Source organism: Numenius arquata, chromosome 11 (assembly GCF_964106895.1).
Source record: "Numenius arquata chromosome 11, bNumArq3.hap1.1, whole genome shotgun sequence".
Classification (NCBI taxonomy): domain Eukaryota; kingdom Metazoa; phylum Chordata; class Aves; order Charadriiformes; family Scolopacidae; genus Numenius; species Numenius arquata.
In genome coordinates, this window is record NC_133586.1 from 21734243 (window position 1) to 21802056 (window position 67814).

A 67814-nucleotide genomic window follows, 5' to 3' on the forward strand; every position below is an offset into this window, starting at 1 on the left:
AGGGGACAGGGCCCATGGGGCAGGAGGGGACAGACCCTGTGCCCTGGGAGGGGACAGAAAGCATGGAGCAGAAGGGGACAGGGACCACGGGGCAGGAGGGGACAGGGAGCATGGGGCAGGAGGGGACAGACCACGTGCCTTAGAAAGTGACAGGGACCATGGCTCAGGAGGGGACAGCCCCGGTGCTCTCAGAGGGGACAGGGACCACAGGGCAGGAGGGGACAGGCCCCTGCCCTGGGAGGGGACAGGGACCATGGCTCAGGAGGGGACAAACCAGGTGTCCGGCAGAGGACAGGGACCACGGCTCGAGAGGGGACAGACCCCCTGCCCTCGGAGGGGACAGGGACCACGGCTCAGGAGGGGACAGACCAGGTGCCTTGGGAGGGGACAGGGACCATGGCTCAGGAGGGGACAGACCAGGTGCCCTCGGAGGGGACAGGGACCGTGGCTCGGGAGGGGACAGCCCCGGTGGCAGCCAGCGGGGCAGGGGCGCCCCCTGGTGGCCGCTGTGGCAGCAGCCGCGGAGCCCGGCTCAGCATCCCCCCCACCCTCTTTCCCCCGCTCCCCCCTTTCCTCCTCCCAGTTCCCGGGAAACTGGAAAACTAGGAGAGGTTTAAAACCACCAGCATAAGCCCCACAGAGCCCTCCTTGAGCTCCTCCTCCAGGCCTTCGAGGACATGGGATCCTGTCCCCCTGGTCACCCCTGGGGAACCCTCAGGGACCTGCCTGGATTCTTCCCCCCCACTCCAGGGACACCACAGGGACACCCCAAGGATCCTCAAGACCAACTCCAGGGGTGCTCCAGGAAGGCCCAGGGATCCCTCAGTGACCCCCCCACCCCATTAACTCTCCTACCCCCCCCCCCCCTCCCACTGATAACTGGTCACAAATGGGTGTTACTGGGGACAAGGTGTCTGCTGCCAGGCACCAGTTGCTTCAAGGGCTGGAGGGTGGGAACCTTTGTCCCCTAGCTCCGTGGGGAGCGTGACACCCCCAAAAACCTCTCCCTTCTGGCGGGTGTGTGTGTGTGTGTTTGGGGCTCCTGCACTACATGGGAGCTGATGCCTTGGGGCAGAAGGCCCCCAAGAAGGGGGGGGGAACTTGTGACCCGCCAACACCCCATGCCCTGGGGAGGGCAGAGGTGAGACACCCCCAGTGATGGCCAGGCAGCCCCCAGGACTGTCCCCTCCTGCAGTGACCCATCAGGGTCCAGCTTTATTAAACCCAACCCATACTATTTTATCCTTGGATCACTATTCTGCAGACAAAACTGGGAGGGAGGGGTTCATTTCCCACGCTTGCCACAGCACACGCTTCTGCTGGAGTGGCACGGACAACCTGCCAGCGTCACCCCCTGCCACCCCTTGAGACCCGTGTGTCACCTGCACCCCCCTCTTTGGCCAGGCTGGGCGAGGAGGATGCTCTGCAACCCCCTTTTGCCTGCCCCATCCATGGCCCGATATCTGCCTTTTTTTATTTTTTTGACTGGGGCGAGATGCCCTGTGCCTTGTCCCCGTCCCTGGGGTGACCGTGACTCATCGGGAGGCGGGTGGGAGCATCTCTCCTTGAGCGAGGCCAGCGGGGAGGGGTGGGCCAGGAGGCGGGGGAGGGGGGGGAGGCGGGAAGTGGGGGCAGATAAGAGCGAGGCCACCATCGCTTCCATCTCCCGTTGCCCGCTCCCATGCTCGCCCGTGCCGTGCCCAAGCCAGGCGCCTTGTGGGGATGTCCCCTCACCGGCGGCTGCCGGTGGGCTGGGGTGGTTGTCACCTCCTCTTCCCTCCCTCCGACAGCTCCTCGAGCCTTCAACCATTTGCCCGGTGACTGGCGGGGAGGTTGGCTCAACCTCTACCACTTCTGGCAAGAGGGCGGCTTCCACAACGTCCATCACATCATGGCTCGCAAGTTCCAGCAGTTCGGGCCCATTTACAGGTGAGGCGGCCTCTGGTCCCAGTTCCCCTCTTTTGCCCCCCCACCCCCCCAGCCCCGTTCCCCATCTCCCACAGCTTTCCCAGTCCAGGATGCTGCTATTCCCAGCCCTGATCCAGGCAAAAGCCAGGGAGAAATAGGGGGGAGTGATGCCATGGTGTGGGATGAGAGGGGGAGACCTTGGGGATGTCTGGGGGCGGGGGGGGCAGGGCTGGAGAGGGGGTCTGCCCACCCACCCCTCCCTCAAATTCCATTGTGTGGGGGATGACAGTCCAGCACCCCCGCATTGTGCCTGCCTGAGCCCTGGGGGGGTCCGATCCCACCCAGTGCTGAGCCACTGTGTCCCCTGGGATGGGACCCACAGGCAGGATTTTGGCGGGGGTGGTGCTGGGGGAAGGTGGTTGATTTGGGGAGGTGAAGGGGATGCAGGGGGGGGACAGGATGCAGGGCTGACCCCTGCCCCCCCCAACCTCCACACCCCGGCAGGGAGAAGCTGGGTGTCTACGAGAGCGTGAACATCATCAGCCCCCAGGACGCTGCCACCCTCTTCCAGGCGGAGGGGACACTGCCCGAGCGCTTCAGCGTGCCCCCCTGGGTGGCTTACCGCGACTACCGCAACAAGCCCTATGGCGTGCTCCTCAAGTGAGTCGGGGAGGGGGGGATGTCTGGGGGGGTCCCCTAAAAATGGGGCTCCCAGGTCCTGTCCCAGTAGCCCCCGCTCATGGGGAGGTGGGATGCTGAAGCATCAAGAGGGTGATGGGGACATGTGCTTTGGGGGGCGGGATACTCTGCAGGGGGGGATGGATGGATGGATGGATGGATGGATGGATGGATGGGGGAGGACATGCCACTGTCTGCCCCCCCGCCCTCGACTTTGTTGTCCCGCAGGACAGGGGAGGCTTGGCGCTCGGACCGGCTGATGCTGAACAAGGAGGTGCTGTCGCCGGAGGTGGTGGAGGGCTTCGTGCCCCTGCTGAGCGAGGTGGGCGAGGACTTCATCCAGCGGGTGCGAGCCCAGGTGGGGAAGAGCGGCCGGGAGTGCTGGACGGCCGACTTCACCCACGAGCTCTTCCGCTTCGCCCTGGAGTGTGAGTGCCAGGGGACTGGCCACCCCAACCCAAACTTGGGCTGAGTCCCTCTCAGAGGTGTCCCTCCCTTAAAACACCTCTTTGGGACACCTCCCACCAGACCAGGTTGCTCAAAGCCACATCCAACCTGGCCTTGAACCTCTCCGGCGATGGGGCAGCCACAGCTTCTTTGGGCAACCTGGGCCAGGCTCTCACCACCCTCACAAGCAAAGAGTTTCTTCCCCAGATCTCATCTCCATCTCCCCTCTCTCAGTGTCAAACCCTTCCCCCTCGTCCTATGGCTCCCCTCCCTGATCCAGAGTCCCTCCCCAGCTTTCCTGGAGCCCCTTTAGGAACTGGAAGGGGCTCCAAGGTCTCCTCAGAGCCTTCTCTTCTCCAGGCTGAAGGCCCCCAACTCTCTCAGCCTGTCCTCACAGCAGAGGGGCTCCAGCGCTCCCAGCATCTCCGTGGCCCTCTGCTGGACCCCAGCTTTCCCCCAGCTTCATCCTCAGCGAGGGGGAAAGAAGCTTCACCCCCAAAGCTGTAGGGTCTAGAGGAATGTCCTCTCTTCAGACAAGCAGAGAACAACTCAACGCTTTTGATGAAACAGTGTTTTATCATCTACTCGTCATCAACTGGTAGACAAGGGGTGCCTCTATGGCCCCGTGGTGCTCAGAGCAAGTAGGAGGCCAAACTAGGTCCCCCTAGCTGTGGAAAGGCTGGAGTTGGCCACGGGATGGTGGAAGGGATAGGGAGAGGGTGCCCCCTCCTGGCAGGTACCCTGATGGGTGCTGTGCTTGCAGCTGTGTGCTACGTGCTGTACGGGGAGCGGTTAGGGTTGCTGCAGGACTTCGTGGACCCCGAGGCCCAGCGCTTCATCGATGCCGTGACCTTGATGTTCCACACCACCTCCCCCATGCTCTACCTGCCACCCGCCCTCCTACGCCACCTCAATGCCAAGACGTGGCGGGACCATGTCTGGGCCTGGGATGCCATCTTCACCCAGGGTGAGTGCTCCTCCTCTCCTGAGACCTCTGTGCATCACCCAAGGTCCCTTTGAGGGCTTGGCTTCATAATGCAGCCTCATCTCACCAGCCTGGAGACCTTCCCCTGGGTCCAATCACCCAGCGCAGGGCCACCAAGGCCAGGAAGGCTTTCCACATCTGAAGCTTGTGAGATGGAGCAGTGGGGAACCATCCAGGAGCAATGAAGGGCAACTGGTGGGCATCACGTTAAGGGGAGAAGGTCTCCCAGAGGGGCTTGTGGGCTTGGAGAGCTTTTGGCATCTGGGACAACCCTCCTGCGGGGTGTCCTCCCCTGGGGCACCCTCTGTGCCCACCCAGCCACGTCCAGGGACCACAGTCCCAGGCTGCTGCAGGGACAACCATGCCGGAAAAGCCACTGGCATGGGGCAGTGATGCCCTAAGGTGCCACATCTGGTGCCTCCCTCCTCTGCCATGGCCCTGGGGGGAGGAAGGCCATGCCCACCGTGTCTCCTCAGCGGACAAATGCATACAAAACGTCTACCGGGAGCTGCGGCTGCAACGCAAGAGCACCAAGGAGTACATGGGCATCCTCTGCAGCCTCATCATGCAGGACAAGCTGCCCTTGGATGACATCAAGGCCAGCGTCACCGAGATGATGGCGGGCGGGGTGGACACGGTGAGGAGCAGGCAGAGTCGCTGGGCAGGGAGAAGGTCCTGGTTGGAGTCGAACCTTGCTCCTGTGCCCCGTTCCAGACCTCCATGACGCTGCAGTGGGCCATGTTCGAGCTGGCACGGTCCCCGGGGGTCCAGGAGCAGCTACGGGCAGAGGTCCTGGCCGCCAAGCGAGAGGCAGCAGGGGACAGGGTGAAGATGCTGAAAACCATCCGGTTGCTCAAAGCTGCCATCAAGGAGACACTCAGGTGAGGAGGACACCTTGTTCCCCCTCTGAAAAAACACCCCCAGCCCCTTTCCTCCCCAAATCTGGTGCTGCTGAGGTGTCGTGCGTCGAGGTGGGACATGGGTGGGCCAGGCTGTCCCCAAAATCAGTTCTGTGGGTCCTGTCCCCCCTCCCCAGGCTGCACCCAGTGGCGGTGACCCTGCAGAGGTACACCACGCAGGAGGTCATCCTCCAGGACTACCGCATCCCCCCCAAGGTGAGCACGGCCACCGGGCCCCTTCCTCACCCCCAACCCACTTCACATGGGGTGGAGGTGGGACTTGGAGCACAGGTGGCTGACATGGAGGGAGCATCCGTGGGGCTCATCCGGGGCTGGACCTGCACCCCGGGTGCTGGTGGGGAGCTCAGTCCCATTGGGACCAATCCTCTCTCCCCCGCCAGACGCTGGTGCAGGTTGGTCTGTACGCCATGGGCCGGGATGCCGAGGTTTTCCCCAAGCCGGAGAAGTTCAGCCCCCAGCGCTGGTTGGCAGCGGGTCCCAAGCACTTCAAGGGGCTGGGGTTCGGTTTCGGACCCCGCCAGTGCCTGGGACGCCGGATCGCCGAGCTGGAGATGCAGCTCTTCCTCATGCACGTGAGCATCCCGCTCCTGGGGACACCAGGGAGGAGAAGGGACCGGGGAGGTGGCACAGGGTGTTGGTACCTCCAGTGTTTTCCATCCAATCTTTTCTCCTCATTCCCAGATCCTGGAGAACTTCAAGATTGAAACCATGAGAGCGGTGGAAGTTGGGACCAAGTTCGACCTCATCCTGATCCCAGACAAACCCATCTACCTGACCTTACGGCCGCTCGAGTCCCAGGCATGAAAGAGCCTCATCCTGGGTGACACCCAGCCGGTGACTCCCAGTTTTAGGTGGGGGGTTCATCCCCAACAGCTCCTCCCGGCCAGACTCTGGCCCAGGGATGGGATTTGGGGGACAGCTGGGACGCTTTCACGGCCACAACCTTGGCTTGGCACATCCCTGCCTTCGCTCCAGCCTGCTCAAGGCTGTGTTTACGCCATGGGGTGGGGTTGGGGGGGGGGCGGGAGGAGATAAACCAGAGCAACCCCACCCCTGTAACACCCCCTCTGTTCCCCCCCCCCCACCTCTGGGGACCGACTGCAGCCACAGTTCCCCAACACCCTCTAAGGTTTTGCTTCGCCTCTGATTTACTCCATAATTTCATCGCGCCAAAAAGCACCGGCTCCTTTTTGCCAGCGCTCGGTTTCTTGGTCTCTCTTGCTGGGCACGGGTTAGGGCAGGGGGGCCAGGGGCTGGGGTCTTCTCAGGGGGGGCGTGGAGATGGCTGGCAGGTTCTGCTGAGGAAGGGGAAAAGATCTTGGGGAGCCGTAAATTCATCCTCCCCCCCACCTCCTTCCCCTCCCCACTCCCCTTGCGGGCATCAGAGAGCTGCGATAAGGGGGTCTGGGGTCAGTGAGGGGGTATTGTGTCACCCTGGGGGTGGGGTGTGTGTGTGTGGGTGTCTTAAAACCTAGGGACCACACTCCCACCTTGCCCAGGGAAACTGAGGCAAATCCCCCTTGATGGGGCATGGAGATCCCCCCCACTCCACTTGACTGGGTGCAGTAGGATGGCTCTAGACCCGCCCCCCCCCTCCCCCTTCATCCCCCTGGCAGCAAACACCGGCTGCCAACCCCTGTGTGGGGTGGTCCTGGTCTCCCCCCAAGCCCCCCGGGTGCTCACCGAGGTGGGGGCATGGGGGAATCCGTGCTCCTGCTCCAGCAGACGGGTGCCCAGCTCCTGCTTCTCCCGTCCCCACCTCCTCGCCGCCTCCTCCAGCTGGGACAGACCCAAACCAGGCTGGCTCTCTCCAAGGCATATTGGGGGTGGGGTGCAGAGGTGTCCCCCCCACCCCAAACCCCCCACCATCAAGTGAGATGCTGGAAGGTGGATGCCCACCTGCCTCTCCAGCACCCTCCCACGGGCTTGTGCCTCCTCCAGCCTGGCCAGCAGAGACAGCTTCTCCGTGCCCCCAAAAACACCCTGTGGGCCACACAAGATGAGCAGGAGTGGGGAAAAATAACCCCCCCTTCTCACCCCCTGCTCATGGGGGGAGCAAGCCACGAGGGTGGCTGTCACCCCACAGTGCTGGAGATGCCACCTGGGTGACATCCCCATCATGCCTGGTTACCCTCTGGCATTGCTTTCTGGGGTTCTACAGCACTGTCCCCCCACCCCAGCCTCGTGTCCCCCTCCCCAGTCTCACCGGCAAGGCTGGGGGCCATGGGGCGATGGGGGGTGAGCGCTGGGGGGGTCTCGCCAGCTCCTCACGCAGCCTGCAGTTCTCAGCCAGAAGCGTGGCATACACATCTCTGGAGAGAGCTTCGCCTGTGGGATGGTGTGAGGTTGCCACTGGGACATGTCCTACACCCACTCCGTGCAGAGATGGGGGCTAGGAGAAAGGTCCCACCTCCTCCATGCCCAGGGTTGGGTAACAGGGGGCTCAGGATCTCCTCTGATCCCCCCACCGCAAACCATCCCGGGGTGCAAACCATCAGAAGGGGATGGCCACCAGTGGAACCCAGCAGCTCTATATGGGTCCACCCTGTCACCACTTGCACCCACCAGCCAGTTTCTCAGCACTCCTGGTGGCCCTGGTGAGCTTCTCCTGTAGCACCCGCTCCATCGCCTCAATCACCTGCGGGAGAGAGCATGTCCCATGTCACCAGCTCAAAGCCAGGCTGTGGTGACCATCACATCTCCCCAGCCACCGTGGTCCTGGGACCAGGTCATACTCATTGAGAGGTGGGATGGGTCAGAGGATCTCATTTGCTCCACAGAATCTCATGCCCTCTACAACCTGACTTTCTTGTGCCCCCCAACTCACCTTCTCCTGCTGCCGCACTGTCTCCTCCAGGCCCTTCGTCTTGGCCACCTTCTCCTGGCACCTCCTCAGGGTGGCTTGCTGCTGCCGGTGGGCTTGCTGGAGCAGCACCAGGTCCTTCTCCCGGTCATTTTTCTGGCAGGAGTAGAAGGGGAAAAAACCCCAGGGACCTCCGCGCTGAGCCTCAACCCTTGGGGCATTGCTTGTAGGGCTGGGAGAGCCTCACAGTGGGGGTCCTGGGGCTCTCAGGCATTTGCTTGGCTATGGGGGTGTTGTGGTGTTCTCCCCGCTGTCCCCGCTGCTCCTCCAATCCCACCCCATCCCTCAGGGAGCCTCTGCCAGTGTCCATACCCGGATCAGCTCATTCTGCAGCCATTGGACACGGTCCTTCAACCTCTTCATCTCTGCCGTGCTGGCCACAAGCTTGCGCTTGAGGGTGTCTGCAACAGCCCATGCCACATGTTTGTCACCTGGCCAGGGGATGGCGTGGTCCCCTCTACTGTGCCAGGGAGAGGGATCCCCCAGGTTTCCACCTCCCCCTTCCCCATCACGCACCAAGCCTATCCAGCAGCTCCTCCCGTGTCATAACGTCTAGGTCCACGTCGGTGAGCAGAGAGTGGCCCAGCTCCTCCTGCGAGGCCAGACTGCGCCGCAGGTGCCCGTTCTCCACCTCTAGGCTGGTGACATGCTGGCGCAGGGACAGGAGGTCCCCCGCCATCCGCTTCAGCGCCAGGCGGTAGCTGCCTACCTCCTGCCAGCCCAGAGCAGAGCTGCTGGCACCCTGCTGCCAGCCAGGGCTCCCCCCAGCACCAAGAGCTCAGCTGAGGATATTTGTCAGATCCACCATGGAAGAGCTAAGAAACATCCAGGTCTTCCCCTCCTCTTGCAGCCTCCATCCATCTCTTCCCCATCCATCCATCCATCCATCCCTCCCTCCCTCCCTCCCTCCCTCCTTCTCTTCCCCAGCCATTCTTCTCCAACCATCCTTCTCCAGCCATCTATCCTTCTCTTCTCCAGCTATCCATCCTTCTATTCGCTATCCATCCATCCCTCCATCCCTTCATCCATCCATCCATCCATTCTTCTATTCTCCATCCATCCCTCCATCCATCCATCCATCCATCCATCCATCCTTCTACTCTCCAACCATCCATCTTTCTACTCTTCATCCATCCATCCATCCATCCTTCTACTCTCCAACCATCCATCTTTCTACTCTTCATCCATCCATCCATCCATCCTTCCATCCATCCTTCTCCAACTATCTATGCTTCTCTCCTGTACCCCCAAACCTTCTTCCCTCCACCTGCCCACCTCTCCCTCCAACCCCCTTTTCCCCATCTCTTCCTACCACCCCCTTGGTGGAAAAACAACTCTCCCAAGGACATGGTGTGGAGCTGGGTCAGAGCTGGGGGTCAGCCTCAAGCTCTGAGCCTTATGGGGCTTTGCAGGTCTGTAGAAGAAGGGAGGTGGTGAAGATAATGGAGGGGTGAATGTTTTATACAGATGAGCCTGGGGATTTTTTAGCACCCATGTGGCTGTGGAACACCTTGCAGGGTGATGCTGCAGGGAAATTAATTCCCCGAGGGTCTGTATCTTCTCAGGCTGAGCCTCCTGAGTCCCTCCCTGCCCTGCCCTGCTGGGCTGCAGAGAAGATCCCGGCAGCAGGGACCTTGGCCAGGAAGAGCCACGTGCCTCCAGCTCCCCCAGCCCCCCGCTCCCAGCCTTGGGGATGGCCTTGGCGGGGGGGCCTGGGGCACGGGGAGGGGGCGCAGCAGCATCACGCAGCCTTGGGGAAGGGGGGGGAGGGAGGGGGCAGGTGCAGCCAGAGGCTTGGCTCCTTCCTCCCCATCTGCCTGAGAGCTGCTTCATCCAGGACTCGGTTCGTACTTGAGGTAAAGCCCCCTCCAGCAAACTCAAGGGCTGACCCATCCCAAGACCTTCACTCACTGGCGGCATAGAGCCAACAGCAGCCTGGCTTCCATCCCCACAGGAGCCACGACCTGCCTTGGAGACACTGTTGCCCCCCCCACCCCGGTGCCCCCAGTGCCCCCCATTCTCCCCATCTCCCCAGCACTCACTGGCTCCTGCTGGTCCCTGGGGATCTCCTGGGACCTGCAGAGGAGAGAGCAGGGGGACACCCTTGGCCAACTGCTCCTGATGGAGTGAAACACTGGAAAAACCTTGGCTGGGGAACCCTCCGTAGGAGACAGGATCCTGTTTGGGGTGCGGCGGGACAAGGCAAGTGCTGGGGGGGATGGGGGTGCAGGGAGGGTGGGGGCCTGGGGGAGATGAGAAGGAAGATTGGCAGCCCTGGGGGCAGGAAGAGAAGCTGCCGGGGAGAACATGGGGAGAACAGAGGAAGGAGGAGGAAACCACCCCAAGGAGGATGAGAAGAAGGAGCCAAGAGGGGACTGCAAAACTGGCATGACCCTTGTACCTCTGCTCCTCCAACAGCTCTCCTGTCCCGCGTGGGAATGGCTGCTTTCCAGGCAGGATGCTGGCCACGGCATCAGCCGCTGGAAGGGACACATCGTCTCGATGGAGCTGGCAGGACACATCAGAGAGGAGAGTGAGGATGAGGAGCAGGCTGGGGAAAGCCCTTCGAGAGGAGCAGAAAGCTCCTTCACCCTCTTCCCCATGGCCAGGAGCAGCTCTCCTGGCTTCCACCTGCAGCAAAACACCTTGCTTTGGGGTCAGGATCCAGCCTTGCCCCAAAAACCTCTGCCATCGCTGACTGCGATGCTTCAAGCATCCTCCTTTGGGGCTCGGATGCAGGATGGTGTGGCCACAGGGCTGGGAGACCTTCTCCTGAGGCTGGGGACACAGAAACGCCTGGCTTTGAGCATCATCTCATGGCCGGACCTTTGAGCCACGCGCCTTTGGCTACGACCAAAAGCAACCCCCAACCGGGTGCTCTCCCTGCAATGGGGACCTCTGGGTCCTCAGCTCCCATCAGTGGCACCAGTGACGTCCCCATCCCCACCCCCCCCAGCACTCACAGTGGAGGAGAAGGGTCTGTAGTACAGTGTCATCCCCACTGCTGGGGTGCCCTGGTGCCTCCCGGCACCCCGCTCCTGCCAGCCAGCCCTTCTCGCCGGCGGGTTGCCAGGCTCTGCCCGCCCCAAACAAACACCACCCCCCCCCGGGGTTCGCCCACCCCTGGGCAAACATCCCCTCCCCACATCTCCACCCGGCGGACTTACAGCCATGGCGGGGGGGTTGTAGCATGAAGAAAAGCTGTTTTTCCCAGGCCTTTTCTGCTGGCGAAGGGATTTAGGCAGTCGTGGGGGGGGGGCGCTCCTGGCCACCTGACACACCCGGCGGCTGTTGCTACAACACAACTCTCCTCTCCTAGCAACTCCTCCTGGCAGCGGCTCGGCACCTAAAATTGCCCCTCTGCACCCAAAATGGGTGAATTCCGGGTGCAGGCAGCTGGTCCTGCTGCTCCTCACCCCCGACTCTTCCCCCTCAGCATCCCTCCGACATTCCATTGCTGCTTCCAAAGCCGTCGGGGACAGCGGTGCTGCCTGCCTGAGAGCACTCCCTTGGAGACACCAGCCCCTCGCTGCCCCCAGCCCTCCCTCCCCAGCCCCAGTTTCAGCCGCCGTCGCCTTTATCTCCCACTCCCAGCAGCTCAGACCCACGGAGGGGACTCGGTGGCAGCCACCGCTGGGTCCCCAGTGGGGCTGGGTGGCTCTGGCAGTGACAGCACCTCATTTCCATGCCTTGGATGTGGGGATGGAAGCGCTCTTCCCTCCCGACACGCTCCTCTGATGTTTCAAATTCTCAATTAACTTCTGAGGACCCAACGCCTTGGAGACACCGGGCAGCATCGGGCTTCAGCTCTGCCTTGGGGTTTGGCCTGATCCCGAGCAGAGAATAATTCACTGATCAAACCCTGCTTTCATTCCAAGATTGGATTTATAGTTTTAAAGGGCAAGGGTTGCTCTGCTCCAGCCAGTCCTGTCCCCCTTTTTGGGGTACCCACACCTGAGAAACCCAAGATGCTCTTGTGCCTCCCACCTGCTGCGGCGTCCCGCATCCTCCTCTCCTCCCATGTTTGTTCAGAAACAAAGGGGCCGGTGTCGGTCGATGGAGCCCCTCGATTCCTCGTCCCGTGCCATCAATTTTTCATCAAAGAGCCGGTGGGAAGCGTGCAATTATCTGCTCCATCAATAATGCACGGGACCGCATTCGGCTCGCCCGGGCTGGGTGGCTGCTTTCCCCTGTCTGCCCTGGAAGATGCTGCGTTCAACCAGGGCTTTTCCACACCTCTAGAGGGTGGAAAACCATCCCCAGCCTTTAGCCCCAACCCAAAGGTTGTCCCATATTTCCACCTGCACGTGTCCCAGCTCCCACTCCCTGCAGGCAGCGTCACCCCCTGGGGGGATGGAGGGGCAGAGTCAAGGGGATTTGAAGACATTTTTCCCTACACCTCCTTCCTCAAATCCACCCGGAGATAGCTGCATCTCTCCTTCCCGCAGGGGTCCGGGATGAAAGGCTGGGAATCCATGTCTGAAATGATGGAAGCTTTGAAACTCCTGGCACTCGCTATTTATTTTTTAATTTTTCTTCTTTTTTTTTTTTTTTTTTCTTTCCTCCCCATCATTTCCAAGCCTCTGAAGCTTCCCGTGCCTTTAGAGCCTTTCATCCGCCCCAACAAGCCGCTCTCCCCTCCTTCCCCTATTTGCTTAGGCCAAGTTTGGTGGGGTTTTGGTTTTTTTGTTGGTTTTTTTTTTAATTACTTAACAAATTGCTCCGAGATGCTTTGATGTACCTGATTAGCTTGAACCGATTCATCTCCAGATGGGAGAAAGAGCAAAGCCAGGAGGGGGAGCTGGCAATAAACCTCTGCCAGAGGCAGGCGGGTGGCTCAATCCATCTAAAAATTGCCAAAAATAGGAAGTGCCAGAGGATGCTGCATCCACACGGCACAGCCCGACCCCGTCCCTGGCCAGGGAGGGGACAGAAAGGCACACTGGAGAGAGGCTGAGGATGGGCCAACTCGTTCCACTTGTGAGCACGGAGGCTTTTGAGTCCCTGGCAGCGCACCCAGCCTCTTGTGCAACAAAATCTCCCTCCAGCCCCCATGAATGACAGGTCCCTGGACCAGCATTAAGCCCAGATTCCTTAATTGTTGCGAACATGGGATAAGCTGGGATTTACATATCTGAGGCCAAAAAAAATATAAAATTGCTGCAGCAGCTTAGGAAGATCAGAGGGAAAAAAAATAAAAATCCCATTTTCCCCTCTTTTCTGTAACAAAAGCTCATGAAACCATCAGGAGATAATGAGGCCTTCGTTTGCTTTGCCTGATGGCCCCTGTCAACCCTACCCACCCCCTTGGGACATGGGTACCGGGATGGGGCGGTGGGGGGGGACCCAGTGCCCAAACCCATCCTCAGGCCAGCACCTGGGTGGGCAGACCGATGGGTCAACTGGTGGGTTTTTCCCCCCCCTCTACTTCCAAAAATCGAAACCTTTCCCTGGGGAATCCCAACTCCCGGGGGATTTGCAGGTGTGTGTCGTGTCCCGCCCCCCCCCCACCACCTCCACCTCCAAGGGAAATATGGAGATTTTTTAGTCCGGCCGCTCTCCCCGCACACTTTGGCCGGCGAAAGGCAGCAAATAAACGGGGTTTTATCTGATTAAACCCAGGTTGAACTCCCTTCCCACGCATCAGGGCTGGGGCAGGGGGGGTAGGGGGAGCCGTGCTGGGGGGGCCTGGTATATTAGCCGAAGCATTACAATTCAATTTAAGAGTTAATTGGATTGCATTGAAAAGCCCTTCATCTGAGCCGAGTTCGATTTAATAGAGACACGGCATCTTCTGCTCCCTCCCCAGCCCGGGATGATGATTTTTAGGGCGGGCGATTACCATCACCATCCGTCTCCGGGCCCAGCTGCCGGCTGCTGATATCGTGCCGGACAAGGAAATAAAAGCCTCTGGATTACACTGGGAAACTCGGGGAGGGAAGAGGCTGGGTGGAGAGATGGCCGCTCCTCTGGCTCCCACCCGCCCGCCTGCTTCTTCAAGATAAGGCTTAAGAAAGCAGCCGTGCCACCGGCAGGGACCGCGATTCCTCTGCAAGTCGCCTCTGGTTTAGTTTGCTCAAAGGAAAAGAAAAAAAAAAAGAAGGAAAAAAAAAGAAAAAAAAAGAGGGAAAAAAAGGGAAAAAAAGAAAATAAAAAAAAAGAAAGAAAAAAGAAAATAAAGAAAAAAGAAAGGAGAAAAAAGAAAAAAGGAAAAAAGAAAAAATAAAATAAAGAAAAAAGAAAGGAAAAAAGAAAAAAGGAAAAAAGAGAAAAAATAAAATAAAGAAAAAAGAAAAGAAAATAAAAAAGAAAGGAAATAAAGAAAAAAGAAAAAAGAGAAAAATAAAGAAAAAAAAAGAAAAAAAGAAAATCGGCAGCTAGGAAGAGGTGGGATGGTTTTTGAGAGCAAACTCCAGCTGACTCAGCACCTGGCTCCTGGAAAAACAATCTTTCCCCCGTCTCGCAGCATGGGACTGATTTTGGGAGGGATGGGGACAACTGGAGTGATGTCCCCAAGTCATGTCCTGCTGCTCAGGGTGAGCAAGGGAAAGGGGAGGTCAGCAGAACCTCCCGGGATGGGGCAGAGCATCTCTCAGTGCTCCTGCCCACCCATGACCGCAAACTGGGGACAGATCTTAAAAGATAACCCTTCTGAGATCAAAAAAAAATGAGGGAAACAGGTTACAGCCATTACCCTGGGTTCCCACTGGGTCTTTGCGGGACCTTTTTTTCCCTCCTAGGAAAAAATCCTCATCTGTGTTTTAAGATAAACATGTTTCCAGCAGCTGGGGATGTGAAGAAGTGGAGAAACATCACCAAAAAAAAAAAACCCACCACCCCAGTACCAGCAGGAGACCTGGCAGCGCTTGGCAGCTCCCCGAAGGGTCTGTTTTCCAAGCATCCCTTTTAAAATCCGTACGGGGGACCTGAGTTTAAACGCCCTCCCCTCCCCACCTCCATTATGCTTTTTAAGTGCTCTCCAAGCACCTTTGCCTTTGAGAAATCAGAGGGGTAAAAACACAGGGACGGGATAAGCGTCCCCACAGCCACCGCCGGTGACAGGTGCTGCCGTGACATGCCCTTGGCCCCGGGGGGGTGGTTTATTGCCGGGGCCATCCGTTCTCCCGTTTGCTCAACGTGTTGACTCCCTTGGCTGAGAAAAACGCCCCTCGCGTTCCAGCATCAATCCATCCACACCCCAAGGCACCCAGCGCCCTCAGCACCCACCACCCCGAGCATCTCCCTCCCCTCCCACCATGGGGCCCCACCCTTCCTTAATTAATAGAAAGGCTGGGAAGTCACGGAAGGAGGACGGATGAGCCCCTCCTGTGCAACGTTCGCTGAGGGTTGAGTGGTGCTGCCGAGGCTGCGTCGGGGTAGGACACACGAGGGCACACACATGCCAACGTACATCCCCAGAAACACCCCAAAAGATGGTATTTTGGAACCAGTTTTCCCTTTTTCCCTTGACCTGGCTCACTGATGGGGTCCCCAGGCCATACCCCGCCTTGCAGCCACCCAGACCTGAGCAGGAGGAGCCCATGCAAAAGCCATTAAGCCCAATCCCTTTCCCAACCCTGCCTGGAGCCTGGAATCCCCCAAAAAATCCTCATGCAAAGTAACCTCGACCCTCAGACCGTCTGTAACTCCCCAGCCCAGCTTCCTCCACCCCTCTGCCATCGGGTCCCTGCCCCTCCAGCACCCTCCGCTCCCCTGCAAAAGCTACGTCCCTCTGTCCCCTGCCTCGCCATCCCACCTTGCCCCATTTTGCCCCCCCTCCCCACAAAAAATGGCATTTCTGGCTGTTTTTACCCTCCTCCACCCCAGCCTGGTTGGAAGCAATGACTGGGGATATTGCAGCCAGGTTTGGGGTGGCTGGGAGGCTTCTAACATGCCCAAAATTCCATCCAGAGCCTCTCCCTGCCTTGCGGCTGCTGGATGCAGGTCCCCCCATCCATGCCCCGGCGTCACACAGAGGGGACACTGGGGGACCTACCCTCAAGCATGGCACCTTTGCGCATGGGGTTCATTGTCACCGGGGGGGGGGGGGAAGCTAATTAAATAAAAGGGGAATCAAATTGCTGAATCCTTAATCTCCTTGGGAGGCGAGAGAAGCGTAAATATCATCTGGGGTCACATTCGCTGATTTATGGGCCTCTTTTATTAATTGGCTTAAATCCTGCCCTAACGGGTGTGCTGGGGACGCCCACCCAGCCCTGAGCCTGGTGCCTGTGGGTGTTCAGGCACCCAGGGGTGTCCAGCTCACCAGCAAACCTCCCCGAGCTTCAGCCGGGGGCAGGGCAGAGCGGAGCATCCTCATCTCAGCCTTGCAGCCCCTCCTGCCTTCATCCCTCCCGGCCCCGTGAAGAGGAGCAGCCACCCCGGGTACCAACCGGGCTGGAGATGCCGCTGGATTTTGGCTGGCGCTTAGTTTGCAGTTTAAAAATAAGATATAGAAGAAATCCCTCCCTCCGTGGGAAGCCTGAATTCTCCCGGGTGTTTCGGGAACCGTGCGGAGCTCCGTCTCCCGCAGCCTGGTCCCCGGCAGGGCGGCGGGGCTGACGCTAGATGGGGCTGCAGCCGCGCTGGGGGCCGGCCGGCAGCCGGGGGGAGCCGGGGGGAGCGGGTCCGCAGCCTCCCCGGCCCTTGCGGCAGCCTCCTGCCCTGCAGCACCTCGGCCCCTGCAGCACCGTCACCCCTTGCTGCAGCATCTTCATCCTCCCGCTGCACCTTCACCCCCCTACAGCACCCTTTTCCCTTCCAGCATCCTTTTTCCCTGCAGCATCCTCAACTTTCACATATCCCTCTCCCTTCGCAGCACCCTCTCCCCTTGCAGCACCCTCGGCCCTTGCAGCACCTTCACCTCCTGTAGCACCTTCTCCCTGTGCACCATCCTTTTTCCTGTCAGCATCCTCATCCTTTGCATCCCCATCCTTTGCATCACCCTCACCTCTCACACCCTCCTCTCCCCTCACAGCCCCCTCAGACCCGGTAGCATCTTCACCCCTTGTAGCACCTTCTCCCTGGACACCATCCTTTTCCCTTGCAGCATCCTCATCCTTCTCATCTCCCTCTCCCCTCACAGCACCCTCTCCCCTTGCGGCCCCCTCAGACCTTGTAGCACCTTCACACCTTGCGGCATCATCACCCCTTGCAGCACCCTCTCCCTTCACAGCACCCTTGTCCCTTGCAGCACCTTAACCTCTTGCAGCACCTTCTCCCTGGGCACTATCCTTCTCCCTTGCAGCATCCTCATCCTTCACATCCCCCTCTCCCTTCACATCCCCCTCTCCCCCCACAGCACCTTCTCCCCTCGCAGCACCTTAACCTCTTGCAGTACCTTCTCCCTGGGCACTGTCCTTTTCCCTTGCAGCATCCTCATCCTTCGTATCCCCCTCTTCCTTCACAGCACCCTTTCCCTTTGCAACCCCCTCTCCCCTTGCAGCACCCTCACCTCTTGCAGCACCTTCTCCCTGGGCACCATCCTTTTCCCTTGCAGCATCCTCATCCACCTCATCCCCCTCTCCCCTCACAGGACCCTTGCAGCCCCCTCAGACCTTGTAGCATCTTCACAGCTTGCAGCACCCTCTCCCCTTGCAGAACCCTTGTCCCTTGCAACACCTTCTCCCTGGACATCATCCTTTTCCCTTGCAGTATCCTCATCCTTCTCATCTCCCTCTCCCCTCCCAGCACCCTCATCCTTTGCATCCCCCTTGCATCCCTCTCTCCCCTCGCCAGGCACCAGCTCCGAGGAGCTGTGGGGGTACCACACTGTTCTGGGTGGTCCCCTCCCAGCTGGCTGAGGCAGAAGGCCTCACTCAGCGGGTGCAGACGCCCCGTCTTCCTCAGAGGTCACCCAGCAGCTGGAAATGGGTCCAGCAAAGGGGTCCCAATGCTGCTGGTGAGCAAGAAATCCCACCCCCACCACTGCTCTACCACCCCGCGGTGCGTTTTGGGGGGACAACCTGCATATCTGCATATCTGGGCTCTAATCTTATGTGGTGGAACTGATGGCACACGTGCAGTGCTGGGAACAAAATGCCAGCGAGGTTAAAAAAAAAAAAAAAAGACATTTACTTCTCCCAGCCCCATGAGAGGCCCTTTGGCTTGTAAAACCCCCAGAATTGACAGGTCAGGGAAATAGGGGTGATGGAAGCAGGGAAAGAAAGGCTCGAAGAAGAAGCAAATGTTTGAAGAGGTTGGAGGAAAAACGCCTCCCTAATCGTTAAGTGCTGCTTGTAAATTATTCATCAACTGTAAGAGAGGTGTAAATCTATTCAGCGAGAGGGCAGAAGGGTGGGAAAACATGGTCGGGCTGAGCCCGGCACAACCCTCCGCCCAAGGGCAGAGCAGAAACCAGCCCCAAAACTCAGTAAGACCATGGAGAGGGGGTCTAATATCCCAGCACGAACCTTCATGGAGGCTTTTCTGCCTCCGTGGGACCAGGGCAGAGAAAGGTTACCCTGTTTCTGATAATATTCCTCATTGCTTTGTTTTCCTGGCCACCACCACCCCCCACTTTTTTAATGAAGCCATTAACGAGCGGATCCGGAGCAGGACCTCCAAAGCCGCAGGGTAGGGATGGGGATCCGGGTTTGATCAGCCGGAGTGGAGCGGGAAGAAGTGACAGGGCTGTGATCAGCCCAGTGCTTCCCCCCCCGACCAGACCCCTCCAGACCCCACTCCTGGCGGCAGGGGAAGGGGGGGTGCTGTCATGTCCCGGCTCCCTCCCGCACACACGCTCCATTAGTAGGGTGTCAGCCCTAATTCCCGGGGCTGTCAGGAGATGGGCTTTCCAGGGCTTTCCAAGCAAATCCCCCGTGTTGCGACGCAAGCGGAGTGAAAATAATTTGCGCTTTAGGGGGAAGAAAAAGGAAAAAAAGCTAAAGAAAGAAAACGGCTGTCGAACATTGGGGAGAAAAAAAAAAAAATCCTACCAGCAACGCTTTCTAGCAATTTTGGACAGAAAAAAAGGAGCTGCCTGAGCAGGGCAGAGGTGCCCAAGGCTTGTGCAAACCCTTTCTGGCCTCCCGTTGCCTCACTCAGGCTTTAAAATTGGGTGCTGGAAGCATCTTTGGGACCACTTCCTACCCCCCCTGGCTTTATCGACACAGGGATGCTCTTGTGAGGATACAGCGAGCTGGATTTGAGGCTGCTCGGGGCATCGGCGCAAGCAAAAGGCAAAGTCGGGGGGTGGGGGGAGGAGGGTGAGAATGCATCGCCGCACAGACCATCTAGAGATGTCCGGGCCAGATCCTGTGCAGGTCTAAAGGGTGCTGGGGGTTTCTCTTGCAGCTCCGGGGGTAATTTGGTCCATCAGTTTCAGCCCTCGCATCCTCACGGCGCGGTACCCGCCCCCACATGCCCCATTACAGGTTTCTATTAGGCTGGGCATAAAGCAGCCGCCACGGCCACGGGAAAGGAAGCAATAAAGCTCAGTGGATTGGAGGAATTAAAACAGCTGGAGGAGGGAAAACGGAACAACAAAAAAAAAAAAATAGATCTTCTGTATTTTTATGGCGGTTTGGTTTTTTTTTTTTTTATTGCTAATTTTCTTCCCTGCTTTGCAGCCCGAACAGCAGGGAGAAGGGATGGGGTTGAAGGTGGGGCTTGGACAGCCGCTGGTGGGGAAAGAGCCGGGTGTTGGGGCAGCCCAGGGCCCCTCCATCTCCTCCCTCCCTCCCAGCCATTTAATAAGCAGAATTGAGGTTTAACGACCTGTTATTTTTAAAGCCAGATGGCTTAAAGAACAGGAAGATATTAGGACCGTGAGGGCTGAGTTTGAATTCATACGAGGGCTCCATTTATCAGTACAAAAGGCTGGAGGAGGAGAGCAGCTGCCGTATTTTTTTATTTTTTTTTTATTTTTTTTTTTTCCTGGAGCCGAAAGGTATGAGCTGGAGGTGCCTGGGGTCTCCAGCATAATGCAGCCGTAATGGGAGAGAATTTGCTAAATGGATTTGGGACGGAGCGATCAGATGGAAGGTGGTGCATCGAGCGCTGCCCGCAGCAAGGTGATGGGATGCTGTCCCCTCTCCAGCCCCGAAAGAGCCAGGGACCAAGGATGAGGGCACCCATGGAAAGCCTCCCTCCATGGGCACAACACAAGAAATTATTGGTACAGACAGGCTAGGGATAAACCCCACTACTCCCAGCAACGTGTATATTGGAAGAAAGAGCACAATTTGGGGTTTATGCCAGTTTTTCACTGTTACGAGGCGGGGTGCACCCCTTCACGGTGGCTGGCAGGGTGATGCCGTGGGTAGGGTGTTGGAGTGGCATCACAGGTTCTTACCTGGTGATCAAATGGGCGCAGGGGGGCTGCCCGCAGGTCTTTACCCCTCTTGATCATGCTGGTGGTGACATCCAGGCCAGGGAGGGCATCACTGCCCGACGGGGTCAGGAATGCCGCCGGTCTCTGGGGAGGGAGAAGCGATGGTCTGTGGGATGGATGGGTGCGGTGACAGGGGCAAGGAGGGGGCACCCATGCCGAGCTGCCCCCGCCGCATGTCCCCTGTCCCACCATCCACGTCCCCAACAAGCCACCAGGACCGGCGTGATGGAAAAGAGCTGTGGGTTGGCCACACTCATCTTTGCAAGGGGAGCTTTGGGCTGAGAGAGGGACCCACCAGGCAAGGAGGAAGAGGAGGAGGAGGCAGTCCTTCACCCTGAAACCTGTGTGGGTGGAAATAGAAGGTCTGTGCCCAGTTTAGCCAATCTCTCCCCTTCTCCGAGCAGGCAGGAGGTGCGTACCCAGGCCCTCCAGGTGCAAAGGGATGCCAAAAGCCACTTTGCCACCTGGTGGATAAGGCACCTCTGGCACTCCAGCCACTCCCTGCCAGACCCCCCGCCAGAGATGCTGCCGGCAGCCGTAATGTGATTTCCCTGCCCCTCATTTCCCGCGCCTGGCTCTGGGCTTCCCCGCTCTCCTCCCGCCAGCCTGGCTTTTATAGACTCCCCTCTAATCTGGTTAGAAGGGGAAGTCGGAGCTAATGGAATAAATGATGGAGTCTGCCCGCTTCTGGCTGCCGCCCACCGTGGCGAGGTCACGGACAGGGACCCTTTCCCTGGACTGGCCATCCGGCCCCCAGTTTCAGGGCAGGTTTGGGTGATGGGGACCTACTGGGCCACTGGGATCCTTCCATTGAGGCACAGCACCCCAGCACCCACCTATTTCCCCTCCTGAGAGCCGGTGTCCATGACAGCCCCCCTGCTACCTCCCCCCCTTCCTCTTCGCTTCGCCGGCCGAGCAATCAGGACGGGCACCCTCGCCAAATTGGCTACCGGCATGGGCAGCGGCGAAGTGGCCCTCGACGGGTATTACTCCGTGCTGGAGCCCGGCCTCGCCTCGTTAGTGCGGCTAACGAGGGCAGTGAGCATCCCCCCCCCCCCCCTCAAATCTGCAGCGGGGAGGATGAGGAGGTGTCCGGAGGCGTCCCCGTGCCCTTCCCCATCACTGCCTCATTAACACCATCAGCATCAGCATCATCCCCTTGTGTCGCCGCATTTCATTACGCCCCCGGCCCTGACCTCCACCCAGCTCCTCCAGCATCAAAGCCGGGGTGAAGATGTGCCCCCCCGCCCCGCCCCCCCCCTCCCAGCCCCACCACTCTTTCCCCCCGCCTCCCCGGGGGACCAGCATCATGTAAAATGCAACAGTTTAGGTTCTGCCCGCAATTACCGGGGGCCGGCGTACAGCTGCTGCCCACCCCACTGGAGCGGTGGCCAGCCCGGCCCCCCGCCACCGGTTGCCCACCCGGGAGAGCTGCTCGCCCGAGCGCACGTGCTCTTAATTCAATTAGCGCTGCCCTGAACGCTCTCCTGGGGACCGGCGGGTGGAAACCAACAAATTCTCCTTAACAAAGACATTCCCTGCTTTTGGGTTTGGTTTTTTTTTTTTTGCCTTTTTTTTTTTTCTTCCCCCCCTGCCCCCGCCTTTGGTTCCTCGCTGGTTTGGCTCTTCCCGGCTAAGGATGCTCTTGGCATTGGGGTGAGGCCGTACCGCCTCTCAGCATCCTGCCGTGCAATAAGAGGGACGGGTGATGGGTTGACTGACAGGTGTCAATCAAGAGCTGGCACTTGGGAGCTGTGCCAAAAAGCCCTCGGAGAGTTTGCCCATTCACCAGGACAAGCTGCTCAGCAGGGGAAGGGCGATGTTCCCCCCCAAAACAAGCCTTTCATCCCCTGCAACGCGGTCTGGGGACAACCCCCATCCCCCACCCACCCCCCGTTTTGGTGCTCGTGGAGGACAAACCTGGGCAGACAGGGAAACACACGGTGATTCCCCCCTTCCCAACCAATTGTAAAGCCATTTTTTTTTGGTTTTGGGCCAGCCCAAAAAGGGGTTTGATCGCCGGGCTGGCACGGTGACAATTTACACCCCGGCGCTGTGACAATTTCTGCCAGGCACCGATCTGCTTCTGGTTTTAAATGGCAGCAATTACATAAATTAAGGCTGTTTAAGCAACCATATAGCCAGCCTGTTGATTTTTTAAATTATTTTCTTTTTTTTTTCCTTGCCTGGAAAAAAACAGCACTAGCTTTTCCCTTTTCATCAGACCCCAGACGTGTCCCCAGACCCCATCTCAGGTGACATGACCAAGGGCGCTTGGCAAAGTGGGTGGCAGAGGCTTGAGGTGACTCCGTCGGTCCCAAGTGCTGAGTGAATGGGCTGAGCAAGGCGGGGTCAGGCCAAAACGAAGCGTAAAACGGGGCTGGTTAATAAACAGGGACGATGAACAAATCCTTTAGGAATAAAGATGCCTCCGGTGTGTATTTTCCAGCCCTGCTGGACTGCATCCTACTGACCCCACGCACGGATTTGCCGCTGGCTGCTGCGTGGTCAAACGCAGCTTTTCTGGGGAAGGCACCAAATTTGGAGTGGGAAAAGAAGAGGAAAGGGAAAACAGGAGCCCTGCCTTGAGCCACGAGCCCGTACGATGGAGGAGGAGGAGGAGGATGAAGCTGCCTGCCCGTTTTCCTCCTGCAACAGTTTTCCAGCGACAGCCGTTAATTTGCTAAAACGCCAGCGTTTTGCTGAAGTCTTTGATTTCTTTGTCTCCCTGAGACAATCAAAGTCTTTTGTTCTCGTTTGGGCTCCAAGGAGAGAGCGAAGGGGGATGAAAGCAGAGGGGAAACGGGCTGTGTGGGGGCAAACCAGGGGATCTCGGTGCCTTTCCCAAGAGGAGGAGGGGGGGGTGTCTGCCACCCAGCGCTGCCCTTTTGGCCCTTTCCCTGGGATAACACCACTCCTGTTTGCTCATCCCTGGTGTAGGGGCTCTTGGCTTTTAATAAAGCAGCTGCTCCAAACCCTTTTCCCTGCGGCTATTACAAACGTGCAGAAATACTGGGGGATGAGTCCAATTTACAGGGAGCCCCTTATCCCGAGAAAACCCTGGTGCTGAGGGGACATTTTCCTGGCACCGAGGGTGGATGTGAGCATCTGAAGCCAAGCTTGGGAGCATCCAGACCCCTGGTAGGAATTGGTGAAATCCCCGCAGAGGCCGCGGAGCAGCCGGGATTGAGCAGGGGGAGTACAGATGGCCCAGGGTTTATTTAGCTGCTGTTTGTTATAAAAAGCCCAGCCAATCTAGGTTATGCATTTTCAGCTCTCTGCATTAAAATAAATAAAAAATAAGAAAAGAAATGAGACGAGCTCGGTGAGCCTGTTCTCCTTTGCCATCTGGCTGGGGAGAGCTGTGGGGCAAAGGAGCACCCCAGGGATGGGCAGGGATGCTGGGGCTCCCCATATCCCGGGGTTGGGCAGGGATGCTGGGTCTCCTCATACCGCAGGGATGGGCAAGGATGCTGGGGCTCATCGCACCCCAGGGACGGGCATGGATGCTGGGGCTCCCCACATCCCGGGGTTGGGCAGGGATGCTGGGGCTCCTCAGACCGCAGGGATGGGCAAGGAAGCTGGGGCTCATCGCACCCCATGGATGGGCAGGGATGCTGGGGCTGCTCACACCCAGAGGACAGGCAGGGATACTGGGGCTCCTTCTGTCCCAGGGATGGGCAGGGATGCTGGGGCTCCTCATACCCCGAGGACAACCCTGTTACAAAAGCTGCCCCAATGCCTTGCCAGGTCTGTTCAGGTCCTGTATTGACTGTCTTTGCCTCTTGACCCTCATTTGGCCACTTCTTGCTGTCCCGAAGCCAAGCTCAAGACTAATCCATGAGCTGAGGACTTGGAAATCCAGCCTCCAAGCATCCCTTGAAGCCTGAGGCTGCCCAAAGTGGGAGAGGAGAGGCTCTGCCCCTGCAACAGTGACAGTATCTCCCCTGCCTGCCAGGTTGCAGTTTTGGGGTGCTGGGGATCACAACCAGATGGCTGGGGCATCTTCCTCAGAAAATCCTGACCTCCAGGCAAGAAACAAGAGCCTTGGCAAAGCCGGGAGGAGCCGAACCTGCCCTCACCCTGCTCGGTAGCTGCTGGCTCATTGATTTGCATCGCTCCGGGTCCCTCTGCCCAGGCTGCCGCCGGATGAATTAACCAGACGCAGAGCCCAAGACCGGCTCTGGCTCTTCTGGTTTTTGTTTCCACTCCCAGCTCTTACATATATTAAGGAAGGCAGGGCTGGAGGGGGGGGAAAGGGAGAGGTTGGGGAAGAGGAGGGAAAAAAAAAAAATAATACAGCTCCCAGATCAAAACAATAATCAGCTAAATGAATTCCGCAGCATTTTCCCGCATGACTGCGAGTGATAATTTAGTGCAGCAGCCAGCTGGAAGCAAAAGGATTAATTCTGCACTTAGTGACACCCATGTGAATAATTCATCACACGCAGACCCCTTTTCGCTGACCCCCCTGGGCAATCACTCCAAAGCCCCCCACCAGCCAGCCCCCGGCCCGCGGCAGCTCCTCGGGGATGGGGGGACACACAGTCACCAGCACAGCATCCAGACCTGTCCCAAATTCCCTTTATGGATAAGGTTGGTTTTTTTACAGATGGGAGCCGAGGCTGGTGGCCACAGTAATTAGATAGACCGGGCTCGTGGCCACATCCTGACCTACGCAAGGGCTGGTCCTGGAGTCAAGGGCAAGTGAGGTTCCCCCCTTCCTGGGATGAAAAGCAGCCAAATACCCTCCCTGCTGTGACATCACTGGGGACAACAAGCGCTGAAGGATGAAGACAGCTGGACATTTGTCACCATGGTTAACCAGCCTGGCCCTTCTCCGCACGGAGAGGGTGAACAGCCTCTCCCAGATACCCTGCCCAAGCCCTGCCTCCAGACGGGATTTCCTGGGAATATGAGTACGTGCCAAAATCCCTGGGATAATGATGGATGTGTGAGGGCAAGAACAACGCTACACTTTCCAGCTGCCTGGTGGCATGATCCAGAGCCCTGAGACAATGGGTACAAGGGATAAAACCCAGATCCAGCCTCATTGATCCCCACTGGAGAGGTTCAGAGAGAGGGTGGCAGCTCTAAAGAGCCCCCTCCTGCCCTCTCCCTGTCCCCATCCCTCCCTGCCTCAGGGTTGGTCTTCCCCAGCATCTCACCTCCGATCGATGGAGCCGCAGGCAGAGTCCCACAGTCGGGATGGCCCCAGACGTGGTTCTGAGGTCTGTGCCCTGGGGAGGCAGAGGAAGGGTCACAGCCCACGCTGGCCCCTGTGTTCCTACCAGGGCTCTGGTGGCTTTGCCATCACCCAGGTGCCATCCAGGGATGAGGTTCGGAGCAGGGACCCCAGCTTCCCATGGGATACCTAGACATGGACATCCCTCCCACCATGCCAGCAGCTATAGGTACCATCACCTATAGGTACCAACATCCCAGCTCACCTGCACAGCGAGGCCATCCACGCGCATCCCATCGCTCCGTGCCGCCAGCTCACGGAAAACACTGCTGGTGAGGGGCAGCACCGAGTATCCCACAGGAATGAGGGTGCCTGGAACATCCCACACTGGGGAAGGGGAGAGGAGGCTGGGGGCATGGCAGCCCAGGACCTGGCCCTGGCCAAACCTGGGGGTGAGGAGGAGCATCCTTGGTGGGGTCCCCAGACTCACTGGCTTTGTGCGGATAATATTCGATGGCCAGGGCGGTGTCTTCGGAGAAGATGGTGGCCATGTCTTGACCTTGGAAGAAGAAGGAGGTGTCCCAGGTCGGCTGCTCTGAGGGCCCAGCTGGTCGGGACATCTTAGGAGACAACAGGAAAATTGTCATCCAGATATTTTCTCTCTACAAGAGATGAATGAGCAGACAGACAGGAGGGAGAGGAGAGGTGGAGGGAAAGAAAAAGCACAACCCGTGCAGCATCCCTGGCTCAAAAGCAACCCCGCATCCCAGTTGCTCCCACTGGTTTTCACCGGGTGCCTTCGAGCTCGGCTGCTTCTCTCCAGCTATCTCCCCCCTTGCAGAGCCAGGGGAGGAAAAGAGCACATGAACGAGCTACCCCATGCTTAAAAACATGATGGGAAGAGCCTGGAGGATGAGCTTTGATATGGCCGTTGGGCAACCCAACACTTGCACTTGGGAAAGGGTTTTGCCAGGAGATATGGACCCCAAAAGCCTCCCTGCAGGGGGGCTTTTGGGGTCCATATCTCCTGGCAAAACCCTTTCCTAAGTGCATGGTCCAGGTTGCCCGACAGATATCGACCAGGGGGACAACATGTTTATCCCCAGAGCCCTCGAGCTGCCGTTGGAAATGGCATCAGCCCATCCCCAGCCAGCAGCTGCTCCCCCTTGGCCTTCAGAGAGCCCCGTCGCCTCTTCCAAAGGTCAGCCTTGAGCCCAGCGCCAAGAAATTATTGATGCCGGCAGCTCCTTTTTGTTTTGTTGTGGTTTTTTTTTTTTTTAATGCTGTTACTCCATCCCCCCACCTCATCCAGCAGCATCGCCCAGCGGGGACGAGAAGCCGATCGGCTTTTCTGCATCAGCACATTTCTGCTTGGCCGGGGAGGGTGGGGGGGTGTCTCCCTCTGCTCACGTTTGGGGATGTTAATGGGCATTACGCACCTCGGAGACCCGCAGCAGTGCATTACCCAGTCCTGGGGGGTGCGAGAGAGGGGAGAGAGGGGCTGGGATGATTGAGACCCCCAAAATACCTCCAGGATGGGCCGTATCGGGCAGCGCTGTGAGTGCCGGCTCAGCACTGGGCTGGCTGGGAATTTATCAGGGTGTCCCCAGCATCAACTGGGATTTTTAGCTGGGATGCAGCTTGTTATGACAGGAGGGAGCCTGTAAATCCACAGGGAAAACCTACACCCACTGGGGCAGCTGGCCTTGTTCCAGCCCCCTCCTTTCCCAGCCTGCATCCCAGCCCACGGGGCTGCTTCATCAGCTTCAGAAAGCCCAATTTCGGGGGGGGGGGAAATCTCTTAAAAACCACCAAATGCCGCCTCCAGTTACTTTTCCTGGCAGCCACCTGTACAAGGCGCTGCGAGATGGTGGCGGCGTTTTAGACGCAGCGGGGAAGGGCAAAGTCAAACGTGGGAGCAGATTGTTAATTTGACCCCAATTGTCGGAGGTCCTGAGCCCACATGGCTTCTCTCACCGGGACAGGGATGGGAGATGACGTTCCTGAATTCCCCTCCCAGCCCTGATTTTAGGGGCTGGGGGGGGGGGGGGGGGGGGGGGGAAGGGAGGGGAGGGTTCAGGAGTGCTCGGCAGGGCTGGGATGTCTCCCACCGGCTCGGTGGGACAGATGGATGCTCTGCGCTGGGGCGTCAGAGCCGATGCACTGATTTGGGCAGACGTCTTGGCACAACAACTGCCTCTGCCCAGGGCCACCTGGAGAAACACAACAAAGGGAATGGGGAGGAGGAGAAGGAGGAGGAGGAGGAGGAGGAGGAAGGAGACGCCTTCATCCTCCTTGGCTACCCCAGCTCATCTCCCAAAGGCTGGTTCAAAGGCAGACTCATTGGCACAAGGAAAGGTAGAGGAGGCCAAGCCCACAACATCTCTCCTGCCTTCCCAAGGGATGGGGCCACTGCCTGGTCCTCATGGCTGCCCGTCTGGAGGGTGCAGACCCCCCAAAAAGAGCGAGAAGCTCCAGATCAGTGGGGTAAACTGGAGGGTCCCCAAGGGAAAGAGCTCAAAAGGAGATTTATCTTAGAGGGGACCGACATCATGAAGGCTTGAGCTTGGTGCTGGGAGGGGAGACACGGTGTGGCTTTCAGTAGGAGGCACAGCCCGGTGCCCATCCTTCCACCCCATGGATTTGCCATTGCCACCAGTGTGTTCAAACTCATCCCTTGGGTTAAAAAGGGGCTGTTGACACAATGAGAGCACCCAAGGGGAGCACCCAACACTCTTGCAGGTCTCAGCTAACTCCTGGCCAGGAAGACCTGGTCTCCAGGACCCTTGGCCTGACACGGAAGGGTTAACCACCCCAAGAACCCAAAAATCCTCCAAGTAAGAGGGGTGCCCTGCTGAAGGTGAACCCAAGTGCCGTTGTCTGCAGATGCTGATGGGATCTGACAGGCGAGAGGACACGCTGGGCTGGCAGAATTATCGAATCCGATTAGCCTGCCTAGGAGTTCACTCAGGGAAAGCCATTAACCTCTGGAACCAGAGCAGCAACTCTCCCTCCTCCACCTCTCAGCCTTCCCTTAACCTTTCCTCCCCGGAGTTCATCCTCTCTGGGAATGAATCGTGTCCTACAGGTGGGGAAACTGAGGCAGGAGTCGGGGGGAAGAGAGCAGATGGTGGTTACGCTGCTCCCCGGGTCACCCTGTCCATGCATCCCTGGGGGAGAGCATCCTCGGTGATGTGCAAAGACAGGCAGAGCCATGTGGGCAGGGAGAGGAGGAGGAGGAGGAGACAGCAGCACGCAGGCAGGCCAGATGGCCGGGTTTAATCACTCGTCCTCCCGCGTTGGGCTCCCACGGCTCGGCGCTGGCACCGCCGCCTGTGCCAGGGCTGTGGGGCTTGGCTCGGGCTCGCCCAGCTCCCAGGTTCCACCAGTTCACCAGGGTTTGCGTGTGTGTTTATCCATATAAATGCAGAGGAAATGGATTTTGACTGCCTTTAGAAGAGAAAAACATCCCTGCTCTGGCCGGGAAACTGAAGCCTCGGGGTGCTGAGTCCTGGAGCAAAGAGGTGGGGGGGGTGGGGGGTCGTAGATAACACAGGGGGCAAGCACAGGGGGATTTCTTTCCTAATATCTGCCTCGGAGCCAGCATGGGTGGCCCCAATCCCTTGCCGTGGGGGTCCCAAAGCACTCACAGACCCAAGGCAGAGTGTCCCCAGCACTCCCCAAGCCTCTCACCTGCAAAGAGCGACCCAGGGAGGCGGCGGAGGAGGAGGGGAGGGGGGTGGGCAATAAAACAACAATTATTGTAATGAATGAAATGCACTAGCGATTTTTATGATAATTCACCGCCTCGTGGGCGACTTGGCATTTGGCTGGCCGCCTCTAAGTAATATTTTATTTATGGGCTCCCCAAACGTGTTGATACAGGGCGTTTTGCTCCCAGACGATGAAAATTCAATACACGCAGCGGGGAAGGACCGAGACGGGGAAACGTGTGCTCCCCCGACCTCGGGCACCAGCTGGATCCATCTTTTCGGGGCGGCTGGACATCTGCCCTCACCAAGCTTTCGGCTGGCACTTTTCAGAGGCGAAGGGATGGAGCTGCTGTGGTTTTTGAAGGGCAGCAGCTTCCCCCTCACACCTCCTCCTCCCTGCCCCAGCATCTCCACGCCCCCCCCGCCCCAGTTCTCTAGCCTCTCCCTCCCTGCCAATTTTTGGCAGGGCTGGGGAACAAAAGCGGGGCTTCTCCTCCCTCTCGACGAGGAGAGGATGCCGCGTGCCGAAAGCATATGTTTCCCTGGCAACAGCTATTTTGAAGATGTGCGTAGCTCTCCCGAGACGGGTACTTGAGGCCCGGGGAGGAGAAGGTCTCTGCCTTTGAGAGGCGGCACTCGAGGCCTTGAGGGGAGCAGGGGGAAAAACGAAGGACAAAGGCACAAACGAGGAGCTGCCTGGTGGCTTCTGGGGAGGTGGGGGACCATGGTCTTTGATGCTCCAAAAACATGGCTTTGCCCCCTAAAGCTTTTCCCTGTGGAGGGGTGCTCGGCTGCCCTGCCAGAGGAGGGATGCCAGTTGGTACCCAAGTGGGATGGACGCTGCCGGACCCGGACATCCCAGCAGATGCGCTCAACCTCCTACCTGCGGGCAGCCGTGGTTGGCAGCTGGGATGATGCTGAAGGCTGCTGCTGAAGGGTCTGGGAACGTGACAGTGGTGGGGCTGATGCCGGGAGAGGAGGTGGGCTGCTTCTCCATGCGGCGCCTGAGAAGCGATGGAAAGGGGGAGAGAGTCAGCACGTGTGGGGCTGCATCTGCTCCTGGCAAGCCGAGCAGCGTGGGAGGGGGTGATGGCAACAGGGATGCTCAGATTGTCCCCTCTCCCATGTCACCGGCGGCCATCACTCACTTGTACTCCTGAACATTGGTCACAACTCTGGCCACGGCGACGAGGGCCCCAGGGGGGGTGGCCAGAGGGGCTGACAGCCCCCGCAGCAGCACCTGGGGAGGTGTGGAGACCACAGTGAGGGGTCAGCAAACAGTAAGGGGAGGGGGGGAACAACACCTACAGCCACCAGAGCAGGAGGCAACATGTGACAGCATCCTCCCCTGAGCCGAGAAGCCATCCCGCACCCTGCAAACCCTCCCTGCCACCTCCTGTCCCCAGGGCCACCTCTTACCTCCAAGGCCACGTAGCTGAACCCGTCGCAGCGAGAGATGAAGCTCCCTTTGCGGGTGATGGTGACGTGCAGGACCGTCCCCGTGGGGTCCTGCGTCCTCGGCTGGTTGGGGAGGAGAGCGAAGGGTGGGAGGAGGAGGGGTCAAGGCCACCAAACGCCAGCCCTGGGCTTGCAGATGGCCCGTGGCTGACAGTAAAGCACCAACTGATAATTAAAGCTCACTGTCCCCCCCGAGCCTTCCCGGAAAAGATCAATATAATAAATCCTGCTGCATTTAAATATTTAATCACTCCCAATCTCAGCACAAGCTCATTTCTGCCAGCCAGAGGGTAGGGGAGGCTGATTTTGGGGGGGGGGGGGGGTATTGAGTGAGTTTGCCAGGTCTCAGCTGCACAGGGAGCTGCCAGCCAAGTCCCTGGGACCGTTAACGCATTGGGATGGAGAAATCCCCACTGAGGGGTTGAGGAAGCTTCTCTCTGGGGCTGGGTACATGCCTGCATTAATTAATGCACAGTGGCCACTTCTTAACGAACGCTCTGATGCAAGGCCTGGCCCCGCATCTCCTTTCCCAGGATGCTGAGGGCAAAAGCACTTCCCAGCTTTCAATCCCCTCGTTTTTCCTCCACGTTTTCCCACCAGAGAGAGGTGGAAAAAAAAAAGGGGAAAAAAAAGCCCAGCACAACGCCTGCCTTGTTCCCACCTCACGGGAAGCTCACAAGCCTCTTTGAGCACCTTCCCTGACTTGCCAAATTCAGGTTTCCCACCGGGATTACACCGTTACACAAGGCTCCCTTCGCCCACAACACACCCCCCCACACACACCTCCCAAGCTACATCTGGGGTGAAAATCAAGAGTTATAAGCAGGAATAAGAAGTGGGATGGAGGGGAGGGAGCTGTACCTACCAGCACCAGCCTGCAGTGGTGGGGCTGGAAGGGCTGGAGGTGCCTCACTGGCAGCTGGAAGGTCCCCAAAGCCTCCTTGGTGGCTTTGTCTGCCACGGTGAGAGTCAGGGCTGGAAGGGAGAGGGTCAGCCATCAGGATTTGGGGAAGTAAGGGGAGAGCAGGTGAAGTGATGGGGAGAGGTCTGGGTGAAGAAGGGACAGAGACAATGGGGTTATTGGTTCAACAGCCCCTTCCCCTCACAGGTCACGGTGGGGTGGGTAGGGGCAGGATTTAACCCGTTGGGGGTTTATATCCACACACACATAGATGCATCCCAAGGAGCCATTGAGAACATGTCCCAAGCATCCCCAGGGAAGTGAAGCCCGCGAGCAGCTGGCACCAACACAGCTCAGATTCCCATTTAAGAAGCCGGGATTTCCCTCTGATCCATCTAATCCACCTCCTCGGCCCCAGCCAGGGTGCGATTCTGCCCTGAGCCCTCCCTGGCCACTGGATTTTGCAGACACTTGCCACCACGGTCATCTGCCCTCTCAGGGATGCCTGGTCCCCGTCTGTCTCCCGCCACGGCAGCATCACCCCCCACAGGTACTGGCACCCCCAGCTCTTCCCTTAATTTAAAGCAAAGCTGCAATTTAGTTGACAGGCACGAGCAGGAGCTTTTTATCAAAAAAAAAAAAAAAAGGAGCTGATGGAAGGGAAAACCGCCCTCTCTTTATGCTGCCATCAAGACTTGGGCTTCCCTTCCCCCAGCTTAATGACTGTGCTGAGGCACCCGCCTTAACTCCTGCTTGGCCAACCTGGCGATGCCACAGGTTGTGCAGGTCCCCCAAAAGAAGGTGATGGACCAGGCAAGTGCATGGACCACGCTTTCCCGAGCTCCTGCTTTTCAGCAGATGCTCGGTTTATAGGGAGATTTTCTTTTTCTTCCAGCCCCTTGTGGAAAAAGCACCAGGGAAAAAGTTCAAGTGCGAGAAGAGTGGCTTCTCCGCCAGTCGTCACTGACGATAGCTCACGCTTGGCAGCCCCACTGATGGAAAGCATGGACAAGAAAAGGATGGAAACTATATTCCTGGGGAAGGCAAGGTGCAAGCTGCACCTGGAAGCGACAGGTCTGGTCTGAACATCTGGGGCATGAACATCTCTGAACATCTGGGGGATGTTGGGTGGCGGATAAGCAGGGCCAGAGGTCCAGTCAGGTCTCCCCCCACATCTCTCCTGGTCCCGCAGGGGGGCAGGTCCAAAGTACATCAAAAGCTCCTCAATTTCATTGAGGTCAGGGCCTAATGGGATTAGGCACGATGTGAAGATTGGCTCCCACAGTTTGTTTTGCAAGGGTCCGATTAGAATCTAATCCCGGCCCCTAATGCCGGCAGTTTTATTACAATCACAGACTTAGCAGCAGGGAGTAACAGCATCATGATGTGGGTCCAACCCATACAAGGTGTTGGGGAAATATTTGGAGTGCGCCAATCCCTGTTGGTGATTCCCATGGGATGCTTTGGAGGATGCCCGGAGCTCAGCACTGTCACTTGTCCCATCCCGTATCTAGGGGCATGTCCCTCCCGGTCCTACCCTGAAGCTACCACGGCCACGCAGGGCTCAGGGCATGGCTCGTCCCCATCACGGCCACCCTCTGCCTGGGTGCTGCTCGGGGTCCTTCGGAGCACGGGCTCCCCAATATCCCAAAGTTCATCCTTTTAGGAAAAGAGACCCACGTCCCAGTCCCCATTGTTCCTGTCCCCGTGGTCCCCTGATGCTCTCACCTGCCCCGCCTGCATCTTCAGCATCCATCTCCACCATCACCTCCTCCTCCCAGGTGGGTGCATGGGTAGGCACTGGGGACAAGTGGGTGGCCCATGCCTCTGGCTTCTGCTCATCCCCTCTGCTGGTCTCACTGGGAGGAAAAAGGAGGCGAAGGGGGCTGGTTACTGGGTGAGGAAGGGGAATGTGTCAGGCTGGAGCTATGCTGGGGAGAGGGATGAGCACCGACCCCGCTCGGTGCATCTAACAGCAGCCAGCCCCCCACTCCCAGAACCCTTAGCAGAGCTCTGCGGGGGGGGGGCGGTTCTGGGGGTCCAGGGCTGGTTTTACTCCTGGCCACCAGCTCCTGCCGAGCCTCCAGTGATGGGGTTTGCAGCCCCTTTTATCCAAAAGGCTATGTCAGACCCCAGAGGCTAATTATCTGGTTGTATTGATGAAGGGACTGGGAGGAGGCTGTTGGGAAAGGAGAGAGAAGATTGAATGTTAACGACCGCCGTCTTTAAACTCAGCACATAATGAGGCTGAGCAATAATTATGGTGGCGTTAGCGGCTATGGGCCCCAGCGGCTATGGGTCCATCACCATCAGGGCTGTTTTGGGATTGTTCCTCCCACTTTTATCAGTTGATCATCAATTACTCATGAGTTTGGCTAATGATAATAATGCCCCCCCCCAGCCCACCATTAGGGGGGCCGGCAGATCTGTTAGGGGGTCTCCACTGCCCAGCGAGACATTTGGTGCTATCCCGGCAGTCCCAAGACCATGGCAGAGTCCCACCGCCTGGTGAGGCGGTGACCTCAAGTCCTGTCCATCCCCAACCATGGGATGAAGGGGGATGGTGATGTGGCATCAGGCCAACGTGCCACAGATGTTCTGGCCCTGTCAATGGGTTGCTCTGGATATTAAGATGATAAAGTGTCCGGTGCTGGCTCCTCCAGGAAAGCTCTTGCTGAAGCAGAGCCAACGCGGCTCTTAGGGAGAGGTTACCAGGGCACTGTGGTGACTGAGGGCAGATGGTGTCACTTTGCCATCTCCTGGGAGCTGGAGACCCCAGCTGTGAGGGAAAGGAGATGATGAAGGTCCTTCCAGCTGTAGGGTGAGCTCCAGGTTAGTGGTAGGACTGAGCAGGTTCATCCCAGCCAGAGGGGAGGATGCTCTACCTTTGCAAGACTTCCATTCCCTCTGAAGAGACTGGTTGAATGGACCCTCAGTCATGCTGCATCCACATCCCGTGCTCCTCTCCCATCTCCCACGTGTCGTCTTCCCCACCGGAGAAGCCCACCTGCATCCCTCAGGGATGGAGCCAAGCCGGCCAGCTCGGGCAGGTGAGAATTAGCATCGGACTGGCACCATTGTGGAGGGGCTGGAAAAAAAATTGGCTCTCCAGTAATGAGCTCTGTGGGGGATTGCTCTACCAGCAACGTGCTCGGAGTCCGAATGAAGCCAGACCTGGGCTGGAGGGGGTGGGAGGAGGAGGAGGGTGAGAACCGCCTGCTCTGGGCCCCCTTCATTATAGACTTGCCTAAGGACGGGAGAGCATTCAAAAAGAGCCGTGGAGTGGGGAAGGGAGAGGGGGGGGGAAACAACTCACAACAGCACAACACATGGGGATGCACTTCAAAATCAAATGAATAGGCTGGGGGCAGCAGGAAGGGTGGAGAGCCGAGATGGTTTGATGTCTCCTCCTCATCCCAGCCAGCTCCAGACCTGCTGGTGGGGCAGGAGATGGGGTCTCCAGCGAGCAGACACCCATGGGATGACATGCCTTGGGGCACGACGTGGCTGGGATGGACCAAGAGATGCTCTTCTGATGCTCCGCACCCCTCCCTGCCTGCTCCAGGGCAGGCACTTCGCTCCGCCGAGCGGGGATGCACCAGCCACCCACCGCTGCGACAAAAGATAAAGATAAAGATAAAAGATAAAGACGGCCACCCCCGGAGAGTTATTATACATCAACGTCTCGGCTCCAGCGCCTGGGGATAGCATCACACAGCCACCCCGCTGCCTGTGACACCCGGGTGGCAGGCAAAGGGCTTGGCGGGGCTGTGCCCAGCCCTTGTAAATATTTATTTATCCCCCCTTATAAGTTATTATCTCTACAGGGGGAGTTATTTCTCAGGGACGACATCCCTGCAGGGGCAACGTGGTGGTGCAGTGGCATCGTTCCCGGGGAAGAAAAACCCCCTGTGCCCTCCCCCCCCACCCCCGGCCACAGTTCGGGGGACCAAAAGCTGGGGTGTCATTTATGCAGCGGTTGCAGGGTCTGGCCCTGGGGAAGGGAATGGTGCCCCCCACCACCCAGCCCCACTGTGCTCAGCGATGAGCTTGGGGGGCTCAGGTGCAGTAAATACAGATAAATAAACCACAGAGACATAAGGGTAATCTCTGAAAAGATTCAGAACGAGGAAGGAAGAATTGTAATTCCCCCCTCTCCTTTGAGAAACCCAATTTTTACATTGCTCCTGACCCTCTAACCCTGGGACAGTCCATCATCATCCCACCATGACCCAAGCCGGGTGCTGGAGTGAGGAAGGGACCCCAAAAGACCCTGTTTGGTCCTGCTTCCCACCTCCCCTTGCTCAGCTGAGCCCCTGGTTTATTTTTGGGCACATCATAGAGCCAAAAAGGCTTTGCTTGCAGGAACACCCTTCCCAGGTGGAGCATCTCACCAGGACCAGGACCACTGCACATGCAGGCAAACCCGCAGGCAGGGGGACATCGAGCCCGCAGGTGGGGGGGATACCGGAGCCCCCATCCCCCAGGCTGGGAGCAGATGGCGCATTCTGCAGCGACCTTGAGTTTCTTCTCTGGGCGCTGAAGAGCAGGAAGGAAGAAGCGAAGGAGATGCTTTCACCTGCCAGTGGTACTCAATGGAGAGGAGAAGCTGGGCCGGAGCCAGGCGCTTTGTGCCGTTAATTGCAAACACACCTGGCTCCGGCACGCCAAGGTCATCCCTGCATCCCCCTGGCCAGGCAGCAATTTATCCATGCACACAGGGGAGTGAAAGGAAGACGCAGAACAAACCCACGGGTGCCCCTGAAACCAGGGAGGGGGAATTTGCTCAGCGTTCAGAGGATGAGGAGCAGAGGTGAGCTGCTGCCAGATCCCCAGAGCATCATCCCCAGAGGAGGAGCCCATCCTCTCCCAGGGCAGGGATGAGCCCAAGCCCATCAGGATGCCCACATGGGCTTCTCCTGCTGCTTGAGGTCTTTCAGATTCCCTTTCCCTCCCTGATCCTCCGCACCGAGAGCTGGAAGCGATGCGGGATGCTGAGTCCAGGCACGGCCAACAAAGAGCTGGTGGGAGTGATATTGCTCCCCTCTTCCCCTCCCTCTCCTGATTTTGAGGGGATGATGATGCTCTGGGTGCCAGCAGTTTGAGCTCGGGCTGGCTCTGCTGGTGGTACCCAGTCTCTGCTGGGGGGCGAACGGCTGCCACCAGGTCCCCACCAGCACATCCACCCACCTCTTCTCCTTCCCGTCCGTAAAAACCCACCTTTTAACTGCAACATGCTACTCTCCTTCAATAGCAAGTGCCCTGAAAAACAATAACTGATTCCCTTCTGCCTTGACTCCCTCACTATGGTTACTAAAAGGCCCCTCATGTGTCCTGCATCCCTAATACCACCCTCCCTTCCCCTCCATCACTCCCCCGTTACCATGGCAATGCGGTGATGGAGCAGCACCAGAATGTAAAGAGAGATGCAACAATCACACGCCACCCTCGTGCTATCATTTAGGATATTGATGTTTAAATCTCCTGAGATTATCTGGGTATAATTGGTTTATGGAAATAGAGACAACTCCTGCGGTGGAGTTACTCAGGCTGTCGGGGCGGAGAGCGGGCCCTTGGCACGGGGAGGGTGGGAAAGATGGGAAGGGGTGATGGAGGGGCGGCAGTGGGGGCTGCCAGCCCATGTGCCATCCAGCTCCCATTGGGCTGCAGGTGCCAGCCAGCCCCCAAAACCTGACAAACGCTGCCCCGGTGATGGAGAGCCACATCCCTCCTGCCCAGGGAGCCTCTGAGGCAGCTGGTTGCCCAGCACTGTGGAGAAAAGACGTGCTATGCCATGCCAAGAGACCTTGGGACCCCCTTCACCACGGAGCTCAGGGTTTCTACATCGCAAAATACCCAGCAAGCAACAGTTTGCTCTACACATTTGCAGAGATGTTTCCAGGCTCTCACAGCCCCGGCTGCTGCTTGTCCCCAGTGGATGAGTCCTGTCCCCCAGCACCGATGCACCACCTTGGGTACCAGCCTGCCCGGCGCTGCCCTGCAGAGATGCCCCAGACAAACCAAACTCCGCAACCAAGTGATGCTCTCAAGGTGCCGACGGCCACTTTCTCCTCCCCCCTTTTTCCAGGGAAGTGGTGCCGAAGCCTCTCTGCCTGCTGTAAGGGCTCTTTGGGATCGCCGGCTCACCCCGCAGCAGCGCTGAGCGGAGCGGCCTCCCTCTTAACACCGACCAAAGCGCGACCAGCTAATTGAGTCCCCTGGCACATGCATAATGCACGAGGAGCCAAGTTCTCCTTACCCAAGCATCCTGTTTTATTTATTAAAACACTCTTTTATTTATCGTGATATCATCTCCAAACCCAGGCAGCATTACCCTGTGGATGCTTTGACATCATTTTATACTTTCAATATTAGGAATGCTTTCTTCCCCAGCCAAAGCACCCCATCCCCTGCCTTCCCCCATCTCAGCGAGGAGTCCTGGCTCCTCTCCCCGCACCGAGCATCCCACAGAGGTGGGATGTGTCGCTTCTAAAGAGGTTTCCTCCTTCCTGGGGCTTGCAAAGAGTTAATAATCGGGTGACAACTGCTAAACCCTTTCGCTGTGTCCCCACGATCTCTGTTGTCCCCCTTCACGGATGCTGGGTACTCACACGACAACGTATGGCCATGGCTCCTGGCCCTTACGCGTGGCTGGCAGGTTGCTGGCACCATGGATGGTGACCGTGATGGCTTCCTTCCCCACACAGGCCACGTGTCCCCCACCCGCCACCGGTTCACGCCTGAGCTCCTCTGTCTCGGCAGGGGACTTGGAAACCTGCTGGGAACAAGCGGGAGAGACATCAAAGTGAGAAGTGACTAGATGCTCCTGTGTGTCCTCATCACCCAACCTCATCCCCACAGCCCCAGCTCAATGCTGAGCTCAGATGATGTCCCCAGCACATCCCCGTGACTCAAACCTGTCCCCACAACCCCTGTTTAAAGCTGAAAGCCTGAATGGAGGAGAACAAGCTGGGGAGATGGTGTCCCCAGCACATCTCCATCATCCAGTCCAGTCCCTAAGACCTTTGCTCCATGCTGAGAACCCAGATGAGGGAGAACAAGCTGGGGACATGGTGTCCCCAGCACATCTCCATCACCCAAGCTGGTCCCCAAGACCCTTGCTCGATGCTGAGAGCCTGGATGGGGGAGAACAAGCCAGGAAGATGATGTCCCTGGCACACCCCACTACAGTAGCCTCTTCCCTGTCCCCACTGCTCAGCTGCGGCTCCGCACCATGGATGTCACCATGCCATGGCAGGGCCACAGGGGGTGCCAGGCTCTCTGGGAGGACACCCAGCAGCATGAGAGCATCCCACATGGGGTGAAACTTGCCCAATATCCCTGCTCAGTGTGGTCCCATGGTCCAACCAAAGACCCCAAGCCAGGCCACCAAAACAGGGATTAACCATCTAAAGCACCTCCATTTCCCCCATAGCCCTCTGACCGGCTAATAACCCACGGCTAACCCTCCTCAGCCCCCTGTTCCCCCTTCTCGCCAGCCTCGGGTATCTCTGCAATTTATAGGGACTCTGCAGGAATTGGGATCTCAGCCCAATCCAGGAGAGGGAAAAGGGGAGAACACAGCGGCTCCCCCCCCCCCCCCCCGCCCCCGGCTCATTAATTCCCACCAGCTGATGTGATAAGGAGCAGCAGAGCCACAAGCTGCCATTCCTCACCCACAATGTGGGGAGGGGGGGGACGGGGAGGGGGACAGGACCATCCGCAAGCCCATCACACCCCGTCCAAGTGAGAGATGGCGCCGTCCCCCACCGGCTGCATCCTCACCATGCCACCATCAACACATGTAATATTGCATCGTGTTGGGGCTACAAGGGGTTAAAACCCACCCTGCATCCGGCTCCAGACCCTGAAAAGCAAACCCTTCCTGCCATCCCCTCCTGCCCTCCTGGGGTGAAGGCAAGAGCTCCAGCCCAGCATCCACCCTGCGGGCTTCTCAAAGCCACTGCCTGCAAATCCCCTCCGACGCCTGGCTTTGCCTCCAAACTCTGTGACGAGGGGCTGGCTCGTCCTTAGCCCTCTCCGTTGTCACTCCCAAGGCCGCCCGGCTGCAGCGGTGACAGGCTTGGCAGCAAGGAGGTGACCCATCACCTTGGGGGTTAAACAACCCCAAACCTAAGGAGCGCTTGCGGGACGGAAACCTGGTGGTTGGAAACCACCAACAGCCCGGAAAAAAACATTTAAATCAGCTTTTTTTCCCCCCACTTTATTTTTTTGTTGTCAGCTCGGAAGCCAGCTGGAGCTCGGGGCTGGGTGCTGGGGACAGATCTGGCATCTGTGACAGCCAGAAAGTGGCACCGAAGGAGCAGAAATAAGGAAAGAAGGTGGGGGAGGATCCCCCAACCTGCCGAGCAGAGGGGGGGAATGGATCCCAGTCCCACCCTGGCTCCAGCTCCATGGCAATTATCCCCCTGCCCGGCGATGTTGATGGAGAGGGGAAATTACAGGGTTTCTTGATCTGACGTGAGATGACCCCCATCAAGTCACCCCCCAACGGACACGGGCTCTCTCCACTGGCTCTGCACCCTGCCTGAGCACCCCAACTCTCCCTACACCCTCAAGAAATACAGCATGGCAAGTCCTGACACCTTCCCGAGGCTTTTCCAGAGAGGAAGGGAAAATGGGAGGGATGTGGAAGAGCATAAACACTATCCTAAAACAAAAAAATTAGCATGATTTTGCCCCATCAAAGGTAGGGATGCTCTCCCTGGAGACCCCTCTCCCTTCAAGAAAGCATCTCTTCAGGCTACGGCTCGGGGGTTTCAGTGAGTATTGGCACCCCAAATACTCCCTAAAAACCCAATCCTGCAGAATTCCAGCTGGCAGAGATGGAAAACCACCTTGCTTTGGATTGCACGGATGCCCGTGAGCTCGCTGGTGGAGCCCGGCTCTGGGGGACTCCAGGCTCTATGCTGCAATGCTGGATCAGCATCCCACACCACACCTTCATTTACAGCTCCAGATCACTGTTTTGGGAACATTTTCCTATGTTTTCCCCATTTCCTTTCCCATTCCAGATAACAGAAGCAGGTTTCTTAGCGCACACCTTCATACCCACCCTTTATATTTACATACCTCTGAAAAAACCACGTAGGTTTTACCGCTAAGCCATGGTTCCAGCCCCGTAATTAGCGAGGGGTTTTAATAGAAAATTCACGAGCAGTTAAGCTAAGTACAACTCAGCGGGAGAACAAAACGTTTTAAAAATAGGTGTGAACAATGCCAGGCTTTGCAGGCAACCAGTACCTGAAGCCCTCAGCAAGGCTGTGATTAACTACAGAAAAAGAAAAAAAAAAAAAGAAAAAAAAAACCCACAAAAAACCCCACCAAAAACTCAGTCACTATTCAAAGCCAGGAGGAAATTCAGTATTTCTTCCAGCAAGGAGGGTGCCTGCGGTTCCAGGTAGAGCCCACGCTTGTTTTTCAGCTCTCTTACTCAGCGGGAAGCAAAACTTCTCCATCCTCGCCAAGAAAAGTGCCCTCACCCAGGGGTTTGTCACCTGTAGCTCGCGGAGGCGAAGAAACAACAAAGTTCCCACGTCCCCAAGGGTCTCAGCTGGGGACACCACCCGTTAAAACCCTTTGGAGGTCCCTTGGAGCATCAGTGACTCCTGCAGAGCACTTCGAGCATCTCATGCCGTCCACTGCCCCCATCCCACACAGCACCTTAACCCCTGGCCGCCCTTAAAGCATCCTTGAGGATGGTTATTAATTATTCACGCTGCGATGTTGTGGGGAGGTTGATTAACGGTGCCTTGAGCTGCCATCGTCGTAATTTGTTTTTCTATCAACTCTTTATCATCGTGAAAGAAGCATCGGGGCCCAGACAGCTCCTCTACAGCAGCGTTCCAGCCAAGATTAAATTGCTCCTGGCTGCGGGCTGACAAGACATAAATACCCTCCAGAGTCCAGTGTTTAGTTCGGGAGGACAACCCCGGGCTGGGAGCCAGCAGAGACCTCCAGGAATGACACTGTAGCGGGACAGGGGCTCCTTCATCCCCTGCCCCACAGCTGGAGGCCACAGCTGCATCTCCCCACCCACCCACCCTCGCAGAAGGTCAGTGCTAGCAGGATGCTCCTTGAATTTTGATTTCTCCGGTGCTTTGGCCAGCACAAGGCCGGGGGGGGGGCTCTTGGGGCTTTACATCTGTGGCATTCACCTCCTCCACCCCTAACACAGCCCTCCTTGGGATGATGCACCGCTGCTCTGCAGGAGAAGGCACCGCTTGCCCTACCACGGAAGGACTTGGACCCTCCTGGTCCTTCGTAGTGAGCCCCACAAGCTCCCCCCTGCCCAGCCCCAGCTGAAGCCAGGAGCAGGGATTCACTCCTCTACATCGGGAGCATTCCCAGCCCTGAGCTCCTCCCTGCCCCTGAAAATTTATGGGCGGCCGTTGGGAACGTGTCAGCTTTATCCTCCTCCTGAGACTCCATAAAATAATAGTAGGCTCCGTGAGCGAAGATGGACTGGGGCTGGTGTGAGTTTTCCTATGTGATGTCTCCCCAGGCTCCTTTCAAGCTTCCTTTACGGCAGCTAAACACCGACAAGCCGCTTCCCTTCCCCTGACAGCCGAGAGGATGGCAAATAAAGTGCCACTTGTCTTTAAACAAGCAGCGGGATCGGGCCACAGGTTCAGCCTCCCGCGCCATGCCATGGAGGGGCCAGGACATCCTGGAGCAGGCCAGCCTGAGGATGCTGGTCCCTAGATGTCTTTTGGGGCAGCCACAGGTCCAGCCACCTCTCAGGGCTGAACCATGGGGCTCTGGGATGGAAGAACACACCAAGAGCAGAGCATTTCCCGATAACGGGGGCCAGCAGACCCATCAGCTCCAGCACGGGCACCGAGCAAGCACGCACCTCCGGGCATGGGGGAACCGGGGTGGAGAGGGGGATTTTACACCTCATCAGGCAGCAAAATGGGGTGAAATATGAGTTTACAGACCACGAGGAACCCGGCAAGGACTCGGCAGCTGATGGGTGAGCGGATGCAGCTGCTTCATCCCGACCAACCTTCTCCCATCATGCTGCGCAAGGGACAATTTAGCATCCTCAATTCAGGGGGTGTTTTTTGTGGGGGTTGCATCCCGGCCGCACCATGTCCCGCTGTCCCCATGTCCCCAAACTCCATATGGGTCCCCGCAAAACCCGGGGCGTCAGAGTACAGCGTGACATCCGTATGGATTTGCACATACATTTCCCCCCCCCCCCCCCCCCCCGCCCTCGTCCCCCCCAGCCCCAACATCATGGCTCCTCGTCTGTCTGCCCCGCTCTCCAAAGCAACCGGAGCCTCGGCGCTAATCAGATTTGAGGCTGTGAAATCTCATTTGAGGCTCTATTAATGCATAGCTGGCATGACACAGGCCCCGGCCTGTCTCCAATGAGTGAAAACAAGGAAAGTAATCTAGCTGGGAAAAAAAAAAAAAAAAAAGAAAAAAAAAGGAAAAAAAATAAAAATATGCGTCGCCCGGAACCAGCTCATGGGAGCCGGCCAAATGCAATTACAGCTAAAAGTAAGATTAAAACAGTATCAGCACTCTTCTTCCTCTGACCCCTGCTCCTGCCTGGGGGAGAGGAGGCCCTGAGCTGCACCCACGGGCACCCCCCAGCACCGTGGTCCTTCCAGCAGGGATGCGATGGCAGCGGGGATGCTGCCCCTTCACAAAGCAAAGGGCTTTTGCACCATGCCACTGTCTCCCTGCCTCCGTGGAAGGCGCCTGGGCTCCTCCAGGGGGGTTGCTGACGCTGGGTCCAACGAGGATGCTTTTTCTTCGCTGAGGTTTTGCTCCTCCCCAGCCCCCGATGTCTGGGAGCTGCTTGGCACTGGACGGGAGGAGAACCCGGCCCACCTTCTAACAACACCCTACAATTAGCATCCCTCAGAGAAAGCCTTGCCCTTGGAAAAAATAGCCTCTGGGGTGGCACAGAGGTGGGTATGCAAGGCAAGGAGCACCCATCAGCTTCCCACAGGAGAGGAGCCAGCACGCACATGGTTTCCATTTCTAGAAGTATATCCTCCTTCCCCCCCCGCCTCCCCCCTCTCAACAAAGGCTCTAGACTCTGGCAAGCGCAGCTCCAAACACAGCCCGGAGACAAACAGCCATATGGTTTGCGGAACTTCAGCTCCACCGGCGGCCCCAGGCAGCCCGGGCTGGGGTTTTTGAAGCCAAACCCAATTGTAGAATCACAAGGAAAGGGGTATTTCCCAACACCTTCACCCAGCGGGTTCAAACCACCCTCCAAGGTAAAAAAAAAAAAAAAACAAAAAAACACACACACAAAAACCAGAAACAAAATAAACAATGAAAACCTGAGCTGTTAAAGCCCTTTCATAGATTCCCAGCAAAACAAAAGCGAGGCAGGAAAGCAAACACTGTTTTATTCATCGTTTCATCCTGCCAGCCTCAGCACACACACCCCCCCATCCCGGCTGCTCCAGTAACCCCCATTGCTGCTCTGCTCCCATTTCCCAGTCAGCAGCAGGAACGGGGGCAGAGGGGGGAGAGGGATTTTTTTTACCTTGGATTCGGGCTGAGCTTGATCTATTCTTCTTCATCTTATTATTATTTTTAAGCAAGTTGTTTCCTCCAGGGGACCCTGCAGGAGCTCATTAGAGATCACAGGGCGGTTTCGGGGTGCCAGGAGGGAGGATGCTCTCCCCCATCGGCATGTAGGGATGCCGACTCCAAGCCGATTTCCCCAGGGAGCCCCATTGCCGCCGGCCGGGAATCCCTTTGGGCTAAAAATTGCCAAATTCATTTTCCTTCCATTTATGTAGAAAACTCCCAATTCACCTGTCAAATAATTAAATGGGCCGGCAGCCCAGCACCGCCTCGTCTGCTCCATTAGGAGAATTTTACACTTTCTATATTTATCAGTGGCACCAGTGCAATTTCCACACACCCCCCCCCAACCCTCTTAAAATGGAGCAATTTTCTCTTTTTAACCCCGTTTGCTTTTCTCATCAAGGCAGTTATCTGACACTTAAAGGGACATGATGACTTAAATTGCAGGAATTAGAGCTAGCAGCCGCTCCTCCTGCCTGCCTCTCCTCTGAGCACCCAAAGAATTTGTGCTTTGCAGACAAGCAAATCAAGAAGCTGCTTGGAAAACCTCTTGAGGAGCCGTCTTCTCCATCTGAGATGATTTTTTTTTTGCCGGTTTAAGTAAGAAAAATGCGAATTGCCACTCGTTTCCATGCCAGATCTCCACCTGGGCAGGGAGAAGCACAGATCGAAGACTTTTGGACCACGATTATGATAGGGGATGTCATTTCCTTGCAGCACATCACCAGAAACATGCATTTTCACACCCCCAAAAAAAATCACCTTTCAGTAAATCTGAGCCATTGCGAGTAGCACCCCAAAGCCATTTGCCTCAGGTTCCCTTTTGCTGGCGGTCCCCTCCGGCACCGAGCAGGGATGATCAAGGGATGCCGAGAGGAAGGCGAAGTCCCCGATGAACCCGTCAAGGCTCACTCCTCCCGGGGCTGACAGCTTTTCAAAGCCTTACAAATTGCTCGCCAGAGCAGCTTGATTCATCTCGCCCGCGTCCCGGGGCGAGCCCTGCCAGCAAAGTTTGGGGTTTTTTTTTTTTTTATTTTTCAGCCTCATTGGGCTTTTGAGGGAGTGGAGGCAGCTCCAGCCCCTCACCCTGGTGTCGGGGCGGCAGGCTGGGGAGAAGGGCTGCACCCCGGCCGCTGTCGTTGGGATGAGTGATGGATAAGCTGAGCAGGGGGGGGACATGGACGCGTGCCATCCATCACCCGCTAACAGAGACCTCTGCCCCAGCCCTGACACCCTGGTGATGGGAAGACAGAAGCTTTTATCCACCATCATCGCTCGGGGAGATGGGGACACGGTGAGGACATCCGCATCCCGGCGCGAGCATCCTACTGCTGCAGCCAGACAGAAATGCCATGGCTCAGCCCAAAACCAGCCCCCAGCCCTTCAGCACAGCCAAATGGACCCCCCCTCTGCATATATTAAGGAAGCACCAGCCTAAGACCCCCCCCAAAAAGGGGGAGGGGTTAGCCCAGCTGCGGTTCAGACTCCCTCAGGTCCCTGTGGCCTGGAATACACCCGGTGCTTGAGGAGTCACCGCTTCACTTTGTGTGTCCTGCTTAAAAAAACACAAAGATGAGACTTATTCCTGGGGAGCTTCTTGGCTCGCCCCTGTGATTTATGTGACTCCAACTCACTTTGCACCTGCGCCTGCTTCGCTGGGGAATCCACTTTGCTCCCTGGGGAATCCAAAGGGACAAAGCAGAGCGGAAGCAGAGACAGGAGTGGGTTTAGTCCCCGTTTTTCAGACCTGTTGAAGCTCCAGCTGCCTGGTCCCCCCAGCCTTGGCAAACAAGCGAGACCGAGCGGGAACACAAGCTGCGCGCAAACCCATTTGTTTGCTGCCGAAAGGCGGCGGTGCCTTCTACCCTGACAGCAACAGATTGCTGTTTTGGGACGGGCGCCTCACTGCCAGCTGGTCCAGGGAAACTGGAAACAAACCACCTTCTGCGGGCTCCCAACCAAGTCCAACTGCCAAGGAGATCTCCAAAAGCTGGCTCCTTTTCCCCCCTACACACCCCCAGCACCACATAGGACCTGCTGGAAGTGAAATGGGAATAGTTCCCAGAGGAAGGGACTGTCTTCTGCTGACCTGAGGGCTGATTCCCCTTTAACTGAGCCTTGTGGTCTGCTGCCAAGTCCCCAGGGGTCCTGGGGAGCCCAGTCCCTTCTCCTCCCATCCCTGCCAGGAAGTGGGCATCCCTCCCTGGAGGGAAGAGGTATCCCCAGGACTGACATCTCCCAGGCTCAACCTTATCCATCCCAGCGACTGAGATCTCATCCATGGCATGTTATCGACCCACTCGGTGCCCTGCCTGGGTTCCTGGGACAATTAGGGAACCGTCTGGCTCTGCAACACGCGTGAGGCATTTGAACAGGCAGCAGAGCCTCCCGCTCCGTGCTGGGGAATACATTATCGGCAGGTTGCGGTGAGATGAGGAAAAAAAATAAATCGTTATCCCCGTGCGTGGTGCTTTCAGGTGGAGCTCAGCACCCATCCATCACCCCCACCGTCCTGCAGATGAGATGCGCGGCACGGAGGCTGTGTCGAGGAGCTGGTCCCCCATGGGGATGTGCCCGCATGTCTTTCCCATTTGGGAAGGCGAAGCAGATGGATGTGATGCTCTGGCATCTGGATTTCTCAGGACACCAGCCCAAGCAGCAGCCCTCGCCCCTCTGAAGTTGCCCCTCTCCGTGCCCCAGTGCTACTGACTGCCCAAACTATGGATCACCCAACTCCCGCCTGGATTTAGGAAGATATTTAGGCTCTCAAACTTCAGTTTAGGGTTCAGCTTCACCACGTGCTGCAGGATCAACATGTGATGCTTTGAGATGCTCAGGTTTGGACCAGCAAGAGCTAAACTGGCTCCAGACTGACAAGCAAATCCCACAGCTTCAGCTTGCTCTATGCTGCAGCATCCCAGGAGAGCTTTTGTAGATTAAAACTTTGTCCCAGCTCCACCTGGTCCACCCCCCTTCCCCATAACCCAAAGCTCAGACACCCTCCAATGCATTTTTCATCACTCCAGCCCTCCCAGAAGGGTGGGAAGCTAACATCACCACCACCACCCCCGGCCTCTCAGCTTTTAATTTTTAAATAAAAACCATCCTGGCAAATACTTGCCGGGTGACATCAGCAGCAGGTGATTTATTGCATTCCCTCCGGGGGCCCAGGAGCGAAATTGCGTTTGCTAATGCCTCGCCTTACGCCCCCTGGCCCAGCTCTGCATCCCGCCCTCCATCCCAGCTGATTGCTATCGATTTCCACAGCTCGGGAAGAGTTTACGGCGAGACGTTTGCTGAGCAAACTCAATCAGGTCGCACTAATAAGCGTTTTCTGGCCAGTAAATTTTCGGCTGGGCAGGGACGGCACATCCACTTGGAAAAATCAAGAGAGGCCAAGTGCCACGAGGGGTGGCCTCAGGGTTCTGAGGGTCCGCGATGCTCAGCATCCTGCCTGGAGAAGGGCTGGGCAGCTCAGCAGGGCTCGAGCGCCCCGTAACTCCTGTGAAACGCATGGACCAAGTGCCCTAGAGCCACCAGTGACACGTTTATCCCGCACAAGGTAAAGAGCCGAGGCACCAAGGTGTCCTGCAGCAGGTAGTCCCCAGGCAGGGCCAAGCTAATTTTTACCCTACAGCTCCGCCAACACAGTCACCAGGACCAAGAAGCACGCAGCCAGCACCCTGGTGATGGCACCATGGGCACAAGCCACCACCTGCAGAGTCCCTTGCCACCTCCCCACTGCAGCAGGGGGGCTAAGGGCTGCCAGCTCCATCCCTGAGCCCAGAGGCTGCAGGAGACCTTGCCATCAAGCCCACCATCCCCAGCTGGAGGACATGGGGGGAATCCCTAGAAGGAGAAGAGAGCCCAGAGATGCCTGGGGAAGGTTCAGGAGATCAATCCGGTCTCCAGTGCTGTAACCCAGCTTTCTCCAGCAATGTTTTCACAGGTGTACGAGACACCTCGGAGAGCAGCATAGGCAACGTCTTCATCAGCAGACGTGTTATTCTTACAGCGAGATGCAGGAAACAGAGCCCCTGGGGTAAGGGTTGGCCTTTTTTTTTTTTCTTCCTTTTTATTTAGACAGCTTTTAACATAACTAAGGAAAGAGAAAGGCAGCTTCTCTCTCTGCCTTAGCCCTGCCCTGTGGTTTCTGCAGTTTTTAGAAGTCTGGACTTGAGCTGCACGATGAGCTGGTTAAGAGGAGTCAGACCCCCACAAGTTGGCATTGTAGGAGCTTCTAGGTGACACCATCCGCCACCTGGGGACAGCCAGCTCACAGGGCTGCCTTTTGGTATGAGAAACACAAAGTTTGATGTCTCATTCCCCCATCCCCACAACCAGGCTGGGGAGGTGATGGCCTGGGAACAAGGGCAGCACGCCGGTACCCAGGCTGGGCCAGGGACAGGATGGAGGTAGCCACGTCCCCTTTGCGCCCCTCCATCTCCTCTCCAGCACCACAAAGCTCTGACAGGAAGCTACTACAATTAATAGCCTTTTGTTATTAATTTAGGATGGCATCTTCTCCAGCGGCTGCACTCACCTGCGTTGGCGAGAAGGCCAGATCCGGGCTGTAGCCTGGCGAGGAGAGATGGAAGCTGCTGCAGCTCAGCGGTCGCCTTGGGGCAGGCACCGAGGAAGAGGAGGAGGAGGAGGAAGGATGCTCGCCTGCTGAGTCACCCAGGAGCTCCGGGGAGGAGCTGAGCGCAGGGTCAGCCCGCAGCCTCTGGCAGTATGGGAAGAGGTTCAAAAGCCCAGCTTCCCTTTCTCTGTCCACCCAGTGTCCCCCATACATCCCAGAGAGACCCCCCCTCTGCATCCCAGCTCCATCCTCTAAGGCTCAGGACCTCACCCCTCAAAGGCAGAACTTTTCCAAGACATAAGTAAAACTTCCACCCTAAACCAACCATAACCACCCCAATAATGTTGCTTTTAGACTTAGAGACTCCCCACAAGCATCCCTAAGGATTGCACCTCCACAGCCCCAGGGAAAAAAAAAAAGGAAAGAAGAAACCTATTCTTGTTTAAAAAATTATCTTATTAATAAACTTTTTAGCAGTCCAGCCCTCTCTCCACCCTATATAGGGAGCACCTGCCCAGCTCCTAGCTGCCTCTGATGGGGACTGGCTGCTCTCTGCCCTTAAAAGAGAGGGGCAGAGGAGGGTAAGGGTGATGCTGGAGGGGCTTCGTCTTTTCTGGGGGTCTCTGCTGGAGGGGCTATACTGCACCAGCTGGGAAGGTGAGGGGCATTTGAGTGGGTTTAGTAGGTGGGTTGGAGTTTCTGGCCCTACTGTGGGTGAGGTCTGGGGTGAGGTGTGGGTGTTGTGCTTGGTAGGGGATGGTGAATGTTGTGTTGGACCATGCTGGGGTGGGAAGAGCCAAGTGGATACCCCATAAAGGAGCTTCTCCTACAGCTCTGAGTACAGGTTGACTGTGGGATCATCTTTACTGGTTCTGCTTGGGTGGTTGCTGTCTTACCAAGACCCTACCTGCATCCTGAGCTTGTCCTAGCTTGCTTGGACAAAGAGGATCCCTAACTTTGGTGGCTGGCAGGGAACAGGCATCAGCCTTCTATCCAGCAATGCTGGAGAGTGAGTGAGGGGAAACTGAGGCAGGGCTGTGCTGTTTACCAAGGACACTCCTGAAAACCATAGAGACCTCACACTCTTTGCTTTTACTCCAGCTGGTGCCTGTGTGGGGCCATCAGCCTACCCTAGGGCCAAATCCTGTCCTAAGCAGACTGGTCTGCTCTTGTTTTACTGGAACACAGGATCTCTGAGGCTCAAATCTGGGCTCTCTGGCCCCCAAATCTGGGTTCTCCTACCTCAGGGGAGCAGGCATGGCCCTTGGTGGGCAGTGAGTGATATGCAGACTCAGGCGTATGGCTGGGGACAGGGATGTCCAGGGCTGGGTATGTGCTTGCTCCTTGTTGGTCTTCCTCCTGGGTGCTGGGGGAGAGTGGTGGGGCTGAAGCCAGCGTGGTGGGTGGCCGGTGCTCATGCAGGGATGCGGTGAAGGCCAATCGGCCACAGTGCATCGCTGGCTGCTCGCTGCCCACCCGCAGCAAAGCCATCACGGCGCTGTAGTGGTACCAGTCCTCATCCCTCCCGGCTGAGAGCTTCATCTGGGGCTGGTTGGTCCGGGGGTAGATGGCGAAGAAGGCTTCTCCCACCTGCCTGCTCCTCCTCATTCTCTCTGCCCTCCTGGGGAAGTGCAGGGCCTCAATGTGGAGCCGCACATCATGGTTCTTGTCATTCTTGCAGAAACCTGCTGGGAGTGATGGGGAGTGAATGACAGAATGGCAGGGGTTGGAAGGGACCTCTGGAGATCATCTAGTCCAACTCCCTGCCAGAGCAGGGTCACCCAGAGCAGGTTGGACAGAAACACATCCAGGTGGGTTTGGAATATCTCCAGAGAAGGAGACTCCACCACCTCTCTTGACAGTCTGTACAGGGGCTCTGCCACCCTCACAGGAAAAAAGCTTTTCCTCATGTTGAGACAAAATTTCCAATGTTCCATTTTGTGCCTGTTGCCCCTTGTCCTGTCCCTGGGCACCACTGAGAAGAGTCTGGCCCCATCCTCTTGCCACACACCCTTTAGATATTGCTCGGCATTGATGAGATCCTCTCAGTCTACTCTTCTCCAGCTGAACAGCCCCAGGTCTCTCAGCCTTTCCTCAGCAGAGAGATGCTCCAGTCCCTCATCATCTTGCTAGCCCTTTGCTGTTCCCTGTCCTTGAACTGGGGAGCCCAGCACTGGACCCAGTGCTCCAGATGTGGCCTCACCAGGGCGTAGCAGAGGAGGATGACGTCCCTCTCCCTGCTAGCCATGCTCTTTTTAAGAGTACCCCAGGAGACCATTGGCATTCTTCGCCACAAGGGCAAATTGCAGCCTCTTGGTCAACTTGTCCGAGCCTTGCTTGGGACGGCTGGTGGTCCCAGGAGCATCTTGCTGGGTTCATCCACCAGCAGCCCTGGTTAGCTCTGCTCTGTGAACACTAGTGAACAGGTCATACATATAGATTTTGGGTGGGGTGGTTGTATTGGTGGTGGTGGTGTTGGCCCTACTGCAAGCTAGACCTGCCCCATCCATCCCACTAAGCTCAGACAGCTTAGACTGCAGCTCAGGGGGTTACTGTGGGGGCAAAGCCATGAGCATGGTATGGGGGTTTGTAAGCCTGAGATAGGCTGTGCTTCTGGGTCACCTCTGCCATCAGCCCATCCCCGTGGCATCCAGCCTCTTACCTTTGGGCAAGGTAAAGGTGAATTTCCTCCTCTGGAAGGAGTAGATCTGGTCGAGGTCACTCTGCTCGATGGTGTCGGTGGTGCCGGTGCTGCTCTGGGTGACCTCCCCGTTGTTGATGCGGAGCCGGAGGCCGGTGCTGGAGCCCTGCAGCAGGGGGTTCTCCACGGTGAGCCGCAGGGCATAGAGACCCCGCCGGTTAAACTGGGCACTGACCACCTCAAACTCAAAATCCAGGGTCTTCTCCTCAGCCTTCAGCCGGGAGCGCTGCAGGGCCAGGGGGATGCGGGGTTCCCCTGCTTCTCCCGCCATGGGGACAGAGGTGGGATCTGGAGATGGACCCTCCTTGATAGCAGGGACCTCGTGGATCTCTGCCCCAGAGCAAGCCCTCCTAGCAGCCTGGGGCAGGTTTCTGAGCCAAGAAACCTGCTGCCACTCTCCTCTTCTTTCCAGCAGGGAAAGTGCCTGGGGGTGCCCCTGGGTACGTGCCAGCTTCATGTCTCCTCGGGCAGCTTTCAAAGGCAGCAAAAAAAGAAAAGAAATTCCTGTTCCTGGGGGAAAAAAAAAAAAAGAGCCAGCCTTCGGTGCTGCAGGGAGATGCTGAGAACTTTTCTGCCCCTGTGCGACAGCAGGGACAGGGACTTGGAACTCCAGTTTGTTTGCTGGGAAACCAGGTAACTCAATGCCAAGCGATGGCTGCCTTCCAGCAAACACACTGGGATATCCAGGGTGACGCCAAGTGATGCGGCACGGACGAGTGTGTGCATGCACAGGGTGTGCTGGGGGCGTGGGCACCCCTGCCCAGGGAGCTGGTGGTTCCTCAAACCCTTTTTCTTGGGACATTAGCTACCAAGGGGTTTGTGGGATGTTGCAGATCCTCCAGGAGGTGCCGGTGTTGAGGATGGGGCAAGCCATGCCAGTTGCTCCCGTGTGTTGCTGGGCCCCATGGGACAATCCTGCTCCTCCTCCACCCATGGGCCATTCGCTGGATCTTCTGCTGATGGGACCGGGCAGCCAAGCCTGTGGCCACGCTTTGGTTTGCCTCTAAGGTAAGTTTTTAGCTGGGTCTGCTGGTGGAAATGGCTCCCCATGGGGTTGGGGAATGGGATGAGCCTGGGAAGCAGTCCTTGGCTGTTGGATCAGCTCCCAAAGGGGACAGAGGGATATTCACCCACCTAATCCTACTGCCTGGTGACATTGCGCCCAAGTCCAAGGCAGAAATTGTTCCGGTAGTGACTCTGCCAAACAAGGAGTTGAAATGGTTGTTTGCATCCACAGCTTGAAGATGTGCTTCTGCTGCTGGGGAGCTTGCTGCGCTTTGGGGACCAAGGGGTTGACCCTGAGCTGGGATGTCACCGCTGCAGTGAGGGCTGGAGATGCCCCAAGGGTCATGACCAGGCTGCAGAAGGGAAATTGGGGCTGGTGGGGTGGCTGCGTGTGGGTTGGGAGCCTTTCAGGGGTGATGTCCTGAGTCAAAGCTGGCTGCAAAGGGATCTTGGTCCAGGTCTGCTCTTCTCCACCTCAGTGTTACATGGGCCTTTCCTTGCACAGGAGTGAGTGGTTTTGGCTGGTGCAACTGGAGCTGAGTTCCCTGCCTGCTAAACCTGCCAGCTGAGCATCCAGTGGGATGCAGGGATGCTCCCACCAGGGATATTTTGGGACTGACCTCAAGGGGTTTGGTGGTGCGGGGTGGGCAGGGAGGTGGAACGGCACCGTCTGATCCTTGCCCAGAGCCCCCTGTCATATCTCATTCCCCCAGCGCCACTGAGAACAGCACGTTCCCACAGCTTTCGGGATGTTTCCAGTGAAACGTGAGCCTGAGTTGGGCAAGCAGATGGCCCTTCTCTAAGACAGCTCCCCACTCCGTATAAAAAGCCACATTCCAGTCTCTTCACGCTGGTGCGAGCTTGAAACAACAAGGTTATCCCATAGTGGGGAGCAGGTTGCGGGGATAAAACAGCACCTGAGACCCTGGGGCATAAGACTTTTGCTGTTTTTTCTAGTCTGGAGGCAACCCAGGGATCTGCAAGGTGGCCAGCCAAGACCTGTTCCCAAAATCGCTGCCTGCAAGAACCCCTTTGGAAGGGTGTGTGAGCCGTGGATGGACTCACTAAAAATCAATCCTGGTCTCCCATGCTTCCCTGATGCTGCCAGGGAGGCTGGTTGTACCTCTTGGGCCTTCCTCAGACCTTTTTAGTCTTTCTATTTTGGGGTTTAAAAAAAAAAAAAAAGAGGGCAGGTTGGAGTTTTGCCTTGAAGCACCCACCCTGAACACAACCTCGGCTGATGCGTTCAACCTCCTGCCGTGGTGAGGACGCTGCAGAGGTCAGGGTGAGGAGAGGAGTGAAAGGGGCCCCAATTCAGAGGGTCTGGGGGCACTGGGTTGGGTTTAAAACAGGGAAAGGGTGGTCTGTGCGGTGCTAAGCTTGTGAAAGGGAGGGGGGTGTGTGTGGGGGGGTCATTCCCCTGCCAGCTGAGCCTGTCAGGAAGAGCAGGAATGTCTCTGGGGTGCTCAGATGCTGGCGGCTGGATTGCTTCCTTGAGAGGGCTGAGAGCATAAATGCTTTTAATGCTCTTGGAAGGTTTGGTGGTTCTTTCCCCTGATGGCTGGAGACCGCTCAGTGGTCCCAGAGCGGTGATGGGTGTGAAAAAGGTGGTTTCTCCCAGCCGAGAGCCCAGGGACGGCTTGAATTGAGTCCGTGGTGCTGCTCTGAGCTGTTCCACCCACCAAATTGTGGCAGTCCAAGCTGCTAGTCCCCTACAGAGATGTCACCACCGCACTGGTCTGTGTGGCTGGGACTCGCTCTTGCACCCCCAATAATGGTGGGGACCCCCTGCCACTGGTTTGGGCTCTGCTTTCTTGGGGCAGGGCAGCAGGAGGAATCACGGTGACCAAGTCAGTGTCTGTGTGAAGGATCACGCCCTGGTCTTCACCTCCCAAACGCTCCTGGAAGTTTCCCCTGCCTCAATTAAAACCTGCCAGGCTCTAAATGTGGGGAAATGGGAGCTATTTCATCCTTAACTAGCCTGCTTAATTTCCTTCCCGCCCTTGTGCAAACACATTACAGAGCCACCGCTAACGAGGGCATCATCAAAGGCTAATTTTTCCGCATAATCTAATCGAAGGCGCCGTTCATTCATGTGGCGTTTTCCCAGCCCTTCCCAAGGCACAGGTGCAGCAGGTCTGGAGCTGCCACCTCCACTGCCTTGAGGTGGCACCAGGCACGGCCAAACCTGGGGCTGAGACCTTCCCTTGCTCCCCCAAAACTAAATACTAATTTCCATGGCTCTGTCGGGAACGAGCCTGATTCATAGGACGGTGTGAGGTCTATTTATTTTGGCAACTGGTGGCTTTTATTTTTTTGTGCTCTGTAAAAAAAAAAAAAAAAAAAAAAAAAAAAATGTGGCCTTTGATGGCTGGAGCTCTGCCTTTGTAATGAGCTCAGGATTTGGGCTGGAAAGCTGTGTAATAGTGCTGAGAGATGGGTGGTTTGGCCAAAGGTGGGTTCCTGTTGTCCTTAGCTCTGTTTTTCCCACGTAAAAGTCCTTTTCCCTTAGGGAAACGCCCCCATGGGTGCAGTGAGAGGCAGTGATTTGCTGCTGGGTTGCATCTAAATCTCCTCTCCGGCCTCTCGTCCAATGTTATAAGATGAAACGGGCTCAGAGTATCGGTGCATCCAAGGAGAGGACGCTTCGTCTCCAGGAGCAGAGAAGGGATGTGGGAGAGACCTCACAGCGTGGAGCAGAGGCCAAGGACACACATAGCGAGGTGCTGGTGGTGTCAGAGGGTCTCTGCACCCTGCAGGTGCTGCTGAGGGTTGGGAGAGGTGTCAGGAGCCAGGGAAACCATCCCATTTCCATGCTTATCCAGCACCAACAGCGGCATCTAGGGCTGCCACCCAGCTCCTGGTTCACCCAAACTTCGCAGGGGACGCTTCCCAGCCTGGTCCCTGCTGCCTAGGGAGGGGGCAGCAGGCCTTGACAAGGTGGGCCACCACAGCCTGGGTGGCAACCGCTCATCTGAGGCTTGTGGCCGGTTTCCCAACAGCTATTTTGGAGCAGACAATGCCAAGCTGCTGGAATGGCAACTTTTTTGCAGGGTGTTAGGAGTTGAGCCTTAAGATGCTTTGGTAGAAACAAAAAGCCCTTCCAGAGCTGACGTGCACCTATGATCACTTTGCTAAGATCAGGATGGATTTCTATTTTTTTTGGTGGGGGGGGGGGGGGGGGGAGCCAAAACCTCTGTGACTCTGAATTTCAGCCCTTTCCCCAGTCCTTCAGCTTTCCCAGGAAGCACCTTTGGGATCTGACAACAGCATTTCTCATTTAAAAACAATCCCAGGGAAGGGGAGGGGGGAAAAAAAACCAAACCCATGGGTCGTTTTGTTCAGCATTGCCACAAGGTTTTGGCTAAAAATTAAGCTAAATCTTCAACCTTGATTAATTTTCCTTTGCTTCGCTTGCTGTCACGTGTGGACCGTGTGCATTTTTCTGGCTTATATACTTTTTTTTTTTTTGGTAGGCTGCTATCTCCTGGGCTAAGTGTAGCTGGTGGGAAGAAGGACGCATTGGCCAAGGGGACTGGTTACTCCTGCTCTCACCCCTGGGGCAAAGCATCCCCCCCGCCCCCCAGTTTGCTCCCTAAGATGTTTTGCTTCCCTTTCCCACCTCCTCCAGGCTGTTTCCTGCTGCTGTGGGACCGTCACCTGGCACCGTGAGCCCTGGGCAGGATCTGGCCACCTCCCAGGGGCTGTGGGGAGGATGCTCTGCTGGTGGTGTCCCCAAGCTTGCACCAAACCAAAACTTTCCTTCCCTGTTCCCACCCCTTCCAAGTTACACTGGGGGGGGGGGAGCGCAAATAAATCTGCAAGATTTGGGCAAAGGATTGGGCTCAACTGATTTACACCAGTAAGGAGCTGACTGTTTAATTTACCCCAGGAGGAAGCCGAGGTGTTTGCGTCCCGCGGAGGGCGCAGGGCAGCATCTCGGTCCCTGAAATCTCAGCGTGGGGCTGGCGGGAGGCCGGGGTGGGGGGGTTGGAGGGAGCTAAAACCCAGCTGAGAAAAGGGGCTGGGTCAAGCTGCCTCCTCTCCCGAAAAAAAGCTCTGCCTAATCAAAGGGAGAGCGGAGCACGGGGGTTGGTTGTTTTTAATTTCCTAAACCCCAGGGTGGCCCCCAGCCAAGGCCTCCTGGCGATGGAGGGGATAAAGTTCCCCGAGCCACCGGGAGCCTCCGCTCGCTCGCTGCGGCTCTGAACTTTGCCTGGGAGCTCGCATGGCTGCATCCTGCCCTGGGCTCCCGCAAACAGATGCTCTAGACCCAGCTTAGCGAGGCCACCCATCTCCCAAGACTCCCCCATTGAGCCGAGACCCTCCCGGGTGCCTTGAGAGGAGGTCGCTGGTTGGAAGAAGGTAACTTTTTTTTTTTGTCGTCTTTCCTCCCCCCCCCCCCCCCCCTTTTTTTTTTTTCCTTTTTGTTGTGGCTTCTTGAAAACTTGACGTTGTGAGGGGGTGGGGGAGTAATGAGGCTTAATGGACCCTTTCAAGCTTCGATCTGCAGCCTTTTCGCTTACGGTGGGGCAAATCCTGCTGGGGGGGGTGCAGGAACCCCGCTTCCCCCCCCGCCCTCCCCCCAAAAAAAAATCCCAGCTCTGCCCTTAAGCGGGGATTTCACTCCCCTCCTTGTGGGGGGATGTGGGTTTCCTGGGAGATGCTCGCCCCCCCGCCCTCCACAGCACTGCAGGAGCTGAGGTTACGGGGTGCTCTGCCCTGAACCTCCCCCCCATCAGTGCCGCTTTCTGTGCGGAGATAGAACTTTGTCAGCGGGTTTCAGTGAGATTCTGCAAACTCCTGACTTTTCCCCTTTGCTGGCTTGCGGGGGGGTGGGGGGCTTCAACAGCAGGTGCTGCTGCTTTCGCTTTGAAAACCAGGGAGCTGGGGGGGGGGGAGGGGGCGGGTGTCAGGAGCTTAAAAATAACCTTAAAACAGCCTCCTTGGCTTAAATGTTTAAGCTGCCTTTGCTTTTAAAATGCAAAAGGGACTTCTTCCTCTGACTCGCTGGTGTGTTTATGATCTCTCCAGTGGATTTATTATCTGCAGGCTCCAGCTTTGCAGAGGGAAGGGGTTTGTGAAGAGCTGGAGTGGCTCCATGGCTCTCCACGGGGTGGTGAGGATGGGGGTGTGTGAGGGATTTGGGGGAGAAAAGCGGCAGTGGGGGGGGGGGGGGTGAATGGGATGAGAATGGGCCTCAGTGTGGCTGAGCTGGGAGAAGGGAGGAAAACGCCGTGGGAGTGGGATGAAAAACTTCCTCTGGACCTTTCCTTGCCCTGGAGCAGGGGCTTTCCCAAGGGGATGAGGAGAGCCGTGGGCTGGGGCACAGAGTTCACCAGCCACCAGGCTTCCTGCATCAGCTCATCAGTGCAGTGAGTTCAGCGTCGTCAATCCCCTCGGGCAGAGCCTGTCTTAGGGAAAGGGTGGGCAGCAACTTCCTGGAGGTCCCAGCCTCTGGCTTGGATGGTCCTGGGTGTGCGTGGGCTCCTCAGCACTTGTGTTTGGGGAACTTGAGGACCAGCGTGATCTTCACGCTAGAAACGGCTCTGCTTTTCCAGAACGATGAGCAAAGTCTTCAAAAAAAGCTCTGGGTGAGGGCTGGCCAGGGCAGTTTTGGCACTTGTGGGGCTCCAAAATCACTGGTGGAGGGAAGGGACAGGACCAACCGTCTCCTTGCCCCTCCCAGCTGAGCACAAGCAGCTTCAAGCTAACTTTTCTCATCTCCTTTTGGGGCTGGGACACCGAGTTTGGGGGACTTTGGGGCTGAGGTTGCCTGGCTTGGCTTGTGCTGAGGTGAGACTGGGCTTTGCCTTTCCCAGCATCAGTTGAAGCTGCTAAATCCCGCTTTGGGAATGAGCTGGGTCATGTACTTTGATGTCCTCCAAAGCCATCCCTGTGCCACCTGGCTTTGCAGGGATGGGCCCAGCAGCCACCTGCGTGGCTCCCAAATGGCGATTGAATTAGAGGAGATGTCACTTAAACAACTCTTCCCACCCACCCACCTCCCCCCAAGCCTTGGCCCAAGGGCTCCCTGAACAATCATGAAATGAGATCTTTATCATTTTTATTAAAAGCTGTACACAAGGCATCACCATTAGGCTGGATGGGAGGAGGGGAGGGAGGGTAATTCCCTTATGGCTCCCCTCTTCTTCTCCCCCCAAGTTTAATTCATAGTGGTGGGATGCAAAAGCTCCCCGGAGAGTGATGGATGGTGGGAAATGAAGAATATGAAGGAGCTTTATTGAACCCATCAATCTCGGGTGAGGCTGCCACGATCAAAAGCCCAGCCTGTTTCGGCAGAGGTTACGGAGAGGAGCAAAGAGATCAAGTTTCGGGGGGGGGGGGGAAGCAAGGCACGGAGGATCTGCGAAGCCAAAGAGCTCCTGGCTTGGCTCCGGCCGAAGGAGCCAGCACCCACGGAGCAGGGTGGAGAGCGGTGGCCGTGTCCTGGCCGGGGATGCTGATCCCGCTGAGGTTTTGGCATACCTGCCCCTCTTCTTCCTCCTGGACACCAGGATTTGCAGCCTGGGCAGGAATAGGGGGGTTAACTCCTGCCTGTGCCGGAAAGAGTTCCTTCTCCCCGGCTGAAAAGCCCATCCCCAGTGAGGTCTCTCCTCCAGCGTAGCACCAGGGCGACAGGAGATCCTTTGGGGTCCAGGCTGGAATGTCACCGTGTCACACTATCGCTCGTTCAGCCTTGTGCTGCCATGGTTTGCCCAATGGTGTCCAGCAGATGGGTAGGAGGCTCTGAAGCACCTCCTGATTTCTCCAGACACCTGGTTTTTGTGGATGATGCCCAAGGTGTTGCCACCCTGCTTGGTGGACCACAAGACAGGACCTTCCCCTGAAGCGGGACAGCATCCATCTCCTGAAGATGAGCAAGTTGGGTTGGAGGATTTGAAGATCACCTGGTGCTGGGACAGTGTTGACCTGCCTTGGTCCAGTAACCAGTCAGAGGCAAGTGGCAAAGCCCAACGGGTCCAGGAATAGGTGATATTCCAAGCAAGGACATGCTGGAAGGGAAGCTGACACACCGCCCAGGGAACTTGTCAGCTTGGTCTCGTGATGTTGTTGCCCGGTGCAGATTCAGGCTGCGGCTTGCCCGGTGGGGCTCCCTGAGGGCTGCGTGCTCTGTGCTTCTCACAGAGCCTTTCCCCCCTTTCCTTCATGCTTTTCTGTGGCCACTGTGTCCCCTAGCAGCTGCAAGTCAGAGCAAGGTGGCATCTGCTGCCTCATTCAGAGGTGGGTCGTATGGGGCAATGCCCAGTGGGTAGGTAGATCTTGGTTTCTGCTGGTTGTCCTCCTCTGGGTGACCCCATGGGGAGGTGAGAGGAGCATGGGCAATCCCACGATGGCTTTTGGAGCTGGTCCTTCATCCAAGTGTTTCTTGGCAGGGGACGCAGCCCCCCAGGAAGGATGCTGCCCTATGTCATTGCCTTGCTTTACCTGTAATAAACCCCAGCCCCAACTTCCAAGCCCTGCCACCCTTGGGTGAGCCCACGGGAGAGGAAAGGGGTTTGTGGACATGTGTGCACTGCCATGAACTCTACAGGCTCCTTCTACCTTTATACATTTACTGAGTGCTACATTCCTGGGAGGTGAGGTCAGTGCTGTTTCCCCGTGCAGGCGAAACCAAGGGATGGCTGGAGAGTCGATGCCTTGAGGCTGGGGTGGGTCGAGGATGGGGTCTGGGGTCTGTCTGAGTGGGGTGCTCACCCAGGGCTGGTGGGGTCCATCCTTCCTCTGTTGGAGCCTGCGCTGATGGGGAGTGTGATGGTGGTGGCACCCTGATGTGGACCAAGTGCTGGGGTGGTGGGGACCTGCTTTCTAGCTGAGTTTTGGCCCAGGGAGTTAGAAAGGAGGTGAAGGTCCTGGGTCTTATGCCCTGATCTAGAGGGAGCCCCTGGAGGGGACCCAAAAGCTGGCTGGGGACATGACATCCAGCAGAGCATCAGGCTCTGGGGCAGCGTGGCCGTGGTGGCAAGTGCCACTTGTTTGTCCAGAGATGGGGCTGCCTGTGGGACCACAGCCCTGATGTGGTGAATCTCTTTGAAGCTGGTGTGCTGTATCCATCACCGTCCCTGGCGAGCACCAGCTGTACAAACAGCAGCCCTCAGCTCAGTCATGCCGGCTCAGTCATCTGTCTCCTGCCTTTCCCCTCAGGACTACCGAGCAGCCCTGAGGGGTTTGGTGACACCCCCCGAGCTGTGGGATGAGGTGTCCCCAGATCCTGGACCGCTTCCTGGGTCTTGGGGGCTGCACTGAGCATCATCGCCTGGCATTTGGGGACATCTGTGGGCACTGCCTTGCTGATCGGGATGGTAGATGAAGGCGTGATGTAGCTCTGGGACAGCAGTGGAGGGTGTGGGGCTGTCTGGGCCAAAGTCATCCAAAAATAACGGGGAGAAGGAGAAGTGAGAGCTTGTTGGATCTGGCGCTGGGACAAAATCCTCCTTCCTTTTTATTGCTGCAAAGGGAGAGAGGCTGAGGTTTCCTCCCCTGGGGCTGGGGGAGGCTGGATGCTGTGCGGGACATCTGGTGGCACAGAGGGACACCTGGGGACATGGGGTCAGGGGCTCCCCAGCTGCAGTGAGATCTCGTCCCTGCTCTGCCAGCCCGCCTGTGCTGCTGAGCCCAAAACTTGACCCTTGCGCTGGTTTTCGAGTTGTTTGGCGTAAAAACTGTTAAACAACCCAAACAAAGGCTGGGAGTCTATCAGCATCCCGTGGCGGGCAGGGAGCGGCCGGGGGACAATTAGGTGTGCCGCCAGCACTCGTGTTGCGCGGGGGTGGGGATTCATCCCTTCTCCCTCCCTTTGAGTCCAGATAAAAGCCAGATCCTTAGAGGCACGGCTGGATTTTGAAAGCTCCCGGTGTCCCCCACACCCCTGGCTGCAGGAGTGACCCAAGAAGATAAAAACTCTTGGCTCGGCGCCTCCGTCCCTACATTTCCAAGAACCAAGGAGGACCCACCTTGGGAAAAGCCGGTTGCTTTCTGCCTCTCGCCATCTCTCTCCGGCCGGTGGAGGGAGGAAGGGGACGGCCATGGCAGCCAATGGCTCCGGTGGGATGCAGGATGCTCCGCTGGACATGGGCTTTGCTGCCACTGAGGACCTTGTTTCCGACTGGTACATCTACGAAACCATGGAGCCGGCCATGCCGCAGGATGAGTAAGTGTCCAGCCTCGCTGGTGGGTGCCACATGTCCCCCTGTCCCTGCTGGGGTCACCCTGGGCAGCTACCAGCCTCCTGCCCAGCTGTTCTGTAGAGCAACATCTCCTGAGCAGCTGAGCCAGGATTTATTCCCGGGTGAGTGGGAGGTGATTTAAAAAAAAAAAAAAAAAGTAGTTTTGGCCCCCTAAAAATGCTTCATTTCTTTAGGGTGCTTTGTTGGGGGGTGGGCTCGGCCAGGTCCCTGCATGGCACAGTGACTCTGGACAGGTTTCCTGCCTGCAAAATAGGGGTGAGCATCCCTGGGCTTGCAGGGATGTCTTCCTTCTCCCTGCAACTGATGTATCAACAGGTCTTTGTAAAGCCTATTCCCTCTCTATCCATAAAGATCCGCTCTTTAGCGGGGTGTACTCCCGAAAGCAGTGCTGCGTGGGCTGGGTTTCGCCCCAGGAATGGGGCCCATGAGCCCAACCTCACAGCCAGGACCCAGCATTTCGTGCCCTTCCCAGGGACAGATGAGATGTGCTATCAGGAGGGGAAACTGAGGCACGAAGCAATGGGGCAACTATCCAAGGTGTCCCACAAGGCTTGAAGCTGGGCATCCCAAGGCCCATCCATTGGTATCTATTGTCCCTCCATTGACTTAACCCTCTGCGGGTGGGTTTTACACCACTCCATTGACTGATACCTAATCCTGAGGACAAGCAGGAGGAGATCCCAGGTGACCAGCCCAAAAGGATCCTCCTCATCCTTAATCTTCTGCCTTGCGAAACAGCCTTTGAAATCCTTGCCCAGCCCCAGTTTTTCCAGGCAAACCCCCACCCTGTGTGACCCCAAAACCTTTGGGGTATTTTCTGGGTGTCCTCCTTTGCAGCAAGCCATGGCTGGTGAAGGGATGGAGGCAGCACTGGGGGTTTTGCTTGTCTGACAGCTCCTGGGTGCTCTGGATTTAGGTGGTGAAGCCCTGGTGACACCAAAAAGAGTTTTAGTGTCCCTGAGCTTTCAGTGTGTGGAGGATTGCCCTGGATTTCCAGAGCCTGGATATTTTGGGGCAGCAGGAACTTTCTGGTCTATCCAAGGCCAGCCGTTGGCGGGGGGGGGGGGAGGGGGGCAAAAAACCAGAGCTTTGCTAATGGCAGCTGATCCTATAAAGCCTTTTCTGGGCAGGTTGGTGACAGCCTTGGACACATGATGCCTGAGAAATCCGAATTTTACTACCAGACCCTTCCCTGCAGCCTTGCTCGTGGGGGCTCTGCTCTGCTGCTGGTCTCCCGTCTCTGCCCACCCCACCGGCGCTGCAGGGTTTGGGAGGGTACAAGGGCTCATGTGGGGTTCCTCCCCTGCAAGTTTTGTGGGGCTCAGGGGGTTCAGCTCCCTGGCACAGGGATTTGCTGCCCAGCACTGGGTGAAGGTGGCTGGGCACGATGGTGCCTGGCCTTGGGGAGAGGAGGAGGGTTGCAGCAAAGCAGAGATTATGGGATGTAAGGGAGGCCAGAGCATGAATAAATTAAGCAAAGCCTGGCATGCCTGCTTGGCTGGCCTTGGCTGGATGAGGGGATGTGGCAGCCATTGCCTCTGCTGTCCCCCAGCTCTGGGGGTGGTCCCTGTCCCATGAAAGGTGTCCTGCAAGGGATCTTCAGCCTCCCAGCTGGCATTTAGTAAGTGCAGTGTCTTTAGGCAGCAAGAAGTGCTGCTTTGCGGTCTGCATTGCTCAAAAAGGTGGAGCAAGAAGAGGTATGGGTGTAAAAGAGGTAACGGGGGGTCTTCACCCCTCATTGCTGATCTCCCGTTCATCCCTGTACGTGCAAGGAGGTGACCCAGCCCCCATGGGGGATCAGTTCGGGGGCCCCTCCCAGGTGTTATCTCTCTAACTTGATCATAAAATCATCTCGTGAGGGTGACTTCATCCCTGGTTATTGACAGTTGTGCAACCCAGCTCTTCGGGGGTTTGCCCCTTCTCAGCATCAGACCAAGCCCCCCACTGCCACTGTGTACGTGGGTATTACCCCGGCATCTTTGCTTTGCCCTTTTGGGACTAAATAATGTTATTATTTATTATTAGTAATTTTATCCCCACCACCACCTTTTCCTAGCATGTTTCCCAGCGTAATCCCGGACTGCGACCCCACCATCTCTCCCAGACTCTATCACGTCTGCATGGCACCTGTCTCTGTAAGTACAAGCCAAGTCCCTCCTGGTGGGTTGTCTGCCCTGATGTCATATTTGCTGTCCCTCCCGCCCTGTCCTCCACCCCTCAAGCTCAGATTGTGCCCATCTACTCCCAAACAGCAGGTCTGGGCTCTTCAGCTTGAGCTGGAGCAAGGTTTGAGCTGGGATGTTCTAACAGGGGACTCGCAGAGCTCCAGGCTTTGCCTGTCATCCGTGAAAAGCTTTGATTTATTTTTATTTTTTCCTAGCATGGTCCCTCTGAGGCGTTTAGAGCCCATAACTCATCAGAGCAGGTTGAGAAGTGTCTGTCCCTGCCTTAACCATGGCTGGATTTAGGGTGTTGGATAGAGACAGTGTCTCTGCAGAGGCTCCCATGACAGAGCAGCATGTCTGAGCCAACCCCCCCCCCCTCACCCCCGACCCCCCGGCTCATGCATTTATTGCTCCCTCCATTGGATTTCTGGCAGCTGGCCGTGCTCATGGGCTTGTCCTTGCTGGTGAAGCGCAAGCGTCTCCACCGGAGCTGCTGGAACGGTGTCCCGGGACTGCTCAGGTACCCTGACCCCATCCCCAGGGTCCCTGTCACCCCGTGGGTGAAGGGATGCTGAGGTGCTGCATGGGGTAAAGCAGCTCTGGGGCAGAGGATGGTGGGGACAGGGTGGCCATGATCTGGTGTCAGGCTCATCCTTTCCTTGGCTTGCAGCCCGGCCAACTTTCTGGAGGAGGAAGGCAACCGAGGGCTGGTGGCTGCGGTGTTCGGCATCCTGTTCTCCTCCCTGTGCGTGCTGGTCTTGGACAGGGACCCTCTGCCGCTCATCAACCACTCTTCCCAGAGCACCCGAGGTAAGTGGAGCACCCTCCTGGCCCATGGACACCCCGCTCCTTCCCACCCAGGAGCCGTGCAGCTTTGGGTGGCACCCCCTGAGCAGCCTGTTCACTCTGGTCCATACTGAGGGTGCTGCCTTCTCTTCCCTGCTTTGGTCTCCGTCCCTCTCTTCCCACCATCCCATTTAGAGTACTGGAAGATCCTGGCTTTGCTCTACTACCCTGCCTTCTACTACCCCCTGATCGCCTGTGCCACCGTCCGACACAGGCTCAGCTACCTCGTGGGCTGCCTGCTCTCCTGGTGCCACTGCGTGGTCCACATCTGGCAGAAGGTGGATTGTCCCCAGTCGCCGAAGGTGTGTGTCCCACTGCATATGGCCTCAGGGTTGGACGTGGCTTTCTCACCACCTTCTTGAAGTGACATGAAGATGTCACCTACTCAGGTGACAAGACCCCTAAGCTGGGGTGATCCCACATGTGACAGCTCTGCTTCTCCCCAGATATACAGGTACTACTCCACCCTCTCTTACGTCCCCATCATCCTCTGCCTTGTGCTCTTAAGCCTTTGGTACCCAGCCCTGCTCATCAGGAGCTTCACCGAGCAGGAGGAAACGTTGGCTAAGGAGGTAATGAAGATCCACATGGCAACTCGGGGAGGGGGGTGGTAGCACATGGGAGAACCCCTTGATGGACCTGTGTGGTTTCGGGACCTCTCTTGCCCCGCAGCCCTTCGGTCTGCCTTGGGGACTGGGAGAACTGGGGTGCTCCCAGAGCACATGTTCCCCATGTTGCTCCTGCTCCAGGAGCTGCCTTCCCTCCATCCATCTCCCGGCACGGGTCACGGCTCTGTTTATCTCGCTGGATTTGGAGAGGGAGTGAAAAATCCATCTTTGGAGTAAACTCCTTAGTACAAGAGGCTTAAGGCATCAATGCGTCCCATTCAGTCTGGGACTGGGGTCGCCTTGTTTTCCCGGCAGGCTGGATAATCCCTGGCCCTTTGGGAAATGCTGGGCTTTGTTGGGAAGAGAGGAGGAAAAACAAACTTCAAATAAAATAAAAAAAACCAAGGCAAGCCGTCAGCCCAAGCATGGACTGAAGTGACCCCCAGGCTCTTACTGGGAGTTGGCTAGTTGGAATGGGAATTTTCGGCTTACTGGTTTGGGGCTGCTTTGTTGAGATTGATTTCCACCTTTGCGGTGCCAGAAGATTTGCTGCCAGCGTCACTCCAGCGCTTGCGTTATCCAGACGAGGGCTGGGAGCCCATCACCCCCATCCTGTGCAGAGAGAGGGTGCTGTGGGTGGCGATGGCTGGGTGGCCTGACGTAGCCAAGCAAGGAGATGTCAGCTGGGTGGGATGCAGAAGTTCTGTTGAGAGCCTCCCCAAAAGGCAGTCACCTCTCCCTGCCCTGAGCATGTCCCTGTGCTCAAATCGGGCAATTTATTGCCTTTTTCCTTAAGGTTACAGGGAGAGGGTATTACAAGAAGTACCTAAAGGCTGTCCTGTCCAGGCGCCCTCGGAAGGGGAGGTAAGGATGGCACCTTCCTGAGATCAGAGAGTCCCTCTGCCAGCCCTGCCTGGCTGCAACAGGAGCAGAGATGGCCCCTGCTCCCCAGGAACATACTTTTCACCTTCTCCTTCCCCCTCCAGCTCCGTGAAGATAGAAGACAGCCTCCTATCAAGGGTCCGGACGTATTTATGCTCCTACATCTACACTCCTGAGGAAGGTGGGCTGAGGGCTGGGCTCTTGGCAGCAGTAGCTCGGCCAAACAAGCTGCCTCCCCCCTCCCCGGGGAGAGCAAATGCCTTTCTTGGCTCCTTCCCCACAGCATCTGCGCCGCGGCAGCTGCTGCACGTGCGACGCCTTGGCTTGCCACAAACTGTTGCCGTTTGGGGTGGGGAGTGGGACCCCCCCATCACCGTGGGGACACGGGTGGGCTGTGGCGGCGAGGTTCCAGCGTGGGTTGGGCTAATATTGCAGGCTGGTGCTTGATAAGGGGATAAAATCTACGATAAGGGGATAAAAATCCCCAGCAACTGGGGAATGGGGACCTACTCCTCGCCCCCCCTGCCCGTGGGAGAAGCAGGGGCCATCCTGGGTGGTGGCACCCCAAGGGATGTGGCTGCTGGGACATGGTGCTGTGACCACACGAGGTTTCCATAGGCTTGTGGGAAAGGAGGATCAAGAGAAATGAAATCCATCCAGCCGAAGTATGGAGAAAACTCTCCCAGCTACGCATCCTTTCCCTGGGGAAATCCCAATTAATACTCAACTGCCCTCTTCCAGTGCTCTTCCCCTGGGGCGTTTGCTTTTGCTGCTGGGTTGGGTTGGGACCTCCTCTTCTCTTCCCCTCAACATCCCACAAGGTGGGGGGAACAAGAGGAGGTTGCAGCCTCCTCTTCTCTTCCCCTCACCATCCCACATCCCAACTCCTCTCTTCCCACTCCGCATTTCCAGGTTTCCGGATCCCGCTGAAGCTCGTCCTGTCCATAACCACGGCCATCATTGCTGTCTACCAGGTGATGCCTCCTCCCTGCCTTCTTGGCTGCATCCTCTGGAGGCAGAGGAGCCCAGGGGTCATTGCCACACCACAATTTTGGCTCTGGGGATGGTATTAGAGTGCCTCGAGGTATTACCATCCCTCGGCTGAGCCGCAGTAACGGGCCATGTGCTTCCAGGGCTCAGCCAGCCTTAAGTCTTTAAGCTAAAGCGATGGCTCAGCGGTGGGATGCCGTGACGCCAGGGTGGGGGGGGCTCACGTGGCACCCGCTCCCTCGCAGGTGGCCCTGGTGCTCCTGGTGGCCGTCGTACCCACCATCCAGATCGTGCGGGCGGGGATGACAAAGGACATCGTGGTACTGTTGGTCCAGTTTGGCTTGGTGCCCTCGGAGAGCCCAGCCGTCCCAGGTGACATGGAGAAGGAGCTCAACACCGTCAAGTACTACCTGTGGGCGCTGGAAGGTGGGTTCCCAGCCAGCTCCTGCATCCATAGGGGATTTTTTTGGAGGATTTTGGATCTCATCAGAGAGATTTCTAACCCAGGAAACTGGTTGGCAATGGGGCAACTTCCAGGGGGGGCTAAAAAGCCAGCTGCGAAGCCGTGCAAACAGGGAAGGTGGCCACGGGAGCCTGGTGCTGTGCCAGGCATCCCCGAGAGGCCCCTGCGTGCCCAGGCCAGGGAAGCCGGCAGCACCGTGCTGCAGATGCTGCCCTTTGGCTGCCGGCTTTGGTATGTACTGGAATCGAGCAGATGGCCCCAGTCCCCACCCACTCCCCTGCATCATTGAAGGCCCTGGAATGGGGGCTGTGGGGATGGTAGGTGTGCCCCCCTCCCTCCATGGCATTACCTTGGGGTCCCACTAACCCCTGGGGGGTGTTTTTTACAGC

At 57.2% G+C, this 67814-nt stretch overlaps 3 protein-coding genes across 4 annotated transcripts in view; 2 read left to right on the top strand and 1 right to left on the bottom strand.

Annotated features, from left to right (window-relative positions):
• The first annotated feature begins 1620 nt into the window (after window positions 1-1620).
• CYP11A1 (cytochrome P450 family 11 subfamily A member 1) lies at window positions 1621-6137 on the top strand. 2 transcript variants are annotated; one of them, XM_074155980.1, is made up of 9 exons: window positions 1621-1929; window positions 2413-2568; window positions 2815-3014; window positions 3797-4000; window positions 4495-4655; window positions 4733-4899; window positions 5055-5133; window positions 5319-5510; window positions 5620-6137. In XM_074155980.1, exons 1-9 carry the CDS (start codon window positions 1682-1684, stop codon window positions 5740-5742), a joined length of 1530 nt encoding a protein of 509 aa, XP_074012081.1. In that variant the 5' UTR covers window positions 1621-1681; the 3' UTR covers window positions 5743-6137. The 2 variants fall into 2 exon arrangements, with proteins under 2 accessions (XP_074012081.1, XP_074012080.1); XM_074155979.1 differs by having other exon boundaries at window positions 1682-1929; window positions 5319-5642.
• A 182-nt stretch (window positions 6138-6319) lies between these two features.
• Window positions 6320-51528, bottom strand: CCDC33 (coiled-coil domain containing 33). Its single transcript, XM_074156027.1, has 24 exons — window positions 51219-51528; window positions 49799-50241; window positions 48518-48700; window positions 38004-38167; window positions 33121-33251; window positions 31357-31466; window positions 30453-30554; window positions 30182-30273; window positions 29917-30037; window positions 25811-25940; window positions 25586-25707; window positions 25304-25375; window positions 20097-20219; window positions 10203-10309; window positions 9804-9877; window positions 9713-9765; window positions 8318-8513; window positions 8114-8202; window positions 7766-7897; window positions 7504-7576; window positions 7145-7266; window positions 6838-6921; window positions 6622-6742; window positions 6320-6327 (listed from the first exon to the last, which is right to left on the bottom strand). Exons 1-24 carry the CDS (start codon window positions 51526-51528, stop codon window positions 6320-6322), a joined length of 3162 nt encoding a protein of 1053 aa, XP_074012128.1.
• Window positions 51529-61309: 9781 nt separating this feature from the next.
• STRA6 (signaling receptor and transporter of retinol STRA6) overlaps window positions 61310-67814 on the top strand; it is a 12207-nt gene continuing 5702 nt past the window's right edge. Inside the window, exons 1-10 of the mRNA XM_074156147.1 lie at window positions 61310-61434; window positions 63528-63606; window positions 64071-64156; window positions 64307-64446; window positions 64618-64784; window positions 64929-65054; window positions 65887-65954; window positions 66077-66153; window positions 66885-66946; window positions 67208-67388. Coding sequence (XP_074012248.1) covers window positions 61310-61434; window positions 63528-63606; window positions 64071-64156; window positions 64307-64446; window positions 64618-64784; window positions 64929-65054; window positions 65887-65954; window positions 66077-66153; window positions 66885-66946; window positions 67208-67388 — 1111 coding nt within the window. The remainder of the gene's footprint in view (window positions 61435-63527; window positions 63607-64070; window positions 64157-64306; window positions 64447-64617; window positions 64785-64928; window positions 65055-65886; window positions 65955-66076; window positions 66154-66884; window positions 66947-67207; window positions 67389-67814) is intronic.

Excerpts from the sequence above, each read along its gene's own strand:
- CCDC33 (XM_074156027.1), bottom strand. The coding sequence starts at position 51,528 with ATGGCGGGAGAAGCAGGGGAACCCCGCATCCCCCTGGCCCTGCAGCGC. Across the intron at positions 8,203-8,317 it reads GGAGCTGCTGGATAGGCTTG|ACACCCTCAAGCGCAAGCTT; the intron begins GTGCGTGATGGG and ends GGGCTGTTGCAG. Across the intron at positions 7,898-8,113 it reads TGCAGAATGAGCTGATCCGG|AAAAATGACCGGGAGAAGGA; the intron begins GTATGGACACTG and ends TACTCCTGCCAG.
- CYP11A1 (XM_074155979.1), top strand. The coding sequence starts at position 1,682 with ATGCTCGCCCGTGCCGTGCCCAAGCCAGGCGCCTTGTGGGGATGTCCC. Across the intron at positions 4,900-5,054 it reads GCCATCAAGGAGACACTCAG|GCTGCACCCAGTGGCGGTGA; the intron begins GTGAGGAGGACA and ends CCCCCTCCCCAG. Across the intron at positions 5,134-5,318 it reads ACTACCGCATCCCCCCCAAG|ACGCTGGTGCAGGTTGGTCT; the intron begins GTGAGCACGGCC and ends CTCCCCCGCCAG.